Here is a 72,089-nt window from a genome sequence, read left to right on the forward strand (position 1 = left end):
GTTGATTGACACCAGTTTTGTTTGATTCCATTAATGTGGGGGGCCTGGTTGACCTTTTGACCTTTACATTTTCATTAATATCTTTAAAACAGAGGCAGCACAAACCAGCACAAACGTAGCACAGTTGATTGACACCAGTTTTGTTTGATTCCATTAATGTGGGGGGGCTGGTTGACCTCTGATGACCTCTACAAATTTTCTTGAATATCTTTAAAATGATAGCAGCACAAACGTAAATTTTTGCAGCACAAACCAGCACAAACATTTGACATCAATTTTGTTCGATTCCATTAATGTGGGGGGGCTGGTTGACCTCTGATGACCTCTACAAATTTTCTTGAATATCTTTAAAATGATAGCGGCACAAACGTAAATTTTTGCAGCACAAACCAGCACAAACATTTGACATCAATTTTGTTCGATTCCATTAATGTGGGGGGGCTGGTTGACCTTTTGACCTTTACATTTTCATTAATATCTTTAAAACAGAGGCAGCACAAACCAGCACAAACGTAGCACAGTTGATTGACACCAGTTTTGTTTCATTCCATTAATGTGGGGGGGCTGGTTGACCTTTTGACCTTTACATTTTCATTAATATCTTTAAAACAGAGGCAGCACAAACATAGCACAGTTGATTGACACCAGTTTTGTTTGATTCCATTAATGTGGGGGGGCTGGTTGACCTCTGATGACCTCTAGAAATTTGTATGGATTTCTTTAAAATGATAGCGGCACAAACGTAAATTTTTGCAGCACAAACGTAGCACAGTTGATTGACACCAGTTTTGTTTGATTCCATTAATGTGGGGGGGCTGGTTGACCTCTGATGACCTCTACAAATTTTCTTGAATATCTTTAAAATGATAGCAGCACAAACGACAATTTTTGCAGAACAAACCAGCACAAACGTAGCACAAATGTTTGACATCAATTTTGTTCGATTCCATTAATGTGTGTGTGTGTGTGTGTGTGTGTGTGTTGGGGGGGGGGGGGGGGGGGGGGGGGCTGGTTGACCTTTACATTTTCATTAATATCTTTAAAACAGAAGCCGCACAAACCAGCACAAACGTAGCACAGTTGATTGACACCCATTTTGTTTGATTTAATTAATGTGGGGGGGCTGGTTGACCTCTAGAAATTTTGATTAATATCTTTAAAATGATAGCAGCACAAACGACAATTTTTGCAGCACAAACGTAGCACAAACGTTTGATACCACTTTTGTTGGATTTGAAGAAGGTGGGGGGCCCAACTTCACTCACATATGTCATGTCTACTGAATTCTCATTTTTCATGCCTGTGGAGTTTATTATATGGACGTGGTGACAGTGTAAAGACAGCCTGCTCTTCTGATTTAACTTTTCAAGCATTCACACTAATTAGTGTTTAAACCTCCCATGGTTCTATATCTGGGGATGTGGCTTTGGTTTGCACTGATGAAAGCTTATAGTTGAAATGTGTTTGACGGTAAATGGTCAATAAAGAAGACAGCATTTTGTTTTGTTTTTACACAATGATTTTGTCATGTGCTGTGTGCAGGCAGGAACTGTGGACCCAATGTGCAGACACTTGGAGGTAAAAGTGTAAACTCAAAACAGCTTTAACGCTAAACACAAATATAACAAAAGCAAGAATACCAAAAGAAACTTACACAGGCAGCCAAACAGAACACACAGCATAGGATGAGGGAGATCGCAACAAAGACCAAAGAAAACTCAGGGCTTACATACCCAGAGAGAGCCATCAGGGAATGGGAGACAACAGAGAAACACAGCTGGGACAAATAAGGGTAGCGAGACAAGGGAAGCAAATCCAGATACATTAACATGAGACATGGACTTTCAAAGTAAAACAGGAAACATAACACAGACAACGCGGACTTGACGAGGGGATACAGCAGACAGGGGGAGACAGAACAACTATGTAACACAGAGACAGAAACCAGAAGACAGAACTCTAAGAAACCAAAAGACTAGAAATGATAAATAATGGCAAAATCAAAGTTCAATAATAATGTAAAACTCAAAATTTTGGGTCAACGAACCCAGGCACCCTAACAGATTTATTTTTACAGTTAATTTTTTTCTATTTAATTATTTAGTTACAGTCCACCATACCTCTGATCCCCTGTCAATCCATCCACCTCCTTTTTAATGGTGTATCTGATTCAGGGTCATGAAGGGCTGGAGCAGCTGTCACAGACTGAGCAAGGTCACCAGTCTATGGCAGTGTCCCACTGTGTGTATTTTAAAAAGTACCATATCTTAAAAACCACGGCTGCAGATAGATGGCCTTGGCAACTCTTCACTACATTATGAGGGGGATTTTATTATAGCAAATGACAAAAAAAATGGACCACTCATGATCTATTCAAAATACAATCTAGAGATGTTTTAGTCCCTTAAAGAGAGCTAATTATGTTTATTTCCAGCTCCATACTTTAATTTGTGCACTACAGCAAATTTGTGTGAACCATTGCTGAAAATATGCTTATTTATCCTATACTGAGTCTTGGTGCAGTCCTTCAATTTATCTTCCATTTGAAATATGCCAGTTTAGCTGTCCTCTCTTTGAGCCAACCTTTGTCTTATTGGCTGCTCCTCAGAAGTTTTGAATAGCAGGTGGGTGGTACTTCTGTGCTTGGAGCAGGGATTACTTGTACATATACTGACCTCATTATTTGAAACTTGGCCCATGTTCGATATGAGCATTCACCATTTATATATACACAATATCTGTTGGTGTGTGTGTGTGTGTGTTAGAAAATATGGAAAAGGAATATTAAGTATTGGTCGAGGAGTTTGATTTCCAAACCAAATGCAAATCTTACTTTCATTCAGCAGTCCACCTTTTCTCAAAGCTCAGTTAAAGACACTTTTGACAATGTCATCTGGGTTGTAGCTTTGTTCCTGAAGATGTGCATGTCTTCAGGAATGAAAAGAAAGAAAGAAAGAAAGAAAGAAGTCCAGGAGATCTGAGTAGTTATTATGTCTGATGAAAAGAACAATCGAAAACAACCAAGGCACTTTGTCTTCAGGTATTTGTATTAGGATCAGCACAGATTTCACTCTCTGGCTTTATTTATAGCATAATAAGACATTTTACTTTTAAAAATCAAGGACACCAACAAGGCAGATAGGGCACATGCACTGGGGCCACAAATGTCCCAGGTTTAGTCCGTAATTCAATTCAATTCAATTTTATTTATATAGCGCCAAATCACAACAAAAGTCGCCTCAAGGGGCTTCATAGATACAGAGAAAAACCCAACAATCATATGACCCCCTATGAGCAAGCACTTTGGTGACAGTGGGAAGGAAAAACTCCCTTTTAACAGGAAGAAACCTTCAGCAGAATCAGGCTCAGGGAGGGGCGGGGCCATTTGCTGCGACCGGTTGGGGTGAGAGAAGGAAGACAGGATAAAAGACATGCTGTGGAAGAGAGCCAGAGGTTAATAACAGATATGATTCAATGCAGAGAGGTCTATTAACACAGCGGTCCCTAAGCACCACGGACCGGTTCATGCCCGACAATATTTTTACGGACCGGCCTAGTACCGGTACCGTAAAAAGGAAGATTTATTCATAACACACGTGAAAAGACCCAGGAAAACAGAGTTAACGAAAAAAACGATAACAAAATAACGCTAAAAAAAACGATAAAAATCCTGAAAACCATACATTTCACACCTGAGCCTCAACTCTCAACTCTCGTGGCCCGGTACCAAACGACTCACGGACCGGTACCGAGGCCCGGGGGTTGGGGACCACTGTATTAATACATAGTGAGTGAGAAAGGTGACTGGAAAGGAAAAACTCAATGCATCATGGGAATCCCCGGCAGCCTACGTCTATCGCAGCATAACTACGGGAGGATTCAGGATCAGTGCCTTAAGTGCTCTAATGGGGTGATATGGTACTACAAGGTCATTAAGATAAGATGGGGCCTGATTATTCAAGACCTTGTATGTGAGGAGCAGGATTTTGAATTCAATTCTGGGTTTGAAGGGAAGCCAAAACAGGAGAAATATGCTCTCTCTTTCTAGTCCCTGTCAGTACTCTTGCTGCAGCATTTTGGATTAGCTGAAGGCTTTTCAGCGAGTTTTTTGGACATCCTGATAATAATGAATTGCAGTAGTCCAGCCTGGAAGTAATAAAAGCATGAACTAGTTTTTCAGCGTCACTCTGAGACAGGATCTTTCTAACTTTAGAGATGTTGCGCAAATGGAAGAACATATTTGTTTAATACGTGCGTTGAAGGACATATCCTGGTCAAAAATTACTCCAAGGTTCCTCACAGCGTTACTGGAGGCCAAGGTAATGCCATCCAGAGTAAGAATCTGGTTAGATACCATATTTCTAGGCTTTTCAGGGCCGAATACAATAACCTCAGTTTTATCTGAATTAAGAAGCAGAAAGTTAGCGGCCATCCAGGTCTTTATGTCTTTAAGACATTCCTGCAGTTTAACTAATTGGTGTGTGTTATCTGGCTTCATGGACAGATAGAGCTGGGTGTCATCTGCATGGCAGTGAAATTGTATGCTATGTCTTTTAATGATGCTGCCTAGGGGATGCATGTATAATGTAAACAGAATTGGTCCTAGCACTGAACCTGTGGAACTCCATAATTAACCTCAGTGTGTGAAGAGGACTCTCCATTTACATGTACAAATCGGAGTCTATTAGATAGATATGATACAAACCACTGCAGTGCAGTACCTGTAATACCTACAGCATGTTCTAATCGCTCTAATAGGATATTATGGTCGACAGTATCGAATGCTGCACTAAGGTCTAGCAGGACAAGCACAGAGATAAGTCCACTGTCAGAGGCCATAAGAAGATCATTTGTAACCTTCACTAAAGCTGTTTCTGTGCTGTGATGAGCTCTGAAACCTGACTGAAACTCTTCAAATAAGCAGGAGGAGAGAAGCTGCAGAGATGCGTGTAAGACTGCAACTCTGCTTCCTGGTCCCAACTCTGGATAGTCATATTTTGGGGGGGGGTTTAATAAATTTGTCCATATTTCTAGAAATGAGAGCTGCTCCATCCAAAGTGGGATGGATGCCGTCTCTCCTAACAAGATCAGGTTTCCTCCAGAAGGTTTGCCAATTATCTATGAATTCCACATCGTTTCTGGGACACCACTCAGACAGCCAGCAATTTAAGGAGAACATGCGGCTAAACATGTCACTCCTGGTCTGATTGGGGAGGGGACCAGAGAAAACTACAGAATCTGACATTGTTTTGGCAAAGTTGCACACCGATTCAATATTGCTTTTAGTGACCTCCGATTGGCGTAACCGGGTGTCATTACTGCCGACGTGAATTATGATTTTACTGAATTTACGTTTATCCTTAGCCAGCAGTTTTGCATTTCCTTCAATGTCGCCTGCTCTGGCCCCTGGAAGACAATTGACTATGGTTGCCGGTGTCTCTAGCTTCACATGTCTGAGAACAGAATCACCAATTACCAGAGTTTGACCCCCGGCGGGCGTGTCGCCGAGTGGGGAAAAACAGTTAGACACATGAACAGGTTGGTGGTGTACCTGGGGCTTCTGTTTAGGACTATGCTTCCTCCTCACCGTCACCCAGCCGCCCTCTTTCCCCAGCTGCTTGGGGTCTGCCGGGGAACAGCTAGCGGGGCCTACGCTATCTTCGGCTGCACCAATTACAGGGGCCTGGCTAGCTACGGGTGAATGAAAGGTGCGAAGCCGAGTCTCCCTTCCAATGTGGATCACATCAGCCAGCAACACAGGCTCTGGTGAAAATGTAGATTACCTCATACAGTAGTGCAGGCCCTGCTTTCGTGAAGTTGGCCTCAGAGGGAGCACTAGCCCTGGTGCAATGTGGATGGCCTAAGCCAGCAATACAGGCCCTGGTGTGTTGACGATAGCCTCACAAGGAGCACATGCCGTGGTATAATGTGGATGGCCTCAGCCAGTAGCACAGGCCCTGTTGTAATGTGGATGGCCTCATCTACCAACACTGGCCCAGGTGAAATGTGGATGGTAATGGCCAGCACCACAGACCTTGGTGTAATGTGGATGGCCTTAGCCAACACCACTGGCCCTGGTGAAATGTGGATGACATCGGCAAGGACCAATGGCCCTGATGTAATGTGGATGGTTTCAGCCAACAGCACAGTCCCTGGTGTGGTGAAGATGGCCTCACAGGAAGCACTGTCCCTGGTGTAATGTGGATGGCCTCAGCAAACAACACTGGCCCTGGTGAAATGTCGGTGGTATCAGCCGGCACCAAAGGCCCTGGTGTAATGTGAATGTCCTCAGCCATGACCACAGGCCCTGATGAAATGTAGTTGGCCTCAGCCATGACCACAGGCCCTGGTGAAATGTAAATGTCCTCAGCCAGTAGCACAGGCCCTGTTGTAATGTGGATGGCCTCATCTAACAACTCTGTCGCTGGTGAAATATGGATAGGATTCGTCAGCACCACACACCCTGGTGAAATGTGCACGATATCGGTCAGCACCACAGGCCCAGGTGTAATCTGGATGGCATCAACGAGCAGCAGAGGCCCTGGTGTGGTGAAGATGGCCTCACAGGAAGCACTGTGTATGGCCTTTGCCAAAAACAGTGGCCCTGGTGAAACGTGGATTATATTGGCCAGCACCACAGGCCCTGGTGTAATGTGAATATCCTCAGCCAGTAGTAAAGGCCCTTGTGTTTTGTGGAACGCATCAGCCAGCAACACAATCCCTGGTGAAATGTGGATGGCCTCATCCAGCACCACAGGCCCTGGTTTGGTGATGATTGCCACACAGGAAGAACTGTACCTGGTGTAATGTGGATGGCCTCATCCAACAGTACAGGCCCTGGTGTGGTGAAGATGGCCTCACAGGAAGCACAGGCCTTGGTGTAATGTGAATGGCCTCAGACAGCAGCCAGGCCCTGGTGAAATGTAGATGGCCTCAGCCGGCAACATGCGCTCTGGTGAAAGGTACACCTGGGCCTGTGGTGCTGACCGATATCATGCACATTTCACCAGGGTGTGTGGTGCTGACAAATCCCATCCATATTTCACCAGCGACAGAGTTGTTAGATGAAGCCATCCACATTACAACAGGGCCTGTGCTACTGGCTGAGGACATTTACATTTCACTAGGGCCTTTGGTCATGGCTGAGGCCAACTACATTTCATCAGGGCCTGTGGTCATGGCTGAGGACATTCACATTACACCAGGGCCTGTGGTGCTAGCCAATACCATCCACATTACACAAGGGCCTGTGCTGCTAGCCTTCCATATTACCCAAGGGCCTGTGTTGCTGGCTGATGCCATTCACAATACTCAAGGGCCTGTTCTACTGGCTGATGCCATCTACATTACAGCAGGGCCTGTGGTGCTGGCAAATACCATCGACATTTTACCAAGGCCAGTGTTGTTTGCTGAGGCCATCCACATTACACCAGGGACAGTGCTTCCTGTGAGGCCATCTTCACCACACGAGGGCCTGTGCTGGTGGCCTAAGCCATTCAAATTACACCAGGGCCTCTGGTGCTGGCCAACACCATCCACATTTCACCAGGGCCACTGTTGTTGGCTTAGGCCATCAACATTACACCAGAGACTGTGACGCCGGCTTCTACCATCCACATTACACCAGGGCCTGTGCTTCCTGTGAGGCCATCTTTGATGGCCAGGGCCTTTGATGCCTTTGATGCTCGTTGATGCCATCCACATTAGGGCCTGTGATGCTGGCCGATATCATGCACATTACACCAGGGCCAGTGGTGTAAGCTAAGGCCATCCACATTACACCAGGGTGTGTGGTGCTTACCATACCATCCATATTTCACAAGGGCCAGTGTTGTTAGATTATGCCATCCACATAACACCAGGTCCTGTGCTGCTGGCTGAGGCCATCCACATTGCACCGGGGCCATGGGGTTGGATGAGGACATTAACATTACACCAGGGACTGTGTTGCTGGCTGAGGCCATTCACATTGCAGTAGGGCCTGTGCTGCTGGCTGAGGCCACCTATATTTCACGAGGGCCTGTGTTGATGACTGATGCCATCCACAATACACCAGGGCCAGTGGTGTTGGCTGAGGACATTCAAATTGCACCAGGGCCTGTTGTGCTGGCTAATACCATCCACATTTCACCAGGGCCAGTGATTTCTGTGAGGCCATCTTCACTAGACCAGGGTCTGTGCTGCTTGCTGATGCCATCGAAAATACACCAGGGCCAGTGATTCCTGTGAGGCCATCTTCACCAGTCCAGGGTCTGTGCTGCTAGCCATCCAAATTACCCAAGGGCCTGTGTTGTTGGCCGAAAACAACCACATTTCACCAGGGTTTGTGTTACTGGATGATGCGATCCACATTTCACCAGGGCCAGTGTTGTTGGCTGAGGTCATCCACATTTTACCAGGGCCTGTGCTTTTGGCTAATGCCATTCACATTACACCTGGGCCTGTGGTGCTGAACCATTTCATGCACATTTCACCAGATCAAGTAGTGTTGGCTATGGCCATTACACCAGGGTGTGTGGTGCTGTCCAATACCATCCATATTTCACCAGGGACAGTGTTGTTAGATGAGGCCATCCACATTACAAAAGGGCCTGTGCTACTGGCTGAGGACATTTACATTTCACCAGGGCCTGTGTTGGTGGCTGATCCCATCCACAACATACAAAGGCCTGTGCTACTGGCTGATGCCATCCACATTACACCAGGGCCAGTGCTCCCTGTGAAGCCATCTTCACCACACCACTGCCTGTGTTGCTGGCAGACGCCATCCACATTGCACCAGGGACAGTGCTCCCTGTGAGGCCATATTCACCACACCAGGGCCTATACTGTTGGCTGAGGCCATCCACATTACACCAGGGCCTTTGGTGCTGGCCAATACCATCCACATTTCACCAGGGCAACTGTTGTTGGCTTCTACCATCCATATTACACCACGGACAGTGTTTCCTGTGATGCCATCTTCACCCGACCAGGGCCTCTGTTGCTCGTTGATGCCATCCACATTACACCAGGGTGTGTGGTGCTGACCAATACCATCCATATTTCACCAGGGCCACTGTTGTTGGCTTCTACCATCCACATTACACCAGGGACAGTGCTTCCTGTGAGGCCATCTTCACCACACCACTGCCTGTGTTACTGTCAGGGGCCATCCACATTACACGCGGGCCTGTGGTGTTGTCCGAAACCATCCACATTTCACCAGGGCTTGTGTTTCTGCCTGATGACATCCACAAAACATAGGGGCCTGTGGTGCTGGATGAGGCCATCCACATTACACCAGGGCCTGTGGTGCTGGCCAATACCATCCACATTTCACCAGGCCCAGTGTTGTTGGCTGAGGCCATCCACATTACACCACTGCCAGTGCTTCCTTTGATTCATTCATCACCACACCAGGGCCTGTGGTGCTGGCCAATACCATCCACATTTCACCAGGGCCACTGTTGTTGGCTGAGGCCATACACTTTACACCAGGCACAGTGCTTCCTGTGAGGCCATCTTCACCACACCAGGGCCTGTACTGTTGGATGAGGACATCCACATTACACCAGGGACAGTTCTTCTTGTGCGGCCATCATCACCACACCAGGGCCTGTGCTACTTGCTGATGCCATCCACAATACACCTGGGCCTGTGGTGCTGACCAATATTGTTACAGGAAAAATGTTTCTATGTTTCTTTACCTTCTTTTAAATGTGCAAGCATGCCCTTTTGTCTATGGTTAGATTAGTTTAGAATTATCTTTTTAGACTTTCTCAGCAAAGACATACTGTTTTGGGACATATTGTTTTAGATTGTTTTATCTCTCACAGCCTTCTCCCAGCTCTCTGCTGACGAGACTAGCGCCACATATGGAGTTGTTTATTTTATTTGTTTTGTATTTTCTTATCCTGTTCTCACTGTCTTTCCTATAAAAATTACCAAGCCACTGTGCATGGTGTGAGTTGTTCTTAGCAGCTCACCCGTGTACACGTTTGATAAAGAAAGTAACTTTGTCTCATTGTGTCTTTATTTCTCCTGGGTTTTTTACAGAGTTTTCCCCCAACATTTCTTGGTCCTTCGGAGCCGGAGCGCCTCCATCGTGTCCCATCTCCGTGACCAGTCCACGTTGCTCGTCTGTCGACAGCCCACACACTAGGTGTGTGGTCAAAGACCAAGGGCGTTAAATTCGAGTCTTGGCCAACGTTCTTAGAAAGCGACCCACGGTGGTGGGGCCCGATCGAGGTGGACCAGACCCGGCGACACTGACCAGGTAGATACAGACACACTGACACAATCTTGCGTAAAATCGTATTTTAAATTCAGGGAATTTAAAATAGCGAAAGTAGCTCGTCGCGACTGGAAGCTCCCCACTTCTGTGGGTTTAAAGTAGCTCGTCGGCTGGTAGCTTGGAGCTCGTCGACTGGAAGCTCCCCACTCTTGTGGGTTAGGTTTGGAGCTCTGGGTAGCTCCCCCAGCTGGGTCAAGGGAATAAGTAGCTCGTCTACAGAAAGACTGGCAGCTCCCCTTATGATAAGGGTTCCGATCGCGCGAATAAGTGTGAATGTGAATGTATGTGTGTGTATTGTTTTAATTAACGGAGCAAGCTGAATTTTCACGGTCCAATAAGAGACTGAGCCGCTCCTACTGTGTTTTTCTTTTACTGCTATTCACTGACGTGCTGGTGAGTTGAGAGAACGGTCGAGTTCCGTCTCGTAAAGTTCACACCGCTTTTGGAAATAGTCCGAAAGTAGAAGGGCGTGTGAGCAACCACTCTCGTCTCTAATACCAGCGAAGGTGATAGCAGCTGTATTGTGTATATATTACTTAAACAAAAATAAGTAAATACATAAATAAGATGGGTAATCAAGCAAGTGAAATTAAAACTCACTCCTGCTGACGAGCAGTGGTGAGAAAAGAAAAGTCCAGACGCCGGACAAAAACAGTGTCTGTAAACTGAGAGATTTAAGAAAACAAAATATAAACAGTCGGGAGAACAGAATCCAACTGCCAGTTTAGTAAAACCAGAAGACGAGACACTGTGCAGTTCCCACAATCCTTTTAGTAAACAATCACTCATTCCTGCAGCCGCATCTGCAGCAACACCCATATCAGGAAGAACATAATAATCCCTTATTAGGTGAAAACTAGAGATCAAAGTAGTTTGAAGTAGTTTAAAAGGGTTGAAAACAGACCCCACTGAGTAGATATAAATATACAAAGTACGAAATAAAGATAAACAAAGGGAAAATTACAGTAGAAATGATCTTTAGAGTATTTGATATTAATAATAGCAAGGATAACAACCTGTAAAGTGATATTAACAATGAAACACAGTTGGCATGATGACCATGCCCAGCATGTATAAAATGAATATAAAGCAAATAATTCACACGAAAATATTTTAATAAAATAAATAAGGTATATTAAGGCTGTGTCACTGTTCAGCCAAGGACAGTGTGTGAAAAGGTAACTGTCTCCACCCTGGGAAAAGGATGATTCTGCAGGTCATCTGAAGCCCTTGATGGATACAAAATAAAATATAAATAATATATTATAATAGAACTGCCTGGTCCGCCATGCAACAGAGAGAACAAATGTGACCGCAGATTGGATGAATTCTAAATTATCTGTTTGCTGAATAAGATGATCCTAACTAACAAATTGGCTCAGGAGTAGTATAATGGTACACACTAATAAAATATTATAATATGCTATTGCTGTTATATAAGACAAAGGGTATAATATTATCAATGACATAATATTAATATGAAGAGGCACCTTAATCGGTTATGATGTGAGGTGGATAATTGTTAAGCAGTAGTCTGCATCAAGCTTAAGGTTTGCTGAAACTCAGTGAAATGACATGTGAGATGAAGACAATACGGAGAATAACTAAACTAATGAAGTGCATAGAGGCACTTGACCAGCTTGAAACTTATCATCCTAGAATGACACATTGCTGAGATATAGAGCACACCTATAATAACAACCAATAAGCAAAACCCTGTAGACAACAGCTAAAACTACAGGATTGAGAAGCTGAATTAAATATGTAGACACTGCTAAGCTGATGAGCATGTTACACATTTTCTTTTCTTTTTATTTATTTGTTTCTTTTAGAGCAGAAGCTGCTGTAACACACCCAAAGAAAGACTCTAGGTCTGACCAACCGTCTCAGTCATGGGCAAAAACATGACAGTCAATAAAATTCTAAAAGATAATTTGTTGACAAAAAATATATCAAGAGATAAAAGATAAAACAGTCCAGTGTCCCACTTATGAATTGTATAAAAACACACAGTCCCAAGGCCAGAGCCAGCTATGCCACACAGCCAAGTTGCACTCCACATGTTGCCTTTAACAGGGTTAGAAGTTGTACTTGGAGACCCACCACCCTGCAAGCATATAGTCAGTGGTCACTCAAGCCTCTGGAACTCTGCTGCCTTTAGGCTGTGGCATATAATAGGCCCTGGACTGCACAGAGAGACAAAACAACACAGCAGTGTTTGTAGTGTGGGCTATATGTAGACCAGTGTATCAGTGCAATCAAGTACACCTGCCTCTAATTAGTCCAACCCCATTCCAGCCATTGGCTCACCAAAATGTGACAAACACAAAACCACTCCCAACCCAGTGCAACTTCACACAATAATATGGAGCTGAATTAACACAGGCACATTAGTCTACCATGTTACAAGCTGCATGCTATTAAAAGCCAACATATGCAGACTTCTGCCTTGTTCGGGTGGCAGCATTTTTCTTTTTCTTTTGTGTCCTGACACGTTTATGTTTTTGTTTTTCTTTGATTATTTTGTTGGTTTTGGAAACGAATTTAAACGAACTTGTGACCATACTTGAGAGTCACAGTGACACATAGTGATTAGGCATATGATTGAAAAATGCCTAGGTTTAGAGCTGTGAGCTATGAGCTGTGAGCAATGCAAAGTTAAATATATATATTTGTATAAATGGGAAACAACCCTAACTTGAAAGTTTGAAATGTGTGAGATCCATGACTTGTTTGAAAAACTAGAAATTATCTAAAACTGCCTTAAGTGAAAATGTAGAGTTGCATCTATTCTCCCAAACAAAAAAACATTTTCTGTAACTTAAAAATAAGGCTGACTGTTGACAACAGACTAAAACACTAATTCGCAGGTGGCTATCAGGAACAGAGAGGCGAGCAAAGTCACAAACACCAAGGCCGCAGACAGCCACGCAGAAACAGCAGATAACATAGAGACAACGCCTGCTAGAACCGTGGAGAGGAAGGTCACTTCCCACGAGATTGTTGCGCATGTGAAATACACAAAGATAAACAAATAACCATTTATATAGACAGCCAGTATGTTTTCTCTGCTGTGCATCATTTTGCAAAAAATCTGGAAAACCAGAGGAATGATTACACCAACCGGAAAACCAGTTCACCATGCCAACCTCTTACAACGCCTACTGACTCTTTCATTACTACAGGCAACAATTTTGCTGACAGAGCAGCAAAATAGGCGGCACAAAAGACAAACATCATATTGATGGCAGTGAACACACATCAGATTCCACTGGATGTGTTGAAAAATGAACAAAAGCAGCAAGCACAGCAGAGCAGGCAAAATGGCTAAAACACGGTGCAGTTCTGACAAACGACTTAATGATGTGTTATGGCAAGCCAGTGTTGCCAAAATTCCTCCACAAAATGGCGGCATTAGTGACTCATGGCTGTACGCATTTGTCAACGGGGGGACTGACCAGTATTGTCAACTCTCATTTCTACACTGTAAATTTTGAAACCTCAGCAAAACAATTTGTCAGAACGTGCATGACGTGTCAAAAATATAATGCTCAGGGAAACCTGAGACCACACAATCCATATGGACTTTATTGAGCTAAATGAATGCCAAGGGAAAAAATACACCCTAGTGGTTATAGATGTATTCTCAAAGTGGCCAGAAATCTACCCAGTGAAAAAGGCAGATACAATTTCAGTAGCAAAATGTATGTCTAAGTTGTAGGAAAATAAAGAGATGATTGTAAATGACAAAGAATGTAATGATGTCTATCAAGTGTCTTGCAGATCACAGCCCGGTGACTGGGTTCTGATCAAAGTGCTCCAAAGGAAAAACTGGAGCTTGCAAAATAGCGGAACGACCATCAGTGAAGCCATCTAAACACAGCTGACGGCAGGCTTGCCCACTTGTTGTGATCTCGCCCGGTGGAGGGGTCAGCTTTCCTGGCCGGGGGGTCTACTCGCGACAGGAGGGTGTGTCCCGTCGTCATGAGGTGGTGGCTCTTAACAACTGCAGCGGCCCTGACCATGGCCGGGCTCCTCATCTTTGCTTCCGTGAGGGACAATAAGTCACGCTATATGAAGAAAAGGCAGACACTGTATGACAAAGGAAAGTACACCAAGTTTCCCCATGGCTATGCCACTAATTTCTGGTGGCAGTTTATGAACACTACAGCTTACTGGAATAATAAAACTGACTGCTATGCAAATACATATACACTTTCTGCCCACCGAGGAATGAGAGGAAGTGTATGGACTGTTCACTCAACGAAACCTGTGCCAGTAACGCGACACTGATGAGCCTCAACTGTCGCTCCAACTACACCTACCGGATGATACTACAAACAAAGACTCATTACCAGACAGGATGTGCACGGACGGCACCAAGCAGTAAAGGAACCAGAGTTTCGCATCTGAGGAGGAGTGAAATTCTTACAGAGCTTGATTGGAGTTGCCGAGGTGTGGGATCATGTGGAAATCAACCGATATGCTCTGCTACGACACATCAACTTGACTAAGACCCTGGGAACCGCCTTAGCAGGAGAACAGAAGGCCATCAGAACGATGGTGCTGCAGAACAGACTGACACTAGACCTGCTAACAGCATCACAAGGAGGAGTTTGTAAGCGGAGACATTTATGAAGCTTTGCAGAATTTGACCATTCTGCAGAAATATGTCACTGACCACACATCTGGAGCAGCTACACCACCATGTCTAAGAGTAATGATTTCAAAGATGATAACAACTACAATGACTGCTTATGTTGCCGTGCCTGAAGAAGAACAACATCCCGATGCAATTCTGTTAGAGGAGAACTTTTACTAGCTGCTAATAAATGACGTGGTGATTAAAAATGACTTGTCAAGTGATCATGCACTGATTAAAACATTAGTAGGTTATGCAAGTTTTCATGCTTTTATTTTTTTTGTCTTGACTTTTAAACATAAAGTTTTTCATTTTAAATATAACGTTTTCATACTTTTATTTTTTTGAAGTCTTCAGTTTTAAACATAAAGTTTTTCATTTTAAATATAAAGTTCTCATCCTTTTATTTTTTGAAGTTTTCATTTTAAATATGAAGTTTTCATTATTTTACATATAAAGTTTTCAATTTAAGGTTTGCATCATTTTAAGTATAAGGTTTTCATCCTTGTATTTTTTGAAGTTTTCATTTTACATATTAGGTTTTCATCATTTTTAAATATAAAGTTTTCATTTTACTTTTCATCCTTTTATTTTTTGTAAGTTTTCGTTTTAAAATATAAGGTTTTTCTCCTTTATTTTTTGTAGTTTTATTATTTTTTCTTGTTTATTCCACTTGTTATTTCATTTACTATGATTTTCATTTACTATGTTTTTCTTTTTATTATTTTCTTGTGTTTTATTCTTTAGACCAAATGACTGCCATTTCTGCTATGCTGACATTTTGAAAATTTAAAAATTGCTTAAGATACTTAATAAATAACCTTCACAGACAATTGTTGTATACATTTAAAATAAGTTAAAACAGGAGGGAATGTTACAGGAAAAATGTTTCTATGTTTCTTTACCTTCTTTTAAATGTGCAAGCATGCCCTTTTGTCTATGGTTAGATTAGTTTAGAATTATCTTTTTAGACTTTCTCAGCAAAGACATACTGTTTTGGGACATATTGTTTTAGATTCTCTCACAGCCTTCTCCCAGCTCTCTGCTGACGAGACTAGCGCCACATATGGAGTTGTTTATTTTATTTGTTTTGTATTTTCTTATCCTGTTCTCACTGTCTTTCCTATAAAAATTACCAAGCCACTGTGCATGGTGTGAGTTGTTCTTAGCAGCTCACCCGTGTACACGTTTGATAAAGAAAGTAACTTTGTCTCATTGTGTCTTTATTTCTCCTGGGTTTTTTTACAGAGTTTTCCCCCAACAAATATCATGCACAATTCACCAGGGCCAGTGGTGTTGGCTCAGGACATTCACATTACACCAGGGTGTGTGGTGCTGACCAATACCATCCACATTTCACCAGGGCCAGTGTTGTTGGCTGGGGCCACCCACATTACACCAGGGACAGTGCTTCCTGTGATTCCATCATCACCACACCAGGGCCTGTGGTGCTGGCCAATAACATCCACATTTCACCAGGGCCACTGTTTTTAGCTGAGGCCTGTGACAAAGTGGCTAGGACAGAATTCATTTGCCATTTGTCACTTGCGTATATTGTTATTCTGTGTTCTGTTATTTTACAGTCAGCCATAATGCTTTAATTTAGACATTGCTGGTGTAACTTCTCTTAACACACAATATCCCGGGTTTTGTTTGTGTTAACAGTAGTTACATTCTTTACATCCATGCATGTGTTTTAAAGCAAATACTACTAACTAGTGATGGCCTGCTTGAAGCTGACACTCCGAAGCGTGTCGAAAAAAACAACACACTGGTTCAGAAGCACTGTGTCGAGGCTTGCTTCGTTTGGCAAAAGTCACGTGACCAGTGACGTCCGAAGCTTCATTACGCACGTAACTGCTTCGGTACCTGATTCAAACGGATATAAGGAAGTGAATCATCCTCGGGATTCGTGGAGTGTGTTGATGGTGACAGATAGCGAAGAGGTGATCATTCCACTGACAGATATGGAGCCAGCGAGGAAGAGAGGACGTTCTGGCGTGTGGGAATATTTTGAGTTGATTTTGCTCAATTCATTTTATCTGCCGAAGTGAAAAACTTGAAATGTCCAAAATCATGTTTTCATAATGTAAATATCATTACAGCATATGACTTTAGGAACACTTCCATGTGAATTAAAGCTAATGAAGACTACAAAAATGTATTTGACACTATACGTACATTACATTGCTACACAGTTTAGAAAATCATTTTGTTTATTGTTTTTAGGTGATAGTCTGCAGGACCCAGGAATACCTGCATATCTACCAACTTACAGTGTAGTTCCTGCACTCCACAGCCTCTTCTGTTCCATGCAAGTGGATTTTCTCCAGGGCAGGAGAAACTATTTCTAAGAAAAGAAACAGATTCAGCCAGCGCACAGTAACACTAATCCTCTTTTTAAATGTAAATAACAAAAGGGCTACCTGACATAGATCATGTTTTTACTTAGCAAGTTCTTGATTAGGGGTGGGTTTTGATTATTGCCTTTCTGATTCCAATCCATGCTAAATTGAATAAAGTGATATTGATTCATTACAATCCTGTGTCGATTTGTAAATTAACGTTATTATGCCTGAAACGCCAGCATCTCAGGTTAAACCTCACAACATGTCGTCAAACACCATGCAGCTAAAACAGTAACTGGGAGCAGGTTTACGGATTCTGCATACAAACGTGAACACAGAGCGCGGACCCAACGCGTCAGAATCAGATTTTGGTGTGTCGTCGGGTCCGCGCTGTGTTTGCCTCTTTTTTCTTCGCTGGCTTCTGCAGCTGCAGGTTTCATAACTCTCTGTTTACATCTCTAATTAAGTCTCACATGTGTCAGCTTTCTTTTAATAGATACGAAATTATGGATATATACTGATAAATGACCAGAATTGTAATATTTCTGACTGAGGCAAAACTTTCCAGATTCCAATCAAATTGAACCGGATCCTGTATCGAATCAAAATGATTCTACAAATCAGTGACGATGCAGCCGTACTCAGCCCCCTAAGCATTTTCCCTTTCCAGTTCACAATCAATCCCACCCCTAGGTCAAAAATATGTATAGGACAATTGGTCTAATCTAATATTTTGTATGAACCTGTCCAGCTGTCCAGTGATTAAATGACAAGTAGATGGAGGCAGGACTTCACAGCAGGGGCATACTCCATAATGTGCTGTTCAGTCTCATATGTATATTATATATATTGCTCACTTATTGTATTTACCAACATCAAGGACTTATGAGCAAAGAAAGGCCACACCATAGTGCATGTTTAAATAGGGAAAGTTTATTGATCAAAATGTATTACGCAAATACGCATTACATTTTTTTTCAGCCCCCCAATCGAGAAAACAAAACCAATTACATGTTCAAAGCAACGGAACGGTGGCCCAATATCAGAGAGAACTCCACTCTTGAGTGAGCAGTGATAATTGAGCAGTCTGTTTTATTCTGCAGATTCAAGCTGCTCTTTAAAATTTTCGCCACCAGATGTCACCGGAGAGGACTGTGTTGAAAAGCTTCGAGTAATGAACCGTTTTTCAATACAAGCTTCAGTGCTTCGGAAAGCTTCATTTGGCCATCACTACTACTAACCATCAGATCATCTGAATTCTCTTCTGTTTACAGGCACATGTCTAGTAAATTATGTTTCTTTATGTTGCTTTGGTTATACTTACCATGGTGTCGATGTTGTGCTTGCAGGTCCTATATGTGAGACAGGTGTATGAGAAGGGCCGCCCACTACTTCCTGTTTATATAGGGTCATGAGGTCAATGATTGGATCACCGGGTGTAACCAAATGGAGGGTTTTTCATTTTGTATAGTATTGTTTGTTTTCTTTAAAGTAGCCTTTTGAGTTATATTGTATGCAGTGTTTTACTTTACAAACTATTTAGTTGAGTAAATGAGTTTGTCAGTTTCATGCATGACTTTATTCCTGTTCTTTGTTTAGAATTGTATTATTTGGTTTGACCTATTTTGTTCAATGGTAGTGACTAACGAGGTCAGGTGTGGGCAAAGTCTTGTATAAAGCCAGTGGGATTTTTGCATGCCTGATTGATTGTTCTATGGTAAAAGGGAGATGCTAGCAATAAAGTATGCTTAAAAAGAACTTCAATTGTCTGCTAATGCTATTTATTTATCACCTTCCTTGCTGCTTAAGCTATGCTACATCACAAATGGTGGCAGCAGTGGCTCCAGGCCAATAGGTTATAGCAATGCAGAAATCAGCCAAGTCAAGGAAACCTCAAGGGCCAACAGATTTTCCCCCAGAGGAGGCCCAAGATGATGGCAACCTGCCAGAAGCTACGGGTGAGCACAGCACGGAAGCACAAAGTCTCTCAGAGCTCTCAACTTTATTAAAAGGCCTGATGCAACAGCATGCTGACCGTGAGGCAAAATGGGAGCAGGACAGACAACGCCAGGATGAATGGTGGCATAGAATGCAACACCAGTTCAGCCAACTGCAGCAGGAGGTCCAGTCGGAGCGCCGGGAGCATCAGATGCTGTGGGAAGGTGCAGTAGCTGATTCCGGAGTGCCTCTGAGTTCTTCAGTGCGGCAAAAGGTGCAGCAACTTGTTCAACAGCGAGGAAACCCCCCTGAATCTTCCACAGCACCACATTCATCCAATCTGGACAGAGTAAGCGGTTGGAAAGGCCCGAAGATGCAGCCCTATGGTGAGGATGAAGATATTGAACATTATTTAACCACTTTTGAGAGGATTGCAACAGGATGTCAGTGGCCACAAGAAGAATGGGCACTGCATCTGGCTCCACTTCTTAGTGGTAAAGCACGTGCGGCATATGTTGCTATGGACACTGAAGAAACAATGGACTATGATAAGGTAAAAACCGCCGTTCTTGAAAAATTTGAAATAAGTGCTGAGACTTACCGAACCGGATTCCACAACATGATGGTGAAGGACGATGAGACACCCAAAGAGCTGCGAACCCGCCTTAAAGACCTATATGAAAAGTGGATGCTTCCAAAGGAGAAGACAAAGGACCAAATAGGAGATGTCATAGTGATGGAACAGTTTCTCAGAGTTCTTAACCCAGAGCTGAGGACCTGGGTGAAAGAGCGCAACCCCACCACTTCAAAAGAAGCTGCAGAGATGGCAGAGGCTTTTCTTGCAGCCCGACGCCCACAAAAAGGGTACATGGTAGGAAAACCCAGTTCAGCCAATGTTTTTGTGGGTAGGTCAGGGGGTGGGAATGGGTAAAAAGCTAAAAGCCCTAAACAAAGTTCCCCAATCACTAGCAGTAGCCGCGCTAGAGAAGTAAAGCAGAGAGGCCCGTTGGTGTGTCATGCCTGTGGTCAAGCAGGTCACTTTAAGGCAGATTGCCCAGGTCAGCAAGTCAGTAAGACTTACATGTGTCTTTCACCACAGTGTTTTGACTTGCTAGAGGAAGAAACAGAGTCTCTAGTACCCTCCAGTGATCAGGAGCACACCATCTGTGTTTTCATTGAGGGAAAACCGTGTGTTGCCCTCTTGGATTCAGGCAGTAGCCGCACACTTGTCAGGCAAGATTGCCTCCCTAGCGACACCACATTTTGTGGTAAAGTTAAAGTCTGGTGTGTTCAAGGTGATAATGTTGATTATCCTATTGCCAATGTTTGCCTGCAAGTTAATGAAAAGGAGTACGTACTTACAGTTGGAGTAATGGATAAACCTCCCTACCAGATTGTGTTGGGCCGGGACATGCCAATTCTTGGGGAGTTATTAGCAAAGACAGAGAAGGACAGAGAAGAGAAGAATCTGCATGTTGCATGTGAAGGTCTGCTAGTAGTCACTAGGTCTGGTAATAAAGCTTCTCAGTCAGAGCCAGGTTTGAGTGAGTTGCCCTATGCAGACAGTGAAATTCCAGATATTGACAGACCAAGTAGGCCGCATATAAAGAAAAGTAAAATGCAGAGAAGACAGGAAAAAGTGAGGGGGACAGAAATTGCTGAGTCACTTCCTGAACCAGAGATCGATGAGCTCCTGGTTGTCCCGAGCAATATTGTCCAACTCCAAAGGGAGGACCCCTCTTTAGCACCCCTGTTCGCTTAGAGCACCCAAGAATCAGCACAGATTACAGAAAGAGTACGGGAAGTATTCATTGTTAAGAATGAACGACTATATCGTCGTAGCAAAGTTGGTGACCAGTTGGTTGTTCCCAAAAGCTTAAGGCCTGTAGTCTTGCAGTTGGCTCATTCAGTTCCTTGGGCAGGCCACTTAGGACATCTTAAAACCTTTTCCAGAATGGTAACTCGTTTTTTTTTGGCCACAGCAATTTTCAGACACTGCCCAGTTTTGCAAATCATGTCCACAGTGTCAGTTGACAGCCCCAAGTAGGAAAGGAGACAGAGCCCCACTCATTCCTATGCCTGTAATAGACGTCCCCTTTTCTCGTGTTGCCATGGATATTGTCGGCCCATTGGACAATGGTCCAATGGGCCCACTGGTTCAGGGCATAGGTACATTCTAGTGATTTGTGACCATGGAACAAGGTATCCTGAAACTTTTCCATTGAGAAGGGTCAAAGCCCGCCAAATAGCTAATTGTCTGATACAGATGTTTTCAAGGGTGGGTATTCCCAAAGAAATCTTGACAGACCAAGGCTCAAACTTCACTTCCAACCTGTTGAAAGAAGTCTACAAACTTCTGGGAATTACAGGAATCAAAACGAGCCCTTATCATCCACAAACTGATGGACTTGTTGAGAGGTTTAATAAAACCCTGAAATCAATGCTGAGGAGGTTCGTAAGAGAATCGGGAAAAGACTGGGACCAATGGCTTCCATTTTTGCTTTTCGCCTATAGAGAGGTACCACAAGCATCAACTGGATTTTCTCCGTTTCAGCTCTTGTACGGCCATAATGTCAGAGGTCCACTGGATGTACTTCGGGAAGCTTGGGAGGAAGCTAGCCCTGAAAAACAGTGCTCTTCCCTCTCTTATGTGTTGAAAATGAGGGACAAGCTTGAACAGTTTCAGGAACTGGCTCATTGTCACCTAGTAAGTGCCCAGCGACGTCAAAAACAGAACTATGCTAAGACAGCTCGCAGGAGGACCTTTAAAGAAGGACAAAAAGTGTTGCTCCTTTTGCCAACCACTGAAAGCAGTCTCTTAGGGGCCATTTGTGATAAACAGGAAAGCAGGTCCTGTCACTTATGAGCTCAACATGCCGAATCGTCGGAAAAAGCAACAGGTGTTTCATGTCAACATGTTGAGGGAGTGGATTGAGAAGCCAGAGCAATCACTTCAGTTGTGAGCTCGTGTTGTACTGCAGGAAGAAGAGCCTCAAGAGCAATTCTTTCCCACCAGTACTGAAGAAAAGCTATTTCCGGATTTGAGCCATCTATCACCAGAACAGCAGGAGGAGCTCGCGGCCATAATGCCACAGGAGCTTTTCAGCACAAAGCCAGGCTACACCCATCTTATTCAGCATGACATACACCTGCGTTGTTCGAATCAACCACCCATCAGGGATACCACCCCCAGAGTTCCAGCAAAGCTAATGCCAGCATTGAAACAGGAGGTGGAAGAAATGCTTGCAACAGGGATTATAGAGCCATCTAGAGGTGAGTGGTGTAGCCCTGTGGTACTCGTCCCCAAGAAAAATGATGCAAGACAGAGATTTTGTGTTGACTTCTCAAAACTTAATGCTGTCTCTGTTTTTGATGCATATCCTATGCCAAGAGTGGATGAATTGATTGAGCGCTTGGGTAATGCCAAGTACCTCACAACACTCGACCTTTGTAAAGGTTATTGGCAAGTCCCCCTAACAGAGTCCTCAAGGGATTTAACTACATTCAGGGTTCCCAGCGGACTTTATCGTTTCAGAACTATGCCTTTCGGACTACATGGAGCTCCAGCCACGTTCCAGAGGCTGGTGAACTTGGTTCTGAAAGGAGCTGATGGCTATGCAGCAGCGTATATTGACGACATTGTGGTGTTCAGCGAGACATGGGAGGACCATGTGAAACATCTGGCTGATGTCCTGCAACGCATCAGAACAGCTGGACTAGTCATCAACCCTGGGAAGTGCCACATTGCACAGACCGAGGTGGAGTACCTGGGTTACGTCATTGGGGGTGGGGTCATCCGCCCTCAGGTGAGTAAGGTCGAGAACCTTGCCTCTTGTCCAACTACAAAGAAAAAGTTGAGATCCTTCCTGGGTTTAGCTGGCTGGTATCGTTGTTTCATCCCTAATTTCTCTACCAGATCAGCTATTCTTAGTGATTTAACTCGTAAATCATGCCCCAACAAAATTAAATGGACTCCAGAGTGTGAGGCTGCATTCATGGATTTGAAAAACTGTTTGTGTAATGAGCCTGTGTTGCAGTGTCCAGACTTTACGTGCCTGTTTATTGTACAGACTGATGCTTCAGGAGTTGGGCTGGGAGCTGTGTTGCTGCAAGGTGATGGAGAGGACCAAAGACCTGTGCCGTAAGCTCTTCCCCAGAGAAATGAAGTATTCCACAATTGAAAAAGAAGCTTTGGCAATAAAATGGGCTTTGGACACTCTGAGATACTATCTACTGGGAGGTGAATTTGTGCTTGAAACTGATCATCGAGCTTTACAGTGGATGAGCAGAATGAGAGACACCAACGCAAGAATCACGAGGTGGTATCTTTCACTGCAGCCATATTGTTTTAAGATTCTGTATAGAGCAGGGAAAAAGAATGTTGTGGCAGACTTTCTTTCCCGTTCCTATGAAGAGTAACGGACTTAAGGGGGGGGGGGGAAATGTGACAAAGTGGCTAGGACAGAATTCATTTGCCATTTGTCACTTGCGTATATTGTTATTCTGTGTTCTGTTATTTTACAGTCAGCCATAATGCTTTAATTTAGACATTGCTGGTGTAACTTCTCTTAACACACAATATCCCGGGTTTTGTTTGTGGTAGCAGTAGTTACATTCTTTACATCCATGCATGTGTTTTAAAGCAAACACTACTAACCATCAGATCATCTGAATTCTCTTCTGTTTACAGGCACATGTCTAGTAAATTATGTTTCTTTATGTTGCTTTGGTTATACTTACCATGGTGTCCATGTTGTGCTTGCAGGTCCTATATGTGAGACAGGTGTATGGGACGGGCCGCCCACTACTTCCTGTTTATATAGGGTCATGAGGTCAATGATTGGATCACCGGGTGTAACCAAATGGAGGGTTTTTCATTTTGTATAGTATTGTTTGTTTTCTTTAAAGTAGCCTTTTGAGTTATATTGTATGCAGTGTTTTACTTTACAAACTATTTAGTTGAGTAAATGAGTTTGTCAGTTTCATGCATGACTTTATTCCTGTTCTTTGTTTAGAATTGTATTATTTGGTTTGACCTATTTTGTTCAATGGTAGGGACTAACGAGGTCAGGTGTGGGCAAAGTCTTGTATAAAGCCAGTGGGATTTTTGCATGCCTGATTGATTGTTTTATGGTAAAAGGGAGATGCTAGCAATAAAGTATGCTTAAAAAGAACTTCAATTGTCTGCTAATGCTATTTACTTATCACCTTCTGTCACGGACCGCCGTGGCAGACCGTGTGGAGTGAGTGGAGGACCCAAGAGCAAACAGTAGTGATGGGCAGATGAAGCACTGAAGCTTTTCATCCAATTGGTTCACCCCAACGCGAAGCTTCATGAAGCTTCATTTGCTCTAGCAGGACACCTACTGGACGTAAAAATAATAGCTGGCATGAATTTGAAGAGTGTGGCATTTTGCACACAGCCTGTAAATGTCAACAACAAAAGGAGTGTGTAAAACATGTATATTGTAGTGATGGCAGTATACTGTGTATATTTATAGTGGCAGTATGGGAAATGATTATTTGGAAATGCTTGAAATGGAAATGATCATTTACTGTGAGGTGAGGTGTGGTTGGGGTGTGGACAGTGGTTGTGCTTTCGTAACGTTGAGGTATGGACAGCTACACACTGAGGCTTTGAGCCTCAGTCCTGCCTGTTCACATTTTATTCTGTAAAAACTAAATTTTCACTGCTTTTATGACCTTTTTAGTGGGGAGAACATAGCTAGGATTTAATGATTTAACAAATCTTTTGAATCCTTTGTCCTCCACAATGCTAAATGGCTGGGAGTCCTCAATCACCATGCTGACCAGGTCTTCATCTATTTGAGATTGTTCTCCTGAGGAAAGACAATAAAGATAAAGCACAAATATAAATATCACACACGTAACTTATAACAGTTGTATAATATTGTTATATCATTTAGTAACATTACTGCATGCTATATTATCATTGCATTTGATGGCTCACCTGGTCTTGCTCCACGATCGGTGTCCCCCTTATTCTCATGCAAAGCTCTGTAGTGCCTAAGCATGGATGAGGTGTTGCTGTTATATCCCAGCTCCCTGGCACATAGCAAACACTTCACCTTGTACAAAAGTCAAGACAGCTCAACATAAATTGTATTGCACCATCAGTATCACGAAAATACATCTTCTGTAGAAATTTACATACCTTGTTGGGAGGAATAAGATCAAAATGTTCCCACACAGGGGAGGACATCCTCCTCTTCTTAGCTGGCTCTATTCTCTCCTGACTTTCCTCACTCTCATAAACCTCCATACGGTCTCCAAACTCTCACTAACCGCAACTCTCCATCAAACACCCACATTTTTGAATGAAGTCTGAGGGGTTTATATCGCTGTCATATCTCGCGGCAAAGTTCGAACCACTTCATGAACCAGTCACGTGGTACAGCCGGGCAGCGAGGCTTCGGACGTCATCATTTTCAGCTCCTCCCATAAATGAAGCAAGCCTCGATACGCGCTTCGCGGAAACGCCCCCTCCATTACTCGACACACGCCTCGATACAGAACGTCCCATCACTAGCAAACAGAGGTGAGGACACAAAACCGGACTTAACAGAAGGCGAGCCTTTATTTAGGGCCGAAAACTTAAGGAACAAGGCAGCAAAGCAACTGAGGGAAAACCTGAACATAGACTGGGAAAACTATGGCTAAACAAAGTACAAACTAGGACTAGTTAAGGCTGGGAAACTATGACAAGGGGTAGGGGAGATAACACAGACGACGCGACGCAGACTACATGAAACACAGAGACTAAATACACATGAGGGATGATCAGGGGAAGTGGCCACACATGGGATCACAGCTGACACACATGAACCTAACGACAGGACAGGAGGGTGCAACTGAATACACTGACAATGAATACAGACTTACAAAGTAAAACAGGAAACATGGAAATTAGACATGACAAGAACTAAACATAACCACGCAGACAGGATTCATGACCCAGGGAAACTTAGTACAGGGGAGATGACATAACTGACAGCATGAACTTGACAGTACAAGACACACAGACATAAACACACGAAGGGCAAGGGTGACTTAATGCAAGGGTAATATATACAAATGGCTGGGCTACCTTAGAGAACCTAAACAAACCATAAACATCAAAATAGGCTAAACATAACACACTGGGTCACACGACCCAGAACCATGACACCTTCCTTGCTGCTTAAGTTATGCTACATCACAAGGCCATACACATTACACCAGGGACAGTGCTTCCTGTGAGGCTGTCAGGGTCCTGGGTCTCCTGACCCAGCATTTTAGTTCTTTGTGATTTTTGTATTATTGTACTTGGTGTGAGTTATTCTATAGTTTCTAGTTTCGATCCCTTGCCCTTCTCGTTTCTCTGTGTCCCCTCTGTTCTGTAAGTCTATGTCTGCATGTTTGAGTTCCCCTCCGTGTCTATCGGTTCTTAGAGTCCTCTGCCTTATGGTTTATGTCTCTGTTTCTTAGTTGCTGTCTCCACGGTGTCAAGTTTGCGTCTCTGTGTGATCCTTCCTGTTTTACTTTGAAGGTCCGTGACTTATGTGAATGTGTCCTGCTTTGCTTGTCTCGTCAGTTCTAATTTCCCCCAGCTGTGCTCTCCTTCTGTGTCTCATTCTCCTCGTTACTTCCCAGTGTATTTAGACCCTGTGTTTCTCTGAGTCAGTGTTGCGTCGTACCCTCAACAGGCTATGTGTGTTTTGCCTCCGTGTTGCCAGTGTTTTGTTTCCAGTTCAGTGTTTTCTGCTTCAGTGTTTTAGTCCACCAGCGTTTTTCTTTGTCTTTTGATGCCTTTAGTTAGTAAGAGGGTTTCCAGCAATAAAGCTGCGCTTTAAGTTGAACTTCTGTGTCTGAGTTCTGCATTTTGGATCCACCACTCCTGCCACACAGCCAACCATGACAGAACGATGCAACCATCAAATGGATCCTGCGGACTCACAGTCTCAGTATCTCGCGCAGTTGTGGAATTACTGCCGGGGCGTAATCCACGCTGAGGACACCCCCCAAGAGACTCATTCAGGTGGTCTTTTTCGACAACTTTTTGTCTTCCACCCTCTGCACAGCTGGTTTTTTGGACATTAAAAGATTAAAACAACTAATAACAGCTCTGAGGGCCAGGATTTGCTTCGAACTGTTTGGCATGGGTGGTCCAGGCAAGGAAGGGTCAGCTACCCTCCTGGAAGCCCTCGCTGCCTGGTATTCTCAGCATCAGCATCCTTTCCCATCAAGATTTATCACTAAATCATTCGATCCTCCCTTAAGAGAGAAACTGCATCCTCGCTGCCTTCACCCCAGTACACCAGTGTCACCTGTGTCTCCAGTAGCTCAGCTCCCAGTGTCACCTGCCCCGCAGCCACTCTCAGCTCGGTTAGCCGCCCCGCAGCCACTCTCAGCTCGGTTAGCTGCCACTCTCAGCTCGGTTAGCTGCCCCGCAGCCACTCTCAGCTCGGTTAGCTACCCCGCAGCCACTCTCAGCTCGGTTAGCTACCCCGCAGCCACTCTCAGCTCGGTTAGCTACCCCGCAGCCACTCTCAGCTCGGTTAGCTACCCCGCAGCCACTCTCAGCTCGGTTAGCTACCCCGCAGCCACTCTCAGCTCAGTCTCCAGAGTCACCCTCAGTTCAGTCTCCAGAGTCACCCTCAGTTCAGTCTCCAGAGTCACCCTCAGTTCAGTCTCCAGAGTCACCCGTGTCCCTTTCAGTTCAGTTTCCAGAGCCTCCAGTGCCGCCCGTAGCGCATGCCCCCATAGCTCCAGTGCCGCCTGTAGCGCAGGCCCCAGTAGCTCCAGTGCCGCCCGTAGCGCAGGCCCCAGTAGCTCCAGTGCCCCCGCTACCCGTAGCTCTGGCTCCAGTAATAGTGGTCTCACACACTCGCTCCATGCAGGGAGAAAGTATAATTTTACCTCAAGGTGCTTTTCGTAGTTCAGTTGCCTTTGGCACAGTTTGCCGCTCCAAGGCTTTCCCAGAGGCTAGGTCCCAGTCCTCAGCTGATTCTGGACCCTTGGAGTTTAAGCAGCCACCCGAGGGACCGCTCCGGCCTTCGTCTCCTGTCTCCGCTGGAGGGTCCGAGGGACCGCTCCGGCCTTCGTTTCCTGTTTCCGCTGGAGGGTCCGAGGGACCGCTCCGGCCTTCGTCTCCTGTCTCCGCTGGAGGGTCCGAGGGACCGCTCCGGCCTTCGTTTCCTGTTTCCGCTGGAGGGTCCGAGGGACCGCTCCGGCCTTCGTTTCCTGTTTCCGCTGGAGGGTCCGAGGGACCGCTCCGGCCTTTGTCTCCTGTCTCCGCTGGGGGGCCCGAGGAGCCCGTCCAGCTTCCTGCCTCGTCAGCTGGGGGGCCCGAGGAGCCCGTCCAGCCGCCAGCAGCAGCTTCCTCATCATCCTCGCCTGCTGCAGCTTCATCATCATCCTCGCCTGGCCCAGCCTCCGTGCCTTCAGCCTCGCCTGGCCCGGCCTCATTTCAGTCTGGAGCTAAACGGCCGTTTTCTAGACCGCTGGCTAGGCCACTGGCTGGGCACCATTGCCGTCGTGGGCGGCCCCCGGACCGCCTTCGCCTGAGTGGCCACCATTGCCGTCCGCACGGCCGGCCCCTGGACCCTCGTCGCCTGAGTGGCCGCCGTTGCCGTCCGCACGGCCGGCCCCTGGACCCTCGTCGCCTGAGTGGCCGCCGTTGCCTTCCGCACGGCCGGCCTCCCGAACTGTGTCGGCCCCCTGAACTGTTTGGACTCCTGTGCTGTCGGCCCCCTGGCCCTGTTTGGACTCCTGTGCTGTCGGCCCCCTGGCCGGCCCCCTGAACTGTTCTTTTTGGACGCGTGTTTTGTTTTGGGGCTTTCTTGTGCTTCGGTGTTTTTGTTTCGTGCCCTCCTTCCTGGACCCCCGCTGCCCGCCCTGGTCGGGTGGTTTTCTGTTTTGGGCGGTTTTCGGGTTTTTTTTTTTCGTTTTCTTGTGTTGGGCTGTCGGGAGCCAGCCCTTGGGGGGAGGGTACTGTCAGGGTCCTGGGTCTCCTAACCCAGCATTTTAGTTCTTTGTGATTTTTGTATTATTGTACTTGGTGTGAGTTATTCTATGATTTCTAGTTTCGATCCTTTGCCCTTCTCGTTTCTCTGTGTCCCCTCTGTTCTGTAAGTCTGTGTCTGCATGTTTGAGTTCCCCTCCGTGTCTATCGGTTCTTAGAGTCCTCTGCCTTATGGTTTATGTCTCTATGTTTCTTAGTTGCTGTCTCCACGGTGTCAAGTTCGCATCTCTGTGTGATCCTTCCTGTTTTACTTTGAAGGTCCGTGACTTATGTGAATGTGTCCTGCTTTGCTTGTCTCGTCAGTTCTAATTTCCCCCAGCTGTGCTCTCCTTCTGTGTCTCATTCTCCTCGTTACTTCCCAGTGTATTTAGACCCTGTGTTTCTCTGAGTCAGTGTTGCGTCGTACCCTCAACAAGCTGTGTGTTTTGCCTCCGTGTTGCCAGTGTTTTGTTTCCAGTTCAGTGTTTTCTGCTTCAGTGTTTTAGTCCACCAGCGTTTTTGTTTGTCTTTTGATGCCTTTAGTTAGTAAGAGGGTTTCCAGCAATAAAGCTGCGCTTTAAGTTGAACTTCTGTGTCTGAGTCCTGCATTTTGGATCCACCACTCCTGCTTGCCCGCCTGCCACACAGCCAACCATGACAGAACGACGCAACCATCAAATGGATCCTGCGGACTCAGTCTCAGTATCTCGCGCAGTTGTAGAATTACTGCCGGGGCGTAATCCACGCTGAGGAAACCCCCAAGAGACTCATTCAGGTGGTCTTTTTCGACAACTTTTTGTCTTCCACCCTCTGCACAGCTGTTTTTTTGACATTAAAAGATTAAAACAACTAATAACAGCTCTGAGGGCCAGGATTTGCTTCGAACTGTTTGGCATGGGCGGTCCAGGCAAGGAAGGGTCAGCTACCCTCCTGGAAGCCCTCGCTGCCTGGTATTCTCAGCATCAGCATCCTTTCCCATCAAGATTTATCACTAAATCATTCGATCCTCCCTTAAGAGAGAAACTGCATCCTCGCTGCCTTCACCCCAGTACACCAGTGTCACCTGTGTCTCCAGTAGCTCAGCTCCCAGTGTCACCTGCCCCGCAGCCTCCCTCAGCTCGGTTAGCTCGGTTAGCCGCCCCGCAGCCTCCCTCAGCTCGGTTAGCCGCCCCGCAGCCACTCTCAGCTCGGTTAGCTACCCCGCAGCCACTCTCAGCTCGGTTAGCTACCCCGCAGCCACTCTCAGCTCAGTCTCCAGAATCACCAGTGTCACTGTCAGTTCAGTCTCCAGAGTCACCCTCAGTTCAGTCTCCAGTGTCACCCTCAGTTCAGCCTCATGACAGAGGCCATCTTCACCACACCAGGGAGTGTGCTTTTGGATGAGGCCATACACATTACACCAGGGCCTGTGGTGCTCGTTGATGCCATCCACAATACACAAGGGCCTGTGGTGCTGACCAATATCATGCACATTTCACCAGGGCCAGTCGTGTTGGCTGAGGACATCCACATTACACCAGGGCCTGTGGTTCTGGACAATACATCCACATTTCACCAGGGCCACTGTTGTTGGCTGAGGCCATACACATTACACCAGGGACAGTGCTTCCTGTGAGGCCATCTTCACCACACCACTGCCTGTGTTACTGGCACAGGCCATCCACATTACACCCGGGCTTGTGGTGTTGTCCGAAATCATCCACTTTTCACCAGGGCTTGTGTTTCTGCCTGATGACATCCACAAAACACAGGGGCCTGTGATACTGGCTGATGCCATCCACATTACACCACTACCAGTGCTTCCTGTGAGGCCATCATCACCACACCAGGGCGTGTGGTGCTGGATGAGGCCATCATCACCACACCAGGGCCTGTGGTGCTGGCCAATACCATCCACATTACACCAGGGCCAATGGTGTTGGCTGAGGAAATTAACATTAGACCAGGAACTGTGTTGCTGGCTGAGGCCACCTATATTTCACGAGGGCCTGTGTTATTGGCTGATGCCATCCACAATACACCAGGGCCAGTGATTTCTGTGAGGCCATCTTCACTAGACCAGGGTCTGTGCTGCTTGCTGATGACATCGAAAATACACCAGGGCCAGTGATTCCTGTGAGGCCATCTTCACCAGACCAGGGCCTGTGCTGCTAGCCATCCAAATTACCCAAAGGCCTGTGTTGCTGGCCGAAAACAACCACATTTCACCAGGGCCTGTGGTGTTGCTGAATGAGGCCATCCACATTATACCAGGGCCTGTGCTACTCGTTGATACCATCCACATTTCACCAGGGCCTGTGCTTTTGGCTGATGCCATTCACATTACACCAGGGCCAGTGGTGTTGGTTGAGGACATTCACATTTCACCTGGGGCTGTGGTGCTGAACCATTTCATGCACATTTCACCAGATCAAGTGGTGTTGGTTATGGCCATTCACATTACATCAGTGTGTGTGGTGCTGTCCAATACCATCCATATTTCACCAGGGACAGTTTTGTTAGATCAGGCCATCCACATTACAACAGGGCCTGTGATACTGGCTGAGGACATTTACAGTTCACCAGGGCCTGTGGTCATGGCTGAGGCCATCTACATTTCACCAGGGCCTGTGTTGGTGGCTGATCCCATCCACAATATACAAAGGCCTGTGCTACTGGCTGATGCCATCCACATTACACCAGGGCCAGTGCTCCCTATGAGGCCATCTTCACCACACCACTGTCTGTGTTGCTGGCAGAGGCCATACACATTGCACCAGGGCCAATGCTCCCTGTGAGGCCATCTTCACCACACCAGGGCCTGCGTTGCTGGCTGATGTGATCCACAATTCACAACGGCCTGTGCTACTGGCTAAGGCCATTCACATTAAACCAGGGTGTGTGGTGCTGACCAATACGATCCATATTTCACCAGGGCCACTGTTGTTGGCTGAGGCCATACACATAGCACCAGGGACAGTGCTTTTGGCTGAGGCCATCATCACCACACCAGGGCGTGGGGTGCTGAGTGAGGCCGACCACATTACACCAGGACCTGTGTTACTCGTTGATGCCATCCACATTACACCAGGGCCTGTGGTGCTGGCCAATGCCATCCACATTTCACCAGGGCCAGTGTTGTTGGATGAGGCCATTCACATTACAGCAGGGCCTGTGTTGCTGGCCGAAACGATCCACATTTGACAAGGGCCAGTGGTGTTGCTGGCTGATGCCATTCACAATACCACAGAGGTCCAGTCGTTGGGCCTGTGCTACCTGCTGATGCCATCTACATTACACCAGGGCCTGTGGTTCTGGCCAATACCACCGACATTTCACCAGGGCCAGCGTTGGTAGATGAGGCCATCCACATTACACCAGGGACAGTGCTTCCTGTGAGGCCATCTTCACCACAACAGGGACTGTTCTGTTGGCTGAAACCATCCACATTACATCAGAGCCATTGGTCCTTGCCGATGTCATCCACATTTCACCAGGGCCAGTGGTGTTGGCTAAGGCCATCCACATTACACCAAGGTCTGTGGTTCTGGCCATTACCATCCACATTTCACCTAGGCCAGTGTTGGTAGATGAGGCCATCCACATTACAACAGGACCTGTGCTACTGGCTGAGGCCATCCACATTATACCACGGCATGTGCTCCCTGTGAGGCTATCGTCACCACACCAGGGCCTGTATTGCTGGCTTAGACCATCCACATTGCACCAGGGCTAGTGCTCCCTCTGAGGCCAACTTCACGACAGCAGGGCCTGCGCTGCTGTCTGAGGTCATCTACATTTCACCAGAGCCTGTGTTGCTGGCTGATGTGATCCAAATTACACAAGGGCCTGTGCTACTCGTTGATGCCATCCACATTAAACCAGGGCCTGTGGTGCAGGCCCAAACCATCCACATTTCGCCAGGGCTTGTGTTGCTGGCTGATGCGATCCACAATACACAAGGGCTTGTGCTACTGGCTGAGGACATTCACATTACACCAGGGCCTGTGGTGCTGGCTAATACCATCCACATTTCACCAGGGCCAGTGTTGTTGCCTGAGGAAATACACATTACACCAGGGACAGTGCTTCCTGTGAGGCCATCTTCACCACAACAGGGCCTGTGCTACTGGCTGAGACAGACTACATTTCACCAGAGCGCATGTTGCCGGCTGTGGCCATCTACATTTCACCAGGGCTTGGCTGCTGTCTGAGGCCATCCACATTACACCATGGCCTGTGCTTCCTGTGTGGCAATCATCACCAAACCAGGGCCTGTGGTGCTGGATTAGGCCATCCACATTTCACCAGGGATTGTGTTGCTGGCTGATGCGTTCCACAAAACACAAGGGCCTTTACTACTGGCTGAGGATATTCACATTACACCAGGGCCTGTGGTGGTGGCCAATATAATCCACATTTCACCAGGGCCTGTGTTGTTGGCTGAGGCCATACACATTACACAAAGGACAGTGCTTCCTGTGAGGCCATCTTCACCACACTAGGGCCTGTGCTACTGGCTGAGGACATTCACATCACACCAGGGCCTGTGGTGCTGGCCAATACCATCCACATTTCACCAGGGCCAGTGTTTTTGGATGAGGCCATTCATGTTATACAAGGGCCTGTGGTGCTAGCCAATACCATCCACATCACACCAGGGCCAATGGTGTTGGCTGAGGACATTAACATTAGACCAGGAACTGTGTTGCTGGCTGAGGCCACCTATATTTCACGAGGGCCTGTGTTGATGGCTGATGCCATCCACAATACAACACTAGACCAGGGTCTGTGCTGCTTGCTGATGACATCGAAAATACACCAGGGCCAGTGATTCCTTTGAGGCCATCTTCACCAGACCAGGGCCTGTGCTGCTAGCCATCCAAATTACCCAAAGGCCTGTGTTGCTGGCCGAAAACAACCACATTTCACCAGGGCCTGTGGTGTTGCTGGATGAGGCCATCCACATTATACCAGGGCCTGTGCTACTCGTTGATACCATCCACATTTCACCAGGGCTTGTGTTGCTGGCTGATGCGATCCACAGTACACAAGGGCCTGGTCTACTGGTGAGGACATTCACATTACAACATGGCCTGTTGTGCTGGCCAATACCATCCATATTTCACCAGGGCCATTGTGGTTGGCTGAGGCCATACACTTTACATCTGGGACAGTGCTTCCTTTGAGGCGATCTTCACCACACAGGGACTGTACTGTTGGATGATTCCATCCACATTACACCAGGGCCTGTGCTACTCGATGATACCATCCACATTTCAGCAGGGCCACTGTTGTTGGCTGAGACCATATACTTTACATCAGGGACAGTGCTTCCTGTCAGGCCATCATCAGCACACCAGGGCCTGTGGTGCTGGATGATGCCAACAACAACAACAACAATCTTTATTTATAGAGCACATTTAAAAACCAACGGCATGCCAAAGTGCTTAACATAAAACAAATTAACACAAGTATAATCAAAGTCATAAAAACAAAAATTAAAAGTGTAAAATTATGTTCACAGGAAAAAGCCACCAATAGAAAAAGTATAACTATAGCACATAACTATAGCATAATATAACTATGCCATCAAAACACAATGGTGATATGACATGCACTGCGCAAATAAAAGCATAATAGCAAAATTAATAGAATAAATCACTGCAAACAAGGCCAGCATTTAACCGGTAGAAAAAGCAAGATTGAATAGAGTCAGACGCCCGGATGCCAATCGGAAAGTTGTTCCATAACTCTGGTGCAGCCAGAGCAAACGCTCGATCACCTCTAGACTTCAGCCGAGATCTAGGCTGCACCAACAGTAACTGTGAGGATGATCTTAAAGCCCTAGTAGGAACATATGAGCTTAGGAGTTCCTTAAGATAGCTCGGTGCTATGTTGTTAGTGATTTTAAAAGTAAACAGCAGAATTTTAAATTGGATACGGTATTTCACAGGCAACCAGTGCAAATCAGCTAGGACGGGAGTAATGTGGGCAAACTTCCTAGTTTTGGTTAGAATGCGTGCAGCAGCATTTTGGACTGTCTGTAATCTATGAAGGAGGGCAGAGTGGAGACCAAAATAGAGTGAATTGCAGTAATCCAGTCTCGAAGTTACAAAGGCATGGATGAGCTTTTCCAGGGCTTTATGCGGGATATACTGCCTGGCCTTAGAAATAAGGCGGAGCCATTGCTTGACCTCACACATGCACTCTCGAAAACAATTCAAGGACAAAGCTAGGTCATCATTTACCTCAAAGTAGATCTGAATGTCATCGGCATAATAATGAAAAGCGATGTGATATTTCTCAAAGATAGCGCTTAAAGGAAGCATGTACAATGAGAACAGAGTAGGGCCTAACACAGATCCCTGAGGGACACCACAGCAGACAGGTACAGCAGAGGAAGAGGAAGTGGCCAAATGAACCGAGGAGAGCCGATTGGAGAGGTATGATTTAAACCAATCCAGGGCAGTACCCTTGATGCCAACAGTTAGGGCTGCTCAATTAATCGAATTTTAATCACGATTACGATCTGGGCTTTCAACGATCATTAAAAATGACTGAGCCGATTATTAGTCCCTCCCTCATTTATCCGCGACACCTTAAAGGCCGGTCCATGAAAATATTGTCGGGCGCAAAAAAGGTTGGAGACCGCTGATTAAGAGGACCCGAGGGAAGCCCGGAAAGCTAAACAGAAGTTATTTGGAGAGGAGAGTGACTGCCGCTGGTTGAAAAGAGAGGTAAAAAAAACTTCAGTGGTGTTGCACACTATTTTATATTATTTTTTAAAGTCATTGTTAACCCTTTAAAGCCGGTCAGAGCAGCACGCTCCGTGTTGTGTAACTATTTTTAAATCCCTGTAGAACCGGAACTGTGTAAGCTAGCGCAATAATTTGTTTTGCATATGAAACCGGAGGAGTTGTACTTACATCTGATGCCATCAGCTTGTCCTCGGTCACAGTTTCCTTCCACATAAAGCTTTGCAAAAACTGCATAAAAAGCTCTTGCAGGAACAAAAACACAATATTCCAGAAACACGCTTTGCCGTTCCTATCAGCTGTTCGTAACACTTCCCACAGTGAAACAGACGTCAGCGGGAACTGTCGCATGTCCGCCATTTCCTGGCCGAAACCGGAAGTGACGTCATTTTCGCGGAAATTGTAGTTTTTTACTTGTAGGCCTTAAAAGCCTATACTGGTCATGTTTGACCTTTCTGAATAGTTGCTGGGATGCTTAGAACTCAAATTGCACTGCTGGAAATAGTTTATTTTGATGCACATGCTGTTTTCTTTGCAAATTTGCATCATAGGATTGTTTTTTCGTTTTTCCTGCAGTATATAAAAATTGGTGTATCTCCAAAATAAAACTATGAAGACACTCAAAATAAATTTCCTGTTGTTGTAAACTTTTTTTTTGCAACTTTTTTGTATTTAAAGTTTTGAGGGATAAACCTCTTAAATTTCTCCAAGTAGAAATACATGTAAAAAACAAAACCGATTTTCAATTTTTTTGTAGTTTATTGCACTTTTTTGCAATTAATGTAGTTACTATGGACTTAATGCATACATATTATTAAAATATGGGCTATAACAGTTGCATAGCAAATTGAAATGCTCCCACAAACGGCACTACAGCATGTAAAAAAAAATAATATAAGCTCTGGCGGACTTGGTTCTATAGTAGGTCTTAAAGGGTTAAATAAATATCGTCAAATAATCGCGATCTCAATTTCAGTGAAAATAATCGTGATTATCATTTTTGCCATAATCGAGCAGCCCTACCTACAGTGTGCTCAAGTCTCGCCAATAGGATGTTATGATCAACCATATCAAATGCCGACGATAGATCCAATAGCACTAGGACCGAGGAGCATCCATTATCGGCCATTAATAGAAGGTCATTAAGAACTCGGAGCAGCGCTGACTCAGTGCTATGATGTGGTTTGAAGGCCGATTGGAATTTATCATTAATGCTATTCTCATCCAGGTAGGCCTGGAGTTGAAGCAAAACTATCTTCTCAAGAAGTTTGGCCAAGAACGGAAGCTTGGAAATCTGCCTATAGTTCGCATAATCATTATAATCGAGGTTCCTTTTTTTAAGAACAGGCTGAATTATAGCATGTTTAAAGGCTGATGGTACGCAGCCGGAAAGCAAAGAAGAGTTCAAAAGGGACAATATACTAGGTCCAATTGCACTGAAACAGTCCTTAACTATACGAGATGGAAGAACATCATATACGGGATTAGTATTGTTCAGTTGTTCAACTAGACGCTTAAGAGTAGGGAGTGAAACGGGTTCAAACTGATGGAAGGTAGAGGAACAGTCAGGGATAAATGCAGGGCCTGTCATTAAAGGAAGAGCAGATTTAAGAGATGAAACTTTATCTAAAAAATAATTAAAAAATTGTTCGCAAGGAACCGGGGAGCACGGTAGCGGCATAGTGGGGCAGGTGTTAACCACAGAGTTAAAAATTTTAAATAAAATTCGAGGATTGTTACCATTGGTAGAGATAATTTTTGAAAGGAAAGCTGCTTTAGCCATTTTGGCAGCAGTTTGAAACTTCAGCTAATACGTAGGATGTCGTAAGATGCCTGGAGTTTATCTTTCCTCCACCTCCTCTCATCACGCCGACACACACGTCGTAGAGCGCGAACAGAGTCGCTTAACCAGCATTGTGAATAAGTTCTGGGGCGCTTCATTTTAATAGGTGCAACAATGTCGAGGATGGAGGAACATGTAGTTAACAGGGTATTGGCAAAATTCTCAACCGTATGAGGGGTAAGACAATCTGACGTAATAGATGCAGAATTCACAAAAGAAGCAGAGAAATTCACCACAGTATCAGCATTAACAGTACGCATAGGGCAAAGAGGAGCCTCAAGGTGTAATCCGATATTACCTAGGTCAACATCGAAGATAACCGGGGAGTGGTCGGAAAGACCAGTATTTCTAATATCCTTAATGCATATATTCACGCCATATGTAAAGACCAAATCAAGGGTATGGCCTTTAACATGGGTTGGTTCATTCACCCACTGAGTAAGATTAAAAGAGTTAGTCAATGCAAGAAAATCTTTGGCCAATTGGTCATCCATACAGCAGACATGTATATTAAAATCACCAGAAATAATAACAAAGCCATATTTAAAAAGAATGGATCCCAAAAAGTCAGTAAATTCAGAAATAAACATCTTGTGGTATTTAGGTGGACGATAAACCACAACACACAGAGTAGTCCGAGAGCCAGTCAGCTCCAATAACTGACCTTCAAAGCTAGAGTAGATGGGGGAGGATAGCAGCCGAGCTTCATGTTTGTTTTTAAAAACCGAGGCTAAGCCGCCACCTCTGCCAGTGAGCCTTGGTGAGCTAAAAAAAAAAAAGCACAGTCAGGAGGGAGAAGCTCAGAGAAGGGGATGAACTCACCCGGAGAAGTCCACGTCTCTGTCAGAAATAGAACGTCCAGTCCCGTGGTGAGGAAAAAGTCATTTAAGAGAAAAGCCTTATTCGAGAGAGACCTGACGTTAAATAAAGCCATCCGAGTCTGAGGAGCTAGGTCATTAGCGGTGGCCCGTCGCAGAGTGTTGAGGTTGTTATGTTGAACACCACGACCGAGCGACGTTATCCAGGACCGAACAGGGAGGCAAGCCACTGGGCAGGCAGGGTAGGTTTGAAGGCCAGCAAGTCAGATCCAACGATGACTCAACAGTTTAACCGCGGAGCGGCTCCTGGAATAGTGGATGAAACGTGAAAGCTCACGGCTTGTAAAAGGGTAATCCGTAGCCATGGCTCTAAGATAAGCCTTGAAGCGGAAGCGAACGCCACTCCTTCTACCCCGTTTCCTGAAGCGTTTCTTACGCAGAGTGGAAAAAGGTAAGTAGGTCACACTGGTGGGGGAAACGGGCATCAAGGGGATTGCATCGCCCAAGGTCCCACAGAGGTCCAGTCGTTGGGGATAGGAAAACCGAAGATTCAGGAGCGTGTCTCTGTCATAAGTAATTAGCGTACAGTCACCTAGTGAACATAAAACCAAAGATAAAACAACAAGGAGTGCTACGCCAAGGCGCAGTCGAAGTCGAAGACGGCCTGCCATGCACATCAACATTACACCAGGGCCTGTGCTACTCGTTGATGCCATCCACATTACACCAGGGCCTTTGGTGCTGGCCAATTCCATCCACATATCACCAGGGCCAGTGTTGTTGACTCAGGCCATCCACATTACACCACTGCCAGTGCTTCCTGTGATGCCATCATCACCAAACCAGGGCCTGTGGTGCTGGCTGACGCCATCCACATTACACCAGGGCCTCTGCTACTCGATGATACCATCCACATTTCACCAGGGATTGTGTTGCCGGCTAATGCGTTCCAGAAAACACAAGGGCCTTTACTACTGGCTGAGGATATTCACAATACACCAGGGCCTGTGGTGCTGGCCAATATAATCCACATTTCACCAGGGCCACTGTTGTTGGCTGAGGCCATACACATTACACAAGGGACAGTGCTTCCCGTGAGGCCATCTTCACCACACCAGGGCCTGTGCTTTTGGCTGAGGCGATCCACATTACATCACGGCCTGTGATGCCGGCTTCTACCATCCACATTACATCAGGGACAGTGATTGCTGTGTGGCCATCTTCACCCCACCAGTGCCTCTGCTGCTCGTTGATGCCATCCACATTACACCTGGGCCTCTGGTGCTGACCGATATCATGCACATTTCACCAGGGCCAGTGGTGTTGGCTAAGGTGATTCACATTACACCAGGGTGTGTGGTGCTGACCAATACCATCCATATTTCACCAGGGACAGAGTTGTTAGATGAGGCCATCCACATTACAACAGGGCCTGTGCTACTGGCTGAGGACATTTACATTTCACCAGGGCCTGTGGTCATGGCTGAGGCCAACTACATTTCATCAGGGCCTGTGGTCATGGCTGAGGACATTCACATTACACCAGGGCCTGTGGTGCTGGCCAATACCATCCACATTTCATCTGGGCCAGTGTTGGTAGATGAGGCCATCCACATTACAACAGGGCCTCTGTTGCTGGCTGATGTGATCCACATTACACAAGGGCCTGTGCTACTCGTTGATGCCATCCACATTAAACCAGGGCCTGTGGTGCAGGCCGAAACCATCCACATTTCACCAGGGCTTGTGTTGCTGGCTGATGCGATCCACAATACACAAGGGCATGTGCTACTGGCTGATGCCATCCCCATTACAGCAGGGCCTGTGGTGTTGGCTGAGGACATTCACATTACGCCAGGGCCTGTGGTGTTGGCCAATACCATCCACATTTAAAGAGGGCCAGTGTTGTTGGCTGAGGACATACACATTACACCAGGGACAGTGCTTCCTGTGAGGCCATCTTCACCACAACAGGGCCTGTGCTACTGGCTGAGGCAGACTACATTTCACCAGAGCGCATGTTGCCAGCTCAGGCCATCTACATTTCACCAGGGCCTGGCTGCTGTCTGAGGCCATCCACATTACACCATGGCCTGTGCTTCCTTTGAGGCCATCTTCACCACACCAGGGCCTGTACTGTTGGTTGAGGCCATCCACATTACACCAGGTACAGTTCTTCCTGTGTGGCAATCATCAGCAAACCAGGGCCTGTGGTGCTGGATGAGGCAGACTACATTTCACCAGAGCGCATGTTGCCGGCTGAGGCCATCTACATTTCACCAGGGCCTGGCTGCTGTCTGAGGCCATCCACATTACACCATGGCCTGTGCTTCCTTTGAGGCCATCTTCACCACACCAGGGCCTGTACTGTTGGTTGAGGCCATCCACATTACACCAGGTACAGTTCTTCCTGTGTGGCTATCATCAGCAAACCAGGGCCTGTGGTGCTGGATGAGGCCATCCACATTTCACCAGGGATTGTGTTGCTGGCTGATGCGTTACACAAAACACAAGGGCCTTTACTACTGGCTGAGGATATTCACATTACACCAGGGCCTGTGGTGCTGGCCAATATAATCCACATTTCACCGGGGCCACTGTTGTTGGCTGAGGCCATACACATTACACAAGGGACAGTGCTTCCTGTGAGGCCATCTTCACCACACCAGGGCCTCTTCTGCTCGTTGATGCGATCCACATTACACCTGGGCCTGTGGTGCTGACCGATATCATTCAAATTCAAAATTTTATTTGTCACGTACACAGTCATACACAGTACGATATGTAGTGAAATGCTTGGACAACTGCTCGTGACCTAAAGAAAACAAAAAAGGAAAAGGCTATGAATAAGATAGGAAATAAATATGAAAAATTAAAAAGGGTAAATTTAAGTAGGAAGGAATAAAATATAAATTAAGGTTAAAAATGAAATAACTGTACAACACAAATTAGAATGAAGGGTAAATTTAACTGGGAAAGAATGAGATAAAATATATAAATTAAAGTTGAAAATAAAATAACTGTACAACAAAATACACAATATAGAACTATATAAGAATGTATGAAGAAATATAAATAAATATATACACAATAACAGCAGCTGTACAAGTATTAACTGGAAATGAAGAATATAATGTCCGGCGTTGTGCAATCCACATTATGTCTTGTGCAGTGCAAATATGCTTAAAGTGATTTAAGTGATGAAGTGAAAACAATGTCCAGAATGTCCAGTGTGTGTGTAAGAACTGTATGTGTGGGTCAGTACTGTATGGTGGTGTGATTGAGAGACCGTATCGCCTGCGGGAAGAAGCTCCTCCTCAGTCTCTCTGTGTTGGTCTTCAGGGAGCGGAATCGCTTTCCTGACCTCAACAGAGAGAACAGTCTGTTGTTGGGATGGCTGAGGTCCTTCACGATCTTCCTGGCCTTGGTCCAGCACCGCCTGCTGTAGATTGAGTGCAGGTCAGGGAGCTCGGAGCGGATGGTGCGCTCAGCTGACCGCACAACCCTCTGTAGAGCTCGTCTGTCCTGCATGGTGCTGTTCCCGAACCAGGTTAAGATGTTTCCCGCCAGGATGCTCTCTATGGTTCACGAGTAAAAGTTCCTGAGCACCTTGGAGGGCAGTTGGAAGTCTCTCAAGCGTCTGAGGTGGTAGAGACGCTGTCGGGCCTTTTTCACCACGGTGTTGATGTGACAGGACCATGACAGGTCCTGCGTGATGTGAACTCCGAGGTATTTGAAGCTGTCCACTCTATCCACTGGGCACTCGTTGATGACGGGGGTCTGGTAGGTCCTCTCCTGCTTAGTGCTGAAGTCCACTATCAGCTCCTTTGTCTTACTGACGTTTAGAAGGAGTTTGTTCCTCTGGCACCAGTTCTCCAGATTTGTAATCTCCTTCAAGTAGGCCGTCTCGTTGTTATCAGAGATCAGGCCCACCTGTTCGTCAGCAAACTGACCATCATGCACATTTCACCAGGGTGTGTGGTGCTGACCAATCCCATCCATATTTCACCAGCGACAGAGTTGTTAGATGAGGCCATCCACATTACAACAGGGGCTGTGCTACTGGCTGAGGACATTTACATTTCACCAGGGCCTTTGGTCATGGCTGAGGCAAACTAAATTTCATCAGGGCCAGTGGTCATGGCTGAGGACATCCACATTTCACCAGGGCCAGTGTTGTTGGATGAGGCCATTCACGTTACACCAGGGCCTGTGGTGCTAGCCAATACCATCCACATTACACCAGGGCCAATGGTGTTGGCTGAGGACATTCACATTACACCAGGGCCTGTAGTGCTGGCCAATACCATCCACATGTCACCAGGGTCAGTGTTGTTTGCTGAGGCCATCCACATTACACCAGGGACAGTGCTTCCTGTGAGGCCATCTTCACCAGGACCTGTGCTGCTGGTTGAAGCCATTCAAATTACACCACGGCCTCTGGTGCTGGCCAATACCATCCACATTTCACCAGGGCCACTGTTGTTGGCTTAGGCCATCCACATTACACCAGAGACTGTGATGCCGCCTTCTACCATCCACATTACACCAGGGCCCGTGCTTCCTGTGAGGCCATCTTTACCCCACCAGGGCCTTTGATGCTCGTTGATGCCATCCACATTAGGGCCTGTGATGCTGGCCGATATCATGCACATTACACCAGGGCCAGTGGTGTAAGCTAAGGCCATCCACATCACACCAAGGTGTGTGGTGCTTTACCAATACCATCCATATTTCACAAGGGCCAGTGTTGTTAGATTATGCCATCCACATTACACCAGGTCCTGTGCTGCTGGCTGAGGCCATCCACATTGCAGTAGGGCCTGTGCTGCTGGCTGAGGCCACCTATATTTCACTAGGGCCTGTGTTGATGGCTGATGCCATCCACAATACACCAGGGCCAGTGATTTCTGTGAGGCCATCTTCACTAGACCAGGGTCTGTGCTGCTTGCTGATGCCATCGAAAATACACCAGGGCCAGTGATTCCTGTGAGGCCATCTTCACCAGACCAGGGCCTGTGCTGCTAGCCATCCAAATTACCCAAGGGCCTGTGTTGTTGGCCGAAAACAACCACATTTCACCAGGGCCTGTGGTGTTGCTGGATGAGGCCATCCACATTACAAAAGGGCCTGTGCTACTCGTTGATACCATCCACATTTCACCAGGGCTTGTGTTGCAGGTTGATGCGATCCACAGTACACAAGGGCCTGTGCTACTGGCTGAGGACATTCACATTACAACATGGCCTGTTGTGCTGGCCAATACCATCCGCATTACACCACGGACAGTGCTTCCTGTCAGGCCATCATCACCACACCAGGTCCTGTGGTGCTGGATGATGCCATCAACATTACACCAGGGCCTGTGCTACTCGTTGATGCCATCCACATTACACCTGGGCCTGTGGTGCTGACCGATATCATGCATATTTCACCAGGGTGTGTGGTGCTGACCAATACCATCCATATTTCACCAGCGACAGAGTTGTTAGGTGAGGCCATCCACATTACACCAGGGCAAGTGTTGTTGGCTAAGGCCATTCACATTACACCAGGGTGTGTGGTGCTGACCAATACCATCCATATTTCACCAGGGACAGTGTTGTTAGATGAGGCCATCCACATTACAACAGGGCCTGTGCTACTGGCTGAGGACATTTACATTAGACCAGGGACAGTGCTTCCTGTGAGGCCATCATCACCACACCAGGGCCCGCACTGTTGGATGAGGCCATCCAAATTACACCAGGGAATGTTCTTCCTGTGAGGCCATTATCACCACACCAGGGCCTGTGGTGTTGGATAAGGCCATCCACATTTCACCAGGGCCTGTGCTTTTGGCTGAGGCCATCCACATTACATTACGGCCTGTGACGCCGACTTCTACCATCCACATTACACCAGGGACAGTGCTTCCTGTGAGGCCATCTTCACCCCACCAGGGCCTCTGCTGCTCATTGATGCGATCCACATTACACCTGGCCCTGTGCTGCTGAACGATATCATGCACATTTAACCAGGGACAGTGTTGTTAGATGAGGCCATCCACATTACAACAGGGCCTGTGGTACTGGCTGAGGACATCTACATTTCACCAGGGCCTGTGTTGGTGGCTGATCCCATCCACAATATACAAAGGCCTGCGTTACTGGTGGAGGCAATCCACATTGCACCAGGGCCTGTGGTGTTGGCTGGGGACATGCACATTATGCCAGGGCCTGTGGTGCTGGCCAATATCATCCACATTTCACCAGGAAAAGTGTTGTTGGCTGAGGCCATCCACATTACACCAGGGCCAGTGCTCCCTGTGAGGCCATAATGACCACACCAGGGCCTGTGCTGCTGGGTGATACATCCTCCTTTCCCCGGGGCCTGCGTTGCTGGCTGAGGCTATCCACATTTCACCAGAACTACGTTGCTGGCTCATGCCATCCACTTTACATCAGGGCCTGTGCTACTCGTTGATGGTCTCCACATTACACCCGGGCCTGTGGTGCTGTCTGAAACCATCCACATTTCACCAGGAATTGTGTTGCTGGCTGATGACATCCACAAAACACAGGGGCCTGTGATACTGGCTGATGGCATTCACATTACACCAGGGCCAGTGGTGTTGGCTGAGGACATTCACATTATACCAGGGACAGTGCTTCCTTTGAGGCCATCTTCACCACACCAGGGCATGTGCTTTAGGCTAAGGCCATCCACATTACATCACGGCCTGTGACGCCGACTTCTACCATCCACATTACACCAGGGACAGTGCTACCTGTGAGGCCATCTTCACCCCACCAGGGCCTCTGCTGCTCATTGATGCCATCCACATTACACCTGGCCCTGTGCTGCTGGCTGAGGACATCTACATTTCACCAGGGCCTGTGTTGGTGGCTGATCCCATCCACAATATACAAAGGCCTGCGTTGCTGGCTGAGGCCATCCACATTGCACCAGGGCCACTGCTCCCTGTGAGGCCATATTGACCACACCAGGGCCTGTGCTTCTGGCTGATACCATTCTGATTACACCAGGGCCTGCGTTGCTGGCTCATGCCATCCATATTACACCAGTGCATGTGATGCTGTCCGAAACCATCGACATTTCACCAGGGCTTGTGTTGCTGGATGATGCCATCAACATTTCACAAGGGTCAGTGTTGTTGGCTGTGGCCATCCACATTACACCACTGCCAGTGCTCCCTGTGAGGCTGTCTTCACCACACCAGGGCCTGTGCTACTGCCTGATGCCATCAACATTACACCAGATCCAGTGCTACCTGTGAGAACATCTTCACCAGACCAGGGTCTTTGCTAGTGCCTGATGCCATCCACATTATATCAGGGCCACTGCTTCCTGTGAGGCCATCTTCACCACACCAGGTCCTGTACTGCTTTCTGAGGCCATCTACATTACACAAGGGACTGTGTTGCTGGCTTAGACCAATTAAATTTTACCAGGGCCTGTGCTACTCGTTGATGCCATGCACATTACACCAAGGCCTGTGGTTTTGGCGGTTACCATCCACATTTTTACCAGGGCCAGTGTTGTTGGATGAGGCCATCCACATTACACCAGGGACACTGCTTCCTGTGAGGCCATCATCACCACACCAGGGCATGTGATGCTGGATGAGGCCATCCACATTACACCAGGGCCTGTGCTACTTGATGATACCATCCACATTTCACCAGGGCTTGTGTTGCTGGCTGATGCGTTCCACAATACGCAAGGGCCTGTGCTACTGGCTGAAGACTTTCACATTACGCCAGGGCCAGTGGTGCTGGCCAATACCATCCACATTTCACCAGGGCCTGTGTTGTTGGATGATGCCATCCACATTACACCAGGGACAGTGTTTCCTGTGAGGCCATCATCACCACACCAGGGCATGTGGTGCTGGAGGAGGCCATCTTCACCACACCAAGGCCCGTACTGTTGGATTAGGCCATCCAAATTACACCAGGGACAGTTATTCCTAAGAGGCCATCATCACCACACCAGGGCCTGTGGTGCTGGATAAGGCCATCCACATTACACCAGGGCCTGTGCTACTCGATGATACCATCCACATATCACCAGGGCTTGTGTTGCTGGCTGATGACATCCACAATACGCAAGGGCCTGTGCTACTGGCTTAGGACATTCACATTACAACAGGGCCAGTGGTGCTGGCCAATATCAACCACATTTCACCAGGGCCACTGTTGTTGGCTGAGGCGATCCACATTACATCACGGTCTGTGATGCCGGCTTCTGCCATCCACATTACACCAGGGACAGTGCTTCCTGTGAGGCCATCTTCACCCCGCCAGTGCCTCTGCTGCTCGTTGATGCCATCCACATTACACCTGGGCATGGGCTGCTGACAGATATCATGCACATTTCACCGGGGCCAGTGGTGTTGGCTAGGGCCATTCACATTAAACCAGGGTGTGTGGTGCTGACCAATACCATCCATATTTCACCAGGGACAGTGTTGTTAGATGACGCCATCCACATTACAACAGGGACTGTGCTACTGGCTGAGGACATTTACATTTCACCAGGGCCTGTGGTCATGGCTGAGGCCTACTACATTTCACCAGGCAGGGCCTGTGGTCATGGCTGATGCCATCCACCTTACACCAGGGCCAGTGGTGTTGGCTGAGGACATTAGCATTTCACCAGGGCCTGTGGTGCTGACCAATACCATCCACATTTCACCAGGGCCTGTGTTGGTGGCTGAACCCATCCACAATATCCAAAGGCCTGCATTGCTGGCTGAGGCCATCCACATTGCACCTGGGCCAGTGGTGTTGGCTAAGGCCATTCACGTTACACCAGGGTGTGTGGTGCTGACCAATACCATGCATATTTCACCAGGGACAGTGCTTCCTGTGAGGCCATCATCACCACACCAGGGCCTGTGGTGCTGGCTGAAACCATCCACATTTCACAAGGGCCAGTGGTGTTGCTGGCTGATGCCATTCACAATACTCAAGGGCCTGTGCTACTGGCTGATGCCATCTACATTACAGCAGGGCCTGTGGTACTGGCCAATACCACCGACATTTCACCAGTGCCAGTGTTGTTTGCTGAGGCCATCCACATTACACCAGGGACAGTGCTTCATTTGAGGCCATCTTCACCACACCAGGGACTGTGCTGTTGGCTGAAGCCATCCACATTACATGAGGGCCATTGGTCCTTGCCGGTGTCATCCACATTTCACCAGGGCCAGTGGTGTTTGCTATGGCCATCCACATTACACCAAGGTCTGGGGTGCTGGCCATTACCATCCACATTTCTACTGGGCCAGTGTTGGTAGATGAGGCCATCCACATTTCACCAGGGCCTGGCTGCTGTCTGAGGCCATCCACATTACACCATGGCCTGTGCTTCCTGTGAGGCCATCTTCACCACACCAGGGCCTGTACTGTTGGATGAGGCCATCCACATTACACCTGGGCCTGTGGTGCTGGCCAATATAATCCACATTTCACCAGGGTGTGTGGTGCTGACCAATACCATCCATATTTCACCAGCGACAGAGTTGTTAGATGAGGCCATCCACATTACAACAGGGCCTGTGCTACTGGCTGAGGACATTTACATTTCACCAGGGCCTGTGGTCATGGCTGAGGCCAACTACATTTCATCAGGGCCTGTGGTCGTGGCTCAGGACATTCACATCACACCAGGGCCTGTGGTGCTTGCCAATACCATCCACATTGCACCAGGGCCAATGGTGTTGGCTGAGGACATTCACATTACACCAAGGCCTGTGGTGCTGGCCAATACCATCCGCATTTCACCAGGGCCAGTGTTGTTGGATGAGGCCATCCAAATTATACCAGGGACAGTGCTTCCTGTGAGGCCATCATCACCACACCAGGGCCTGTGGTGCTGGCTGATGCCATCCACAGTACACAAGGGCGTCTGCTGCTAGCCTTCCACATTACTCAAGGGCCTGTTTTGCTCGCTGATGCCATTCACAATACTCAAGGGCCTGTTCTACTGGTTGATGCCAACTACATTACAGCAGGGCCTGTGGTGCTGGCCAATACCATCCACATTTCACCAGGGCCAGTGTTGTTGGATGAGGCCATCCAAATTACACCAGGGACAGTGCTTCCCGTGAGGCCATCATCACCACAACAGGGCCTGTGGTGCTGGTTGATGCCATCCACAGTACATAAGGGCCTGTGCTGCTAGCCTTCAACATTACCCAAGGGCCTGTGTTGCTGGCTGATGCCATTCACAATACTCAAGGGCCTGTGCTACTGGCTGAGTCCACCTATATTTCACGAGGGCCTGTGTTGATGGCTGATGCCATCCACAATACACCAGGGCCAGTGATTTCTGTGAGGCCATCTTCACTAGACCAGGGTCTGTGCTGCTTGCTGATGCCATCGAAAATACACCAGGGCCAGTGCTACTCGTTGATACCATCCACATTTCACCAGGGCCTGTGGTGCTGGATGATGCCATTCACATTACACCAGGGCCTCTGCTACTCGTTGATACCAACCACATTTCACCAGGGCTTGTGTTGCTGGCTGATGCGATCCACAATACACAAGGGCCTGTGCTTCTGGCTGAGGACATTCACATTACACCAGGGCCTGTGGTGCTGGCCAATACCATCCACATTTCACCAGGGCTTGTGTTGATGGCTGATGCCATCCACAATACACCAGGGCCAGTGATTTCTGTGAGGCCATCTTCACTAGACCAGGGTCTGTGCTGCTTGCTGATGACATCGAAAATACACCAGGGCCAGTGATTCCTTTGAGGCCATCTTCACCAGACCAGGGCCTGTGCTGCTAGCCATCCAAATTACCCAAAGGCCTGTGTTGCTGGCCGAAAAAACCACATTTGACCAGGGCCTGTGGTGTTGCTGGATGAGGCCATCCACATTTCACCAGGGCCAGTGTTGTTGGCTGAGGTCATCCACATTTCACCAGGGCTTGTGTTGCTGGCTGATGCGATCCACAGTACACAAGGGCCTGTGCTACTGGCTGAGGACATTCACATCACAACATAGCCTGTTGTTCTGGCCAATACCATCCACATTTCACCAGGGCAACTTTTGTTGGCTGAGGCCATACACTTTACATCAGGGACAGTGCTTCCTGTGAGGCCATCTTCACCACACCAGGGCCTGTACTTTTGGCTGAGGCCATCCACATTACACCAGGGCCTTTGGTGCTGGCCAATACCATCCACATTTCACCAGGCCCTTTGGTGCTGTCCGAAACCATCCACATTTCACCAGGGCTTGTGTTGCTGGCTGATGACATCAACAACACAGAAGGGCCAGTTCTTCCTGTGAGGCCATCATCACCACACCAGGGCATGTGGTGCTGGATTAGGCCATCCACATTACACCAGAGCCTGTGCTACTCGTTGATACCATCCACATTTCACCAGGGCTTGTGTTGCTTTGCATTTCATTCAAAGTATTTAACAGGGTCGCAAGAAGCGTGTGGAAAAACCAAGGCGCAAAATAACTGCCCATGAACTGAGAAAAGTCAAGCGTGCAGCTGCCAAGATGCCACTTGCCAACAGTTTGGCCATATTTCAGAGCTGCAACATCACTGGAGTGCCCAAAAGCACAAGGTGTGCAATACTCAGAGACATGGCCAAGGTAAGAAAGGCTGAAAGACGACCTCCACTGAACAAGACACACAAGCCGAAACGTCAAGACTGGGCCAAGAAACATCTCAAGACTGATTTTTCTAAGATTTTATGGACTGATGAAATGGGCCAGATGGATGGGCCCGTGGCTGGATTGGTAATGGGCAGAGAGCTCAGACGCCAGCAAGGTGGAGGTGGAGTACTGGTTTGGGCTGGTATCATCAACGATGAGCTTGTGGAGCCTTTTCGGGTTGAGGATGGAGTCAAGCTCAACTCCCAGTCCTACTGCCAGTTTCTGGAAGACCCCTTCTTCAAGCAGTGGTACAGGAAGAAGTCTGCATCCTTCAAGAAAAACATGATTTTCATGCAGGACAATGCTCCATCACACGCTTCCAAGTACTCCACAGCGTGGCTGGCAAGAAAGGGTACAAAAGAAGAAAAACTAATGACACGGTCACCTTGCTCACCTGATCTGAACCCCATTGAGAACCTGTTGTCCATCATCAAATGTGAGATTTACAAGGAGGGAAAACAGTACACCTCTCTGAACAGTGTCTGGGAGGCTGTGGTTGCTGCTGCATGCAATGTTGATGGTGAACAGATCAAAACACTGACAGAATCCATGGATGGCAGGCTTTTGAGTGTCCTTGCAAAGAAAGGTGGCTATATTGGTCGCTGATTTGTTTTTGTTTTGTTTTTGAATGTCAGAAATGTATATTTGTGAATGTGGAGATGTTATATTGGTTTCACTGTTAAAAATAAATAATTGAAATGGGTATATATTTGTTTTTTGTTAAGTTGCCTAATAATTATGCACAGTAATAGTCACCTGCACACACAGATATCCCCGAAAAATAGCTAAAACTAAAAACAAACTAAAAACTACTTCCACAAACATTCAGCTTTGATATTAATAAGTTTTTTGGGTTCATTGATAACATGGTTGTTGTTCAATAATAAAATTATTCCTCAAAAATGCAACTTGCCTAATAATTCTGCACTCCCTGTACTGTTTCGCCCAAAACAAAGTATAGGTATTCATTATGTGAATAACATGAAAATCTTAGCTCAAACAGCTGCAAAACCTGTTTGCCCAGACCGGGGATATTGAATTGTATAAGATAAAGCCATAAATATGTGTTTCTGAGTCTTCTATCAAAAGTTACAGCTGTCTTCATGAAGTTGTACAAAAATGCTTTCTTTCGCCAAGACAATGCGTTTCTCACTGTTACATGCATTTGAATGGGAAACTCGCCTGAAACAAAGTATAGGTTTTCATTATGTGAATAATTTTAAAATCTTAGCTCAAACGGCTGCAAAACCTGTTTGCCCAGCACGGGGATATTGAGTTCTATAAGATAAAGCCATAAACATGTTTGTCTGAGTCTTCTATCAAAAGTTACAGCGATTTATATGAAGTTGTACGAAAACGCTTTATTTCGCCAAGACAATGCGTTTCTCACTGTTACATGCATTTGAATGGGAAACTCGCCTGAAACAAAGTATAGGTTTTCATTATGTGAATAATTTTAAAATCTTAGCTCAAACGGCTGCAAAACCTGTTTGCCCAGCACGGGGATATTGAGTTCTATAAGATAAAGCCATAAACATGTTTGTCTGAGTCTTCTATCAAAAGTTACAGCGATTTATATGAAGTTGTACGAAAACGCTTTATTTCGCCAAGACAATGCGTTTCTCACTGTTACATGCATTTGAATGGGAAACTCGCCTGAAACAAAGTATAGGTTTTCATTATGTGAATAATTTTAAAATCTTAGCTCAAACGGCTGCAAAACCTGTTTGCCCAGCACGGGATATTGAGTTCTATAAGATAAAGCCATAAACATGTTTGTCTGAGTCTTCTATCAAAAGTTACAGCGATTTATATGAAGTTGTACGAAAATGCTTTCTTTCGCCAAGACAGTGTGTTTCTCACTGTTACATGCATTTGAATGGGAAACTCGCCTGAGACAAAGTATAGGTTTTCATTATGTGAATAATTTTAAAATCTTAGCTCAAACGGCTGCAAAACCTGTTTGCCCAGCACGGGGATATTGAGTTCTATAAGATAAAGCCATAAACATGTTTGTCTGAGTCTTCTATCAAAAGTTACAGCGATTTATATGAAGTTGTACGAAAACGCTTTATTTCGCCAAGACAATGCGTTTCTCACTGTTACATGCATTTGAATGGGAAACTCGCCTGAAACAAAGTATAGGTTTTCATTATGTGAATAATTTTAAAATCTTAGCTCAAACGGCTGCAAAACCTGTTTGCCCAGCACGGGGATATTGAGTTCTATAAGATAAAGCCATAAACATGTTTGTCTGAGTCTTCTATCAAAAGTTACAGCGATTTATATGAAGTTGTACGAAAACGCTTTATTTCGCCAAGACAATGCGTTTCTCACTGTTACATGCATTTGAATGGGAAACTCGCCTGAAACAAAGTATAGGTTTTCATTATGTGAATAATTTTAAAATCTTAGCTCAAACGGCTGCAAAACCTGTTTGCCCAGCACGGGATATTGAGTTCTATAAGATAAAGCCATAAACATGTGTTTCTGAGTCTTCTATCAAAAGTTACAGCGATTTATATGAAGTTGTTCAAAAACGCTTTATTTCGCCAAGACAATGCGTTTCTCACTGTTACATGCATTTGAATGGGAAACTCGCCTGAAACAAAGTATAGGTTTTCATTATGTGAATAATTTTAAAATCTTAGCTCAAACGGCTGCAAAACCTGTTTGCCCAGCACGGGGATATTGAGTTCTATAAGATAAAGCCATAAACATGTTTGTCTGCGTCTTCTATCAAAAGTTACAGCGATTTATATGAAGTTGTACAAAAATGCTTTCTTTCGCCAAGACAATGCGTTTCTCACTGTTACATGCATTTGAATGGGAAACTCGCCTGAAACAAAGTATAGGTTTTCATTATGTGAATAATTTTAAAATCTTAGCTCAAACGGCTGCAAAACCTGTTTGCCCAGCACGGGATATTGAGTTCTATAAGATAAAGCCATAAACATGTGTTTCTGAGTCTTCTATCAAAAGTTACAGCGATTTATATGAAGTTGTTCAAAAACGCTTTATTTTGCCAAGACAATGCGTTTCTCACTGTTACATGCATTTGAATGGGAAACTCGCCTGAAACAAAGTATAGGTTTTCATTATGTGAATCATTTTAAAATCTTAGCTCAAACGGCTGCAAAACCTGTTTGCCCAGCACGGGGATATTGAGTTCTATAAGATAAAGCCATAAACATGTTTGTCTGAGTCTTCTATCAAAAGTTACAGCGATTTATATGAAGTTGTACGAAAACGCTTTATTTCGCCAAGACAATGCGTTTCTCACTGTTACATGCATTTGAATGGGAAACTCGCCTGAAACAAAGTATAGGTTTTCATTATGTGAATAATTTTAAAATCTTAGCTCAAACGGCTGCAAAACCTGTTTGCCCAGCACGGGATATTGAGTTCTATAAGATAAAGCCATAAACATGTGTTTCTGAGTCTTCTATCAAAAGTTACAGCGATTTATATGAAGTTGTTCAAAAACGCTTTATTTCGCCAAGACAATGCGTTTCTCACTGTTACATGCATTTGAATGGGAAACTCGCCTGAAACAAAGTATAGGTTTTCATTATGTGAATCATTTTAAAATCTTAGCTCAAACGGCTGCAAAACCTGTTTGCCCAGCACGGGGATATTGAGTTCTATAAGATAAAGCCATAAACATGTGTTTCTGAGTCTTCTATCAAAAGTTACAGCGATTTATATGAAGTTGTTCAAAAACGCTTTATTTTGCCAAGACAATGCGTTTCTCACTGTTACATGCATTTGAATGGGAAACTCGCCTGAAACAAAGTATAGGTTTTCATTATGTGAATCATTTTAAAATCTTAGCTCAAACGGCTGCAAAACCTGTTTGCCCAGCACGGGGATATTGAGTTCTATAAGATAAAGCCATAAACATGTTTGTCTGAGTCTTCTATCAAAAGTTACAGCGATTTATATGAAGTTGTACGAAAACGCTTTATTTCGCCAAGACAATGCGTTTCTCACTGTTACATGCATTTGAATGGGAAACTCGCCTGAAACAAAGTATAGGTTTTCATTATGTGAATAATTTTAAAATCTTAGCTCAAACGGCTGCAAAACCTGTTTGCCCAGCACGGGATATTGAGTTCTATAAGATAAAGCCATAAACATGTGTTTCTGAGTCTTCTATCAAAAGTTACAGCGATTTATATGAAGTTGTTCAAAAACGCTTTATTTCGCCAAGACAATGCGTTTCTCACTGTTACATGCATTTGAATGGGAAACTCGCCTGAAACAAAGTATAGGTTTTCATTATGTGAATAATTTTAAAATCTTAGCTCAAACGGCTGCAAAACCTGTTTGCCCAGCACGGGGATATTGAGTTCTATAAGATAAAGCCATAAACATGTTTGTCTGAGTCTTCTATCAAAAGTTACAGCGATTTATATGAAGTTGTACAAAAATGCTTTCTTTCGCCAAGACAATGCGTTTCTCACTGTTACATGCATTTGAATGGGAAACTCGCCTGAAACAAAGTATAGGTTTTCATTATGTGAATAATTTTAAAATCTTAGCTCAAACGGCTGCAAAACCTGTTTGCCCAGCACGGGGATATTGAGTTCTATAAGACAAAGCCATAAACATGTTTGTCTGAGTCTTCTATCAAAAGTTACAGCGATTTATATGAAGTTGTACGAAAATGCTTTCTTTCGCCAAGACAATGCGTTTCTCACTGTTACATGCATTTGAATGGGAAACTCGCCTGAAACAAAGTATAGGTTTTCATTATGTGAATAATTTTAAAATCTTAGCTCAAACAGCTGCAAATCCTGTTTGCCCAGCACGGGGATATTGAGTTCTATAAGATAAAGCCATAAACATGTTTGTCTGAGTCTTCTATCAAAAGTTACAGCGATTTATATGAAGTTGTACGAAAACGCTTTATTTCGCCAAGACAATGCGTTTCTCACTGTTACATGCATTTGAATGGGAAACTCGCCTGAAACAAAGTATAGGTTTTCATTATGTGAATAATTTTAAAATCTTAGCTCAAACGGCTGCAAAACCTGTTTGCCCAGCACGGGATATTGAGTTCTATAAGATAAAGCCATAAACATGTTTGTCTGAGTCTTCTATCAAAAGTTACAGCGATTTATATGAAGTTGTACAAAAATGCTTTCTTTCGCCAAGACAGTGTGTTTCTCACTGTTACATGCATTTGAATGGGAAACTCGCCTGAAACAAAGTATAGGTTTTCATTATGTGAATAATTTTAAAATCTTAGCTCAAACGGCTGCAAAACCTGTTTGCCCAGCACGGGGATATTGAGTTCTATAAGATAAAGCCATAAACACGTGTTTCTGAGTCTTCTATCAAAAGTTACAGCGATTTATATGAAGTTGTACAAAAATGCTTTCTTTCGCCAAGACAATGCGTTTCTCACTGTTACATGCATTTGAATGGGAAACTCGCCTGAAACAAAGTATAGGTTTTCATTATGTGAATAATTTTAAAATCTTAGCTCAAAGGGCTGCAAAACCTGTTTGCCCAGCACGGGGATATTGAGTTCTATAAGATAAAGCCATAAACATGTTTGTCTGAGTCTTCTATCAAAAGTTACAGCGATTTATATGAAGTTGTACAAAAATGCTTTCTTTCGCCAAGACAGTGTGTTTCTCACTGTTACATGCATTTGAATGGGAAACTCGCCCGAGACAAAGTATAGGTTTTCATTATGTGAATAATTTTAAAATCTTAGCTCAAACGGCTGCAAAACCTGTTTGCCCAGCACGGGGATATTGAGTTCTATAAGATAAAGCCATAAACATGTGTTTCTGAGTCTTCTATCAAAAGTTACAGCGATTTATATGAAGTTGTTCAAAAGCGCTTTATTTCGCCAAGACAATGCGTTTCTCACTGTTACATGCATTTGAATGGGAAACTCGCCTGAAACAAAGTATAGGTTTTCATTATGTGAATAATTTTAAAATCTTAGCTCAAACGGCTGCAAAACCTGTTTGCCCAGCACGGGGATATTGAGTTCTATAAGATAAAGCCATAAACATGTGTTTCTGAGTCTTCTATCAAAAGTTACAGCGATTTATATGAAGTTGTTCAAAAGCGCTTTATTTCGCCAAGACAATGCGTTTCTCACTGTTACATGCATTTGAATGGGAAACTCGCCTGAAACAAAGTATAGGTTTTCATTATGTGAATAATTTTAAAATCTTAGCTCAAACGGCTGCAAAACCTGTTTGCCCAGCACGGGGATATTGAGTTCTATAAGATAAAGCCATAAACATGTGTTTCTGAGTCTTCTATCAAAAGTTACAGCGATTTATATGAAGTTGTTCAAAAGCGCTTTATTTCGCCAAGACAATGCGTTTCTCACTGTTACATGCATTTGAATGGGAAACTCACCTGAAACAAAGTATAGGTTTTCATTATGTGAATAATTTTAAAATCTTAGCTCAAACGGCTGCAAAACCTGTTTGCCCAGCACGGGGATATTGAGTTCTATAAGATAAAGCCATAAACATGTGTTTCTGAGTCTTCTATCAAAAGTTACAGCGACTTATATGAAGTTGTTCAAAAGCGCTTTATTTCGCCAAGACAATGCGTTTCTCACTGTTACATGCATTTGAATGGGAAACTCGCCTGAAACAAAGTATAGGTTTTCATTATGTGAATAATTTTAAAATCTTAGCTCAAACGGCTGCAAAACCTGTTTGCCCAGCACGGGGATATTGAGTTCTATAAGATAAAGCCATAAACATGTGTTTCTGAGTCTTCTATCAAAAGTTACAGCGATTTATATGAAGTTGTTCAAAAGCGCTTTATTTCGCCAAGACAATGCGTTTCTCACTGTTACATGCATTTGAATGGGAAACTCGCCTGAAACAAAGTATAGGTTTTCATTATGTGAATAATTTTAAAATCTTAGCTCAAACGGCTGCAAAACCTGTTTGCCCAGCACGGGGATATTGAGTTCTATAAGATAAAGCCATAAACATGTGTTTCTGAGTCTTCTATCAAAAGTTACAGCGATTTATATGAAGTTGTTCAAAAGCGCTTTATTTCGCCAAGACAATGCGTTTCTCACTGTTACATGCATTTGAATGGGAAACTCGCCTGAAACAAAGTATAGGTTTTCATTATGTGAATAATTTTAAAATCTTAGCTCAAACGGCTGCAAAACCTGTTTGCCCAGCACGGGGATATTGAGTTCTATAAGATAAAGCCATAAACATGTGTTTCTGAGTCTTCTATCAAAAGTTACAGCGATTTATATGAAGTTGTTCAAAAGCGCTTTATTTCGCCAAGACAATGCGTTTCTCACTGTTACATGCATTTGAATGGGAAACTCACCTGAAACAAAGTATAGGTTTTCATTATGTGAATAATTTTAAAATCTTAGCTCAAACGGCTGCAAAACCTGTTTGCCCAGCACGGGGATATTGAGTTCTATAAGATAAAGCCATAAACATGTGTTTCTGAGTCTTCTATCAAAAGTTACAGCGATTTATATGAAGTTGTACAAAAATGCTTTCTTTTGCCAAGACAATGCGTTTCTCACTGTTACATGCATTTGAATGGGAAACTCGCCTGAAACAAAGTATAGGTTTTCATTATGTGAATAATTTTAAAATCTTAGCTCAAACGGCTGCAAAACCTGTTTGCCCAGCACGGGGATATTGAGTTCTATAAGATAAAGCCATAAACATGTTTGTCTGCGTCTTCTATCAAAAGTTACAGCGATTTATATGAAGTTGTACAAAAATGCTTTCTTTCGCCAAGACAATGCGTTTCTCACTGTTACATGCATTTGAATGGGAAACTCGCCTGAAACAAAGTATAGGTTTTCATTATGTGAATAATTTTAAAATCTTAGCTCAAACGGCTGCAAAACCTGTTTGCCCAGCACGGGGATATTGAGTTCTATAAGATAAAGCCATAAACATGTTTGTCTGAGTCTTCTATCAAAAGTTACAGCGATTTATATGAAGTTGTACGAAAACGCTTTATTTCGCCAAGACAATGCGTTTCTCACTGTTACATGCATTTGAATGGGAAACTCGCCTGAAACAAAGTATAGGTTTTCATTATGTGAATCATTTTAAAATCTTAGCTCAAACGGCTGCAAAACCTGTTTGCCCAGCACGGGGATATTGAGTTCTATAAGATAAAGCCATAAACATGTTTGTCTGAGTCTTCTATCAAAAGTTACAGCGATTTATATGAAGTTGTACAAAAATGCTTTCTTTCGCCAAGACAATGCGTTTCTCACTGTTACATGCATTTGAATGGGAAACTCGCCTGAAACAAAGTATAGGTTTTCATTATGTGAATCATTTTAAAATCTTAGCTCAAACGGCTGCAAAACCTGTTTGCCCAGCACGGGGATATTGAGTTCTATAAGATAAAGCCATAAACATGTTTGTCTGAGTCTTCTATCAAAAGTTACAGCGATTTATATGAAGTTGTACAAAAATGCTTTCTTTCGCCAAGACAATGCGTTTCTCACTGTTACATGCATTTGAATGGGAAACTCGCCTGAAACAAAGTATAGGTTTTCATTATGTGAATCATTTTAAAATCTTAGCTCAAACGGCTGCAAAACCTGTTTGCCCAGCACGGGGATATTGAGTTCTATAAGATAAAGCCATAAACATGTGTTTCTGAGTCTTCTATCAAAAGTTACAGCGATTTATATGAAGTTGTTCAAAAGCGCTTTATTTCGCCAAGACAATGCGTTTCTCACTGTTACATGCATTTGAATGGGAAACTCGCCTGAAACAAAGTATAGGTTTTCATTATGTGAATAATTTTAAAATCTTAGCTCAAACGGCTGCAAAACCTGTTTGCCCAGCACGGGGATATTGAGTTCTATAAGATAAAGCCATAAACATGTGTTTCTGAGTCTTCTATCAAAAGTTACAGCGATTTATATGAAGTTGTTCAAAAGCGCTTTATTTCGCCAAGACAATGCGTTTCTCACTGTTACATGCATTTGAATGGGAAACTCACCTGAAACAAAGTATAGGTTTTCATTATGTGAATAATTTTAAAATCTTAGCTCAAACGGCTGCAAAACCTGTTTGCCCAGCACGGGGATATTGAGTTCTATAAGATAAAGCCATAAACATGTGTTTCTGAGTCTTCTATCAAAAGTTACAGCGATTTATATGAAGTTGTTCAAAAGCGCTTTATTTCGCCAAGACAATGCGTTTCTCACTGTTACATGCATTTGAATGGGAAACTCGCCTGAAACAAAGTATAGGTTTTCATTATGTGAATAATTTTAAAATCTTAGCTCAAACGGCTGCAAAACCTGTTTGCCCAGCACGGGGATATTGAGTTCTATAAGATAAAGCCATAAACATGTGTTTCTGAGTCTTCTATCAAAAGTTACAGCGATTTATATGAAGTTGTTCAAAAGCGCTTTATTTCGCCAAGACAATGCGTTTCTCACTGTTACATGCATTTGAATGGGAAACTCGCCTGAAACAAAGTATAGGTTTTCATTATGTGAATAATTTTAAAATCTTAGCTCAAACGGCTGCAAAACCTGTTTGCCCAGCACGGGGATATTGAGTTCTATAAGATAAAGCCATAAACATGTGTTTCTGAGTCTTCTATCAAAAGTTACAGCGATTTATATGAAGTTGTTCAAAAGCGCTTTATTTCGCCAAGACAATGCGTTTCTCACTGTTACATGCATTTGAATGGGAAACTCACCTGAAACAAAGTATAGGTTTTCATTATGTGAATAATTTTAAAATCTTAGCTCAAACGGCTGCAAAACCTGTTTGCCCAGCACGGGGATATTGAGTTCTATAAGATAAAGCCATAAACATGTTTGTCTGAGTCTTCTATCAAAAGTTACAGCGATTTATATGAAGTTGTACAAAAATGCTTTCTTTCGCCAAGACAATGCGTTTCTCACTGTTACATGCATTTGAATGGGAAACTCGCCTGAAACAAAGTATAGGTTTTCATTATGTGAATAATTTTAAAATCTTAGCTCAAACGGCTGCAAAACCTGTTTGCCCAGCACGGGGATATTGAGTTCTATAAGATAAAGCCATAAACATGTTTGTCTGCGTCTTCTATCAAAAGTTACAGCGATTTATATGAAGTTGTACAAAAATGCTTTCTTTCGCCAAGACAATGCGTTTCTCACTGTTACATGCATTTGAATGGGAAACTCGCCTGAAACAAAGTATAGGTTTTCATTATGTGAATAATTTTAAAATCTTAGCTCAAACGGCTGCAAAACCTGTTTGCCCAGCACGGGGATATTGAGTTCTATAAGATAAAGCCATAAACATGTTTGTCTGAGTCTTCTATCAAAAGTTACAGCGATTTATATGAAGTTGTACGAAAACGCTTTATTTCGCCAAGACAATGCGTTTCTCACTGTTACATGCATTTGAATGGGAAACTCGCCTGAAACAAAGTATAGGTTTTCATTATGTGAATCATTTTAAAATCTTAGCTCAAACGGCTGCAAAACCTGTTTGCCCAGCACGGGGATATTGAGTTCTATAAGATAAAGCCATAAACATGTTTGTCTGAGTCTTCTATCAAAAGTTACAGCGATTTATATGAAGTTGTACAAAAATGCTTTCTTTCGCCAAGACAATGCGTTTCTCACTGTTACATGCATTTGAATGGGAAACTCGCCTGAAACAAAGTATAGGTTTTCATTATGTGAATCATTTTAAAATCTTAGCTCAAACGGCTGCAAAACCTGTTTGCCCAGCACGGGGATATTGAGTTCTATAAGATAAAGCCATAAACATGTTTGTCTGAGTCTTCTATCAAAAGTTACAGCGATTTATATGAAGTTGTACAAAAATGCTTTCTTTCGCCAAGACAATGCGTTTCTCACTGTTACATGCATTTGAATGGGAAACTCGCCTGAAACAAAGTATAGGTTTTCATTATGTGAATCATTTTAAAATCTTAGCTCAAACGGCTGCAAAACCTGTTTGCCCAGCACGGGGATATTGAGTTCTATAAGATAAAGCCATAAACATGTGTTTCTGAGTCTTCTATCAAAAGTTACAGCGATTTATATGAAGTTGTTCAAAAGCGCTTTATTTCGCCAAGACAATGCGTTTCTCACTGTTACATGCATTTGAATGGGAAACTCGCCTGAAACAAAGTATAGGTTTTCATTATGTGAATAATTTTAAAATCTTAGCTCAAACGGCTGCAAAACCTGTTTGCCCAGCACGGGGATATTGAGTTCTATAAGATAAAGCCATAAACATGTTTGTCTGAGTCTTCTATCAAAAGTTACAGCGATTTATATGAAGTTGTTCAAAAGCGCTTTATTTCGCCAAGACAATGCGTTTCTCACTGTTACATGCATTTGAATGGGAAACTCACCTGAAACAAAGTATAGGTTTTCATTATGTGAATAATTTTAAAATCTTAGCTCAAACGGCTGCAAAACCTGTTTGCCCAGCACGGGGATATTGAGTTCTATAAGATAAAGCCATAAACATGTGTTTCTGAGTCTTCTATCAAAAGTTACAGCGATTTATATGAAGTTGTTCAAAAGCGCTTTATTTCGCCAAGACAATGCGTTTCTCACTGTTACATGCATTTGAATGGGAAACTCGCCTGAAACAAAGTATAGGTTTTCATTATGTGAATAATTTTAAAATCTTAGCTCAAACGGCTGCAAAACCTGTTTGCCCAGCACGGGGATATTGAGTTCTATAAGATAAAGCCATAAACATGTGTTTCTGAGTCTTCTATCAAAAGTTACAGCGATTTATATGAAGTTGTTCAAAAGCGCTTTATTTCGCCAAGACAATGCGTTTCTCACTGTTACATGCATTTGAATGGGAAACTCGCCTGAAACAAAGTATAGGTTTTCATTATGTGAATAATTTTAAAATCTTAGCTCAAACGGCTGCAAAACCTGTTTGCCCAGCACGGGGATATTGAGTTCTATAAGATAAAGCCATAAACATGTGTTTCTGAGTCTTCTATCAAAAGTTACAGCGATTTATATGAAGTTGTTCAAAAGCGCTTTATTTCGCCAAGACAATGCGTTTCTCACTGTTACATGCATTTGAATGGGAAACTCACCTGAAACAAAGTATAGGTTTTCATTATGTGAATAATTTTAAAATCTTAGCTCAAACGGCTGCAAAACCTGTTTGCCCAGCACGGGGATATTGAGTTCTATAAGATAAAGCCATAAACATGTTTGTCTGAGTCTTCTATCAAAAGTTACAGCGATTTATATGAAGTTGTACAAAAATGCTTTCTTTCGCCAAGACAATGCGTTTCTCACTGTTACATGCATTTGAATGGGAAACTCGCCTGAAACAAAGTATAGGTTTTCATTATGTGAATAATTTTAAAATCTTAGCTCAAACGGCTGCAAAACCTGTTTGCCCAGCACGGGGATATTGAGTTCTATAAGATAAAGCCATAAACATGTTTGTCTGCGTCTTCTATCAAAAGTTACAGCGATTTATATGAAGTTGTACAAAAATGCTTTCTTTCGCCAAGACAATGCGTTTCTCACTGTTACATGCATTTGAATGGGAAACTCGCCTGAAACAAAGTATAGGTTTTCATTATGTGAATAATTTTAAAATCTTAGCTCAAACGGCTGCAAAACCTGTTTGCCCAGCACGGGATATTGAGTTCTATAAGATAAAGCCATAAACATGTGTTTCTGAGTCTTCTATCAAAAGTTACAGCGATTTATATGAAGTTGTTCAAAAACGCTTTATTTTGCCAAGACAATGCGTTTCTCACTGTTACATGCATTTGAATGGGAAACTCGCCTGAAACAAAGTATAGGTTTTCATTATCTGAATCATTTTAAAATCTTAGCTCAAACGGCTGCAAAACCTGTTTGCCCAGCACGGGGATATTGAGTTCTATAAGATAAAGCCATAAACATGTTTGTCTGAGTCTTCTATCAAAAGTTACAGCGATTTATATGAAGTTGTACGAAAACGCTTTATTTCGCCAAGACAATGCGTTTCTCACTGTTACGTGCATTTGAATGGGAAACTCGCCTGAAACAAAGTATAGGTTTTCATTATGTGAATCATTTTAAAATCTTAGCTCAAACGGCTGCAAAACCTGTTTGCCCAGCACGGGGATATTGAGTTCTATAAGATAAAGCCATAAACATGTTTGTCTGAGTCTTCTATCAAAAGTTACAGCGATTTATATGAAGTTGTACAAAAATGCTTTCTTTCGCCAAGACAATGCGTTTCTCACTGTTACATGCATTTGAATGGGAAACTCGCCTGAAACAAAGTATAGGTTTTCATTATGTGAATAATTTTAAAATCTTAGCTCAAACGGCTGCAAAACCTGTTTGCCCAGCACGGGGATATTGAGTTCTATAAGACAAAGCCATAAACATGTTTGTCTGAGTCTTCTATCAAAAGTTACAGCGATTTATATGAAGTTGTACGAAAATGCTTTCTTTCGCCAAGACAATGCGTTTCTCACTGTTACATGCATTTGAATGGGAAACTCGCCTGAAACAAAGTATAGGTTTTCATTATGTGAATCATTTTAAAATCTTAGCTCAAACGGCTGCAAAACCTGTTTGCCCAGCACGGGGATATTGAGTTCTATAAGATAAAGCCATAAACATGTTTGTCTGAGTCTTCTATCAAAAGTTACAGCGATTTATATGAAGTTGTACAAAAATGCTTTATTTCGCCAAGACAATGCGTTTCTCACTGTTACATGCATTTGAATGGGAAACTCGCCTGAAACAAAGTATAGGTTTTCATTATGTGAATCATTTTAAAATCTTAGCTCAAACGGCTGCAAAACCTGTTTGCCCAGCACGGGGATATTGAGTTCTATAAGACAAAGCCATAAACATGTTTGTCTGAGTCTTCTATCAAAAGTTACAGCGATTTATATGAAGTTGTACGAAAATGCTTTCTTTCGCCAAGACAATGCGTTTCTCACTGTTACATGCATTTGAATGGGAAACTCGCCTGAAACAAAGTATAGGTTTTCATTATGTGAATAATTTTAAAATCTTAGCTCAAACAGCTGCAAAACCTGTTTGCCCAGCACGGGATATTGAGTTCTATAAGACAAAGCCATAAACACGTGTTTCTGAGTCTTCTATCAAAAGTTACAGCGATTTATATGAAGTTGTACAAAAATGCTTTCTTTCGCCAAGACAATGCGTTTCTCACTGTTACATGCATTTGAATGGGAAACTCGCCTGAAACAAAGTATAGGTTTTCATTATGTGAATAATTTTAAAATCTTAGCTCAAACGGCTGCAAAACCTGTTTGCCCAGCACGGGGATATTGAGTTCTATAAGATAAAGCCATAAACATGTTTGTCTGAGTCTTCTATCAAAAGTTACAGCGATTTATATGAAGTTGTACGAAAACGCTTTATTTCGCCAAGACAATGCGTTTCTCACTGTTACATGCATTTGAATGGGAAACTCGCCTGAAACAAAGTATAGGTTTTCATTATGTGAATAATTTTAAAATCTTAGCTCAAACGGCTGCAAAACCTGTTTGCCCAGCACGGGATATTGAGTTCTATAAGATAAAGCCATAAACATGTTTGTCTGAGTCTTCTATCAAAAGTTACAGCGATTTATATGAAGTTGTACAAAAATGCTTTCTTTCGCCAAGACAGTGTGTTTCTCACTGTTACATGCATTTGAATGGGAAACTCGCCTGAAACAAAGTATAGGTTTTCATTATGTGAATAATTTTAAAATCTTAGCTCAAACGGCTGCAAAACCTGTTTGCCCAGCACGGGGATATTGAGTTCTATAAGATAAAGCCATAAACACGTGTTTCTGAGTCTTCTATCAAAAGTTACAGCGATTTATATGAAGTTGTACAAAAATGCTTTCTTTCGCCAAGACAATGCGTTTCTCACTGTTACATGCATTTGAATGGGAAACTCGCCTGAAACAAAGTATAGGTTTTCATTATGTGAATAATTTTAAAATCTTAGCTCAAAGGGCTGCAAAACCTGTTTGCCCAGCACGGGGATATTGAGTTCTATAAGATAAAGCCATAAACATGTTTGTCTGAGTCTTCTATCAAAAGTTACAGCGATTTATATGAAGTTGTACAAAAATGCTTTCTTTCGCCAAGACAGTGTGTTTCTCACTGTTACATGCATTTGAATGGGAAACTCGCCTGAGACAAAGTATAGGTTTTCATTATGTGAATAATTTTAAAATCTTAGCTCAAACGGCTGCAAAACCTGTTTGCCCAGCACGGGGATATTGAGTTCTATAAGATAAAGCCATAAACATGTGTTTCTGAGTCTTCTATCAAAAGTTACAGCGATTTATATGAAGTTGTTCAAAAGCGCTTTATTTCGCCAAGACAATGCGTTTCTCACTGTTACATGCATTTGAATGGGAAACTCACCTGAAACAAAGTATAGGTTTTCATTATGTGAATAATTTTAAAATCTTAGCTCAAACGGCTGCAAAACCTGTTTGCCCAGCACGGGGATATTGAGTTCTATAAGATAAAGCCATAAACATGTGTTTCTGAGTCTTCTATCAAAAGTTACAGCGATTTATATGAAGTTGTTCAAAAGCGCTTTATTTCGCCAAGACAATGCGTTTCTCACTGTTACATGCATTTGAATGGGAAACTCGCCTGAAACAAAGTATAGGTTTTCATTATGTGAATAATTTTAAAATCTTAGCTCAAACGGCTGCAAAACCTGTTTGCCCAGCACGGGGATATTGAGTTCTATAAGATAAAGCCATAAACATGTGTTTCTGAGTCTTCTATCAAAAGTTACAGCGATTTATATGAAGTTGTTCAAAAGCGCTTTATTTCGCCAAGACAATGCGTTTCTCACTGTTACATGCATTTGAATGGGAAACTCGCCTGAAACAAAGTATAGGTTTTCATTATGTGAATAATTTTAAAATCTTAGCTCAAACGGCTGCAAAACCTGTTTGCCCAGCACGGGGATATTGAGTTCTATAAGATAAAGCCATAAACATGTGTTTCTGAGTCTTCTATCAAAAGTTACAGCGATTTATATGAAGTTGTTCAAAAGCGCTTTATTTCGCCAAGACAATGCGTTTCTCACTGTTACATGCATTTGAATGGGAAACTCACCTGAAACAAAGTATAGGTTTTCATTATGTGAATAATTTTAAAATCTTAGCTCAAACGGCTGCAAAACCTGTTTGCCCAGCACGGGGATATTGAGTTCTATAAGATAAAGCCATAAACATGTTTGTCTGAGTCTTCTATCAAAAGTTACAGCGATTTATATGAAGTTGTACAAAAATGCTTTCTTTCGCCAAGACAATGCGTTTCTCACTGTTACATGCATTTGAATGGGAAACTCGCCTGAAACAAAGTATAGGTTTTCATTATGTGAATAATTTTAAAATCTTAGCTCAAACGGCTGCAAAACCTGTTTGCCCAGCACGGGGATATTGAGTTCTATAAGATAAAGCCATAAACATGTTTGTCTGCGTCTTCTATCAAAAGTTACAGCGATTTATATGAAGTTGTACAAAAATGCTTTCTTTCGCCAAGACAATGCGTTTCTCACTGTTACATGCATTTGAATGGGAAACTCGCCTGAAACAAAGTATAGGTTTTCATTATGTGAATAATTTTAAAATCTTAGCTCAAACGGCTGCAAAACCTGTTTGCCCAGCACGGGATATTGAGTTCTATAAGATAAAGCCATAAACATGTGTTTCTGAGTCTTCTATCAAAAGTTACAGCGATTTATATGAAGTTGTTCAAAAACGCTTTATTTTGCCAAGACAATGCGTTTCTCACTGTTACATGCATTTGAATGGGAAACTCGCCTGAAACAAAGTATAGGTTTTCATTATGTGAATCATTTTAAAATCTTAGCTCAAACGGCTGCAAAACCTGTTTGCCCAGCACGGGGATATTGAGTTCTATAAGATAAAGCCATAAACATGTTTGTCTGAGTCTTCTATCAAAAGTTACAGCGATTTATATGAAGTTGTACGAAAACGCTTTATTTCGCCAAGACAATGCGTTTCTCACTGTTACGTGCATTTGAATGGGAAACTCGCCTGAAACAAAGTATAGGTTTTCATTATGTGAATCATTTTAAAATCTTAGCTCAAACGGCTGCAAAACCTGTTTGCCCAGCACGGGGATATTGAGTTCTATAAGATAAAGCCATAAACATGTTTGTCTGAGTCTTCTATCAAAAGTTACAGCGATTTATATGAAGTTGTACAAAAATGCTTTCTTTCGCCAAGACAATGCGTTTCTCACTGTTACATGCATTTGAATGGGAAACTCGCCTGAAACAAAGTATAGGTTTTCATTATGTGAATAATTTTAAAATCTTAGCTCAAACGGCTGCAAAACCTGTTTGCCCAGCACGGGGATATTGAGTTCTATAAGACAAAGCCATAAACATGTTTGTCTGAGTCTTCTATCAAAAGTTACAGCGATTTATATGAAGTTGTACGAAAATGCTTTCTTTCGCCAAGACAATGCGTTTCTCACTGTTACATGCATTTGAATGGGAAACTCGCCTGAAACAAAGTATAGGTTTTCATTATGTGAATCATTTTAAAATCTTAGCTCAAACGGCTGCAAAACCTGTTTGCCCAGCACGGGGATATTGAGTTCTATAAGACAAAGCCATAAACATGTTTGTCTGAGTCTTCTATCAAAAGTTACAGCGATTTATATGAAGTTGTACGAAAATGCTTTCTTTCGCCAAGACAATGCGTTTCTCACTGTTACATGCATTTGAATGGGAAACTCGCCTGAAACAAAGTATAGGTTTTCATTATGTGAATAATTTTAAAATCTTAGCTCAAACAGCTGCAAAACCTGTTTGCCCAGCACGGGATATTGAGTTCTATAAGACAAAGCCATAAACACGTGTTTCTGAGTCTTCTATCAAAAGTTACAGCGATTTATATGAAGTTGTACAAAAATGCTTTCTTTCGCCAAGACAATGCGTTTCTCACTGTTACATGCATTTGAATGGGAAACTCGCCTGAAACAAAGTATAGGTTTTCATTATGTGAATAATTTTAAAATCTTAGCTCAAACGGCTGCAAAACCTGTTTGCCCAGCACGGGGATATTGAGTTCTATAAGATAAAGCCATAAACATGTTTGTCTGAGTCTTCTATCAAAAGTTACAGCGATTTATATGAAGTTGTACGAAAACGCTTTATTTCGCCAAGACAATGCGTTTCTCACTGTTACATGCATTTGAATGGGAAACTCGCCTGAAACAAAGTATAGGTTTTCATTATGTGAATAATTTTAAAATCTTAGCTCAAACGGCTGCAAAACCTGTTTGCCCAGCACGGGATATTGAGTTCTATAAGATAAAGCCATAAACATGTTTGTCTGAGTCTTCTATCAAAAGTTACAGCGATTTATATGAAGTTGTACAAAAATGCTTTCTTTCGCCAAGACAGTGTGTTTCTCACTGTTACATGCATTTGAATGGGAAACTCGCCTGAAACAAAGTATAGGTTTTCATTATGTGAATAATTTTAAAATCTTAGCTCAAACGGCTGCAAAACCTGTTTGCCCAGCACGGGGATATTGAGTTCTATAAGATAAAGCCATAAACACGTGTTTCTGAGTCTTCTATCAAAAGTTACAGCGATTTATATGAAGTTGTACAAAAATGCTTTCTTTCGCCAAGACAATGCGTTTCTCACTGTTACATGCATTTGAATGGGAAACTCGCCTGAAACAAAGTATAGGTTTTCATTATGTGAATAATTTTAAAATCTTAGCTCAAAGGGCTGCAAAACCTGTTTGCCCAGCACGGGGATATTGAGTTCTATAAGATAAAGCCATAAACATGTTTGTCTGAGTCTTCTATCAAAAGTTACAGCGATTTATATGAAGTTGTACAAAAATGCTTTCTTTCGCCAAGACAGTGTGTTTCTCACTGTTACATGCATTTGAATGGGAAACTCGCCTGAGACAAAGTATAGGTTTTCATTATGTGAATAATTTTAAAATCTTAGCTCAAACGGCTGCAAAACCTGTTTGCCCAGCACGGGGATATTGAGTTCTATAAGATAAAGCCATAAACATGTGTTTCTGAGTCTTCTATCAAAAGTTACAGCGATTTATATGAAGTTGTTCAAAAGCGCTTTATTTCGCCAAGACAATGCGTTTCTCACTGTTACATGCATTTGAATGGGAAACTCGCCTGAAACAAAGTATAGGTTTTCATTATGTGAATAATTTTAAAATCTTAGCTCAAACGGCTGCAAAACCTGTTTGCCCAGCACGGGGATATTGAGTTCTATAAGATAAAGCCATAAACATGTGTTTCTGAGTCTTCTATCAAAAGTTACAGCGATTTATATGAAGTTGTTCAAAAGCGCTTTATTTCGCCAAGACAATGCGTTTCTCACTGTTACATGCATTTGAATGGGAAACTCGCCTGAAACAAAGTATAGGTTTTCATTATGTGAATAATTTTAAAATCTTAGCTCAAACGGCTGCAAAACCTGTTTGCCCAGCACGGGGATATTGAGTTCTATAAGATAAAGCCATAAACATGTTTGTCTGAGTCTTCTATCAAAAGTTACAGCGATTTATATGAAGTTGTACAAAAATGCTTTCTTTCGCCAAGACAGTGTGTTTCTCACTGTTACATGCATTTGAATGGGAAACTCGCCTGAGACAAAGTATAGGTTTTCATTATGTGAATAATTTTAAAATCTTAGCTCAAACGTCTGCAAAACCTGTTTGCCCAGCACGGGGATATTGAGTTCTATAAGATAAAGCCATAAACATGTGTTTCTGAGTCTTCTATCAAAAGTTACAGCGATTTATATGAAGTTGTTCAAAAGCGCTTTATTTCGCCAAGACAATGCGTTTCTCACTTTTACATGCATTTGAATGGGAAACTCGCCTGAAACAAAGTATAGGTTTTCATTATGTGAATAATTTTAAAATCTTAGCTCAAACGGCTGCAAAACCTGTTTGCCCAGCACGGGGATATTGAGTTCTATAAGATAAAGCCATAAACATGTTTGTCTGAGTCTTCTATCAAAAGTTACAGCGATTTATATGAAGTTGTACAAAAATGCTTTCTTTCGCCAAGACAGTGTGTTTCTCACTGTTACATGCATTTGAATGGGAAACTCGCCTGAGACAAAGTATAGGTTTTCATTATGTGAATAATTTTAAAATCTTAGCTCAAACGGCTCCAAAACCTGTTTGCCCAGCACGGGGATATTGAGTTCTATAAGATAAAGCCATAAACATGTTTGTCTGAGTCTTCTATCAAAAGTTACAGCGATTTATATGAAGTTGTACGAAAACGCTTTATTTCGCCAAGACAATGCGTTTCTCACTGTTACATGCATTTGAATGGGAAACTCGCCTGAAACAAAGTATAGGTTTTCATTATGTGAATAATTTTAAAATCTTAGCTCAAACGGCTGCAAAACCTGTTTGCCCAGCACGGGGATATTGAGTTCTATAAGATAAAGCCATAAACATGTTTGTCTGAGTCTTCTATCAAAAGTTACAGCGATTTATATGAAGTTGTACAAAAATGCTTTCTTTCGCCAAGACAGTGTGTTTCTCACTGTTACATGCATTTGAATGGGAAACTCGCCTGAGACAAAGTATAGGTTTTCATTATGTGAATAATTTTAAAATCTTAGCTCAAACGGCTCCAAAACCTGTTTGCCCAGCACGGGGATATTGAGTTCTATAAGATAAAGCCATAAACATGTTTGTCTGAGTCTTCTATCAAAAGTTACAGCGATTTATATGAAGTTGTACGAAAACGCTTTATTTCGCCAAGACAATGCGTTTCTCACTGTTACATGCATTTGAATGGGAAACTCGCCTGAAACAAAGTATAGGTTTTCATTATGTGAATAATTTTAAAATCTTAGCTCAAACGGCTGCAAAACCTGTTTGCCCAGCACGGGGATATTGAGTTCTATAAGATAAAGCCATAAACATGTTTGTCTGAGTCTTCTATCAAAAGTTACAGCGATTTATATGAAGTTGTACAAAAATGCTTTCTTTCGCCAAGACAGTGTGTTTCTCACTGTTACATGCATTTGAATGGGAAACTCGCCTGAGACAAAGTATAGGTTTTCATTATGTGAATAATTTTAAAATCTTAGCTCAAACGGCTGCAAAACCTGTTTGCCCAGCACGGGGATATTGAGTTCTATAAGATAAAGCCATAAACATGTTTGTCTGAGTCTTCTATCAAAAGTTACAGCGATTTATATGAAGTTGTACGAAAACGCTTTATTTCGCCAAGACAATGCGTTTCTCACTGTTACATGCATTTGAATGGGAAACTCGCCTGAAACAAAGTATAGGTTTTCATTATGTGAATAATTTTAAAATCTTAGCTCAAACGGCTGCAAAACCTGTTTGCCCAGCACGGGGATATTGAGTTCTATAAGATAAAGCCATAAACATGTGTTTCTGAGTCTTCTATCAAAAGTTACAGCGATTTATATGAAGTTGTTCAAAAGCGCTTTATTTCGCCAAGACAATGCGTTTCTCACTGTTACATGCATTTGAATGGGAAACTCACCTGAAACAAAGTATAGGTTTTCATTATGTGAATAATTTTAAAATCTTAGCTCAAACGGCTGCAAAACCTGTTTGCCCAGCACGGGGATATTGAGTTCTATAAGATAAAGCCATAAACATGTGTTTCTGAGTCTTCTATCAAAAGTTACAGCGATTTATATGAAGTTGTTCAAAAGCGCTTTATTTCGCCAAGACAATGCGTTTCTCACTGTTACATGCATTTGAATGGGAAACTCGCCTGAAA

The 72,089-nt window shown here is 43.7% G+C and overlaps 2 long non-coding RNA genes across 2 annotated transcripts; both read right to left on the reverse strand.

The window, feature by feature from the left end:
- Positions 1–19,261: 19,261 nt before the first annotated feature.
- On the reverse strand, positions 19,262–23,979 carry LOC143412794 (uncharacterized). The gene is made up of 3 exons (XR_013093332.1): positions 23,945–23,979; positions 19,806–19,895; positions 19,262–19,585 (listed from the first exon to the last, which is right to left on the reverse strand). It is a non-coding gene; the product is annotated as an uncharacterized LOC143412794 (long non-coding RNA).
- Positions 23,980–24,819: 840 nt separating this feature from the next.
- On the reverse strand, positions 24,820–25,441 carry LOC143412795 (uncharacterized). Its single transcript, XR_013093333.1, has 3 exons — positions 25,380–25,441; positions 25,176–25,293; positions 24,820–25,044 (listed from the first exon to the last, which is right to left on the reverse strand). It is a non-coding gene; the product is annotated as an uncharacterized LOC143412795 (long non-coding RNA).
- Positions 25,442–72,089: the final 46,648 nt, after the last annotated feature.

The sequence above is a fragment of the Maylandia zebra genome, linkage group LG15, assembly GCF_041146795.1.
Source record: "Maylandia zebra isolate NMK-2024a linkage group LG15, Mzebra_GT3a, whole genome shotgun sequence".
Taxonomy (NCBI): Eukaryota; Metazoa; Chordata; class Actinopteri; order Cichliformes; family Cichlidae; genus Maylandia; species Maylandia zebra.